Raw genomic sequence first — 72,089 nt, 5'->3', positions numbered from 1 at the left:
GTCGATCCTGCACAGTCAATGCCAACTGAAAGCCATGTCTTTTTCACAAACACAGATACACCCTAATCCACTATAGAATAAGTAGTAATATTTAAACTTTCTATTTAGACAAAAATTAAACTGAACCCCCAAGATGCCAGACTCTGCATACAATGCAACACCACAGAAACAGAAAACGTCCCCTAGTACTGTGCAAAATATAAAGACAGCAGATGTAAATTTGAAAAAACTAACAAATACCAATCACCACTTTACAAATTAACAAATAGAAATAAAACAAATAATATCATTTTATTGGACTAATACATTTAGCTTTCAGAGGCCAAAATCTCCTTCCTCAGGTCAATACAGTATAGTGCTGTTACATTATCCTATCCTGACCTGAGGAAGGGGGTTTTGTTCTCTGAAAGTTAAGTCAAAATGTATTAAAATTAGTCCAATAAAAAGATGACCTTATTTACATGTTCTACTTATAAACATTTATTAACACAGCTACAATACTATATCCTAAAGCAAAATAATTAAAATATATATTTACAGTTTGTTGTCTCTGGTTTCTGCTTTCCTCATCTTCTTTTCACTGTCTTCCTTCCATCCAGCATGTCTTCGCTCACTCTCTGCCATCCAGTGTCTGCCCTCTCTCTCTGCCCCTTCCATCCACTGTCTGCCCTCTCTCTCCCTTCCATCCACATCTGCCCTCTATTTCTGCCCCTTCCATCCACCATCTGCCCCAGTCTGCCATCTCTCTCACTCCCTTCCATCCACATCTGCCCTCTATTTCTGCCCCTTCCATCCACCATCTGCCCCAGTCTGCCATCTCTCTCACTCCCTTCCATCCACATCTGCCCTCTATCTCTGCCCCTTCCATCCACCATTTACCCCAGTCTGCCCTCTTTCTCTCTCCCCCTTCCACCCACCATCTACCCTTTCTCTCTGCCCCTTCAATTCGTCTGCCCTCCCTCTCCCATCCATCCAAGGTCTGCCCTCCCTCACGCTCCCCACTTCCATCCAGGGTCTGTCCCCTCTCTCTCTGCCCCCTCTTTTCAGCCCCCTAATTCCACCTGCCCCTAGTTCCAGCCCCAGCCCACATCTCCCACATGCCCCCCTTTTCAGCCCCACTATCCCACCAGTCCCCAGCCCTTTTCTCCCATCAGTCCCGAGCTTCAGCCCCAGCCAGTTCTCCCTGACCCTTTAAAGCCCCCAGTTTCAGCCCCTGCCCCGTTTCAGCCCCCAGTTCCAGTACTAGCCCCCTTATCCCAAATACCCTCCTTTTCAGCCCCCAGTTCCAGCCCCCTTCATCCACCACATGCCTTGCAGCCCCCCTTTTCAGCCTCAGACCCATTCTCCCACCTGCCCTAGGCATGGACCCATTTTCCCTCCTGCCCCCTTGTCAGACCCCCAGACCCCTTCTCCCATCTGAGCACTCCCCTCCCCAATCCCCTTCTCCCCTATGACCACCCCCACCCTCCCCAATCCCCTTCTTCCCTCTGAGCACCCTCACCCTCCCCAATCCCCTTCTCCCCTCTGAGCTCCCCAATCCCCTTCTCCCCTCTAGGGACCCTCCCCAATCCCCTTCTCCCCTATGAGCACCCTCCCCAATCCTCTTCTCCCCTATGAGCACCCCCACCCTCCCCAATCCCCTTCTTCCCTATGAGCACTCCCACCCTCCCCAATCCCCTTCTCCCCTATGAGCACTCCCACCCTCCCCAATCCCCTTCTCCCCACGTGGCACCCCCCCAGTGGCGTGCTCCAGGGGCAGACCGCCCCCACCGCCCCCCCTTGGTAAGCCACTGGGGGCAGGGGAAAGAGGACAATCACACACATTCTCTCTCTCACAGATACACTTGCACCCAGTCTCACTCTCTCTCTGTCACACACACACACACACTCACATGGTGTTGCCAACCACGCAGAGAGGGGGAGAGGCAGAGGGTCCTGAGACAACAGGGGAGGGGAGGGGAACACAGGGGGGGAGGGGGAGGGGATCCTGAGACCAGAGGGGAGGGGAACCTGAGACCAGAGGGAGGGAGGGGTCAGACCAGAGGGGGAAGGGGGAGTGGTCCTGAGATCACAGAGGGAGGGGGGAGGTATCTCTGTCACACATACACTCTCTGTCACACACACACACACACACTCTCTCACACACACACTCTCTCTCACATTCTCTCTCACACACAGTGTATATGTGTGAAACACACTCTCTCACAGTCAGTGTCTCACATACGCACTCGCACACACTCTCATTCTCACACACACACTCTCTCACACACACACTCGTACCCAGACTCACTCTCTCTCTGTCACACACACACACACTCGCACATTCACTCTCTCTCACACAGTCACTCTCACACACACTCTCTCAAACATACACACTCCGAGGAAAACCTTGCTAGCGCCCGTTTCATTTGTGTCAGAAACGGACCTTATTTACTAGTAAAATAATAAACGATAATAGTAATAGTAGTAATGGTAGTAGTAGTAGTAGCAGAATATTTCCTTTCCTGTCAGTGAACAAGCAGAGATTAGCTCACATGCTGACAGAGAGACATTTAAAGAACTGGCCTACCAGACTCCCTTACTCCCCATCCTGCAAACTTTCCCTAGTGGTCCAGCAGGCCCTAGGACCTCTCCCCTCTGATTCCCCTCCATACCCTAACCTCCATCTGAACCTTTCTCTGATGACCCCACAAAAATAGTATCTGATGATCCAAGTGGACTTCCTTGACCCTTTAACCCACCCTCTAAATGTTGGAAGATAAGAATGGTGCCCATCACTCCTGTCTCTGGTACTGTCATCATCCAAAATGGTGGCACCTGATCTCTAGCACCTGATAACAGCACCAGAAACAGATGGAACTTGGCACTGCTATTGTATCCCAATGTTTAGAGGTGGGGTTGGGGTGGCAGGGGAGTCTGAAGGGATCTATTTGGACCACCAGGTACTATTTTTGTGGGGTCACGGGAGGGACTGGAAGGTGGGGGATTTGAGGGTCTACTTGAGCCACTAAGAATCTTGGATCTTATAAAGTGAACCATCATATTTCTTTTAGGTAAACCTTTTTTTCCCTAGCTGCCTCTTTACTCCCTCCCCCGCCAAGCTGGTACAAAGATTCAGGACTAGGAAAAGAGTATAAACCTGTTAGATGTTAGCACTGTTTTATACATTGGGAGCAACTTCAGTGATTTGCATGTGTTTTGCTTGCCCACTGCGCTATCATAAGACTTAATGCAGTACATTTATGCTGATTTTCTTGTGCTACAATGTCTTGCTGCATCTGCAATAAGATTAGCACAGGAAAATACTGAGTAAACTACTATGCTAAAGAACACAGATGATTGTAAGTGCATTATATAAAGAACAGCACAGTTTACTGCATTAGTGGGGTCAGCTGGTAGGATAGTGACCCCCAACATCTTATAAGTCTTCAATCTCAATCAAAAGGTTTTGAGACCTTCTTCTGCTCATAGGTCAAACTTTCCCTTGAATATTGAGTTGGTTTAGCTCTCTGTCTAATATTGCATTGGAGGAACATAACATGAGGACAGAAAAGGAGTATGATCTCAATCTCTTAACTTTACTGCTAATGCTCCCTGTAGTACTTGCATCTTGCTGAATAGGAAACCTATAACGTTGTATGTGGAAATTACTTTTAATCCAGCCTGTGGCACCCAATAATCTGATATATTTCCTTCTGTCACATTTTCTTGATCTCTGACTACATTTCTTGGTGCTTGAGGATCTTCTCCCTCTCTCTATGATGCACAGAATAATCGCTTGGCATTGATACCTCTGTTGTGTCATTCTTGTGCTTTTCTCCTTTATCATTATTTCCAGTTTTCTTGCATCAAGCTTTTTAATGGTTTCAGTAGGAATGCCCAGGTGATCACAACATGTTCATTCTCCATAATTCTCTTAGGATCGTGATCCCAGTGCTTTCCCAGCACAGTGATATTATAGTGTCTCCAAAGTTTCCAAAGGTTGAGCCGCGCCATCTTACTGTGCCTTTCTCGTTAGAAAATTATTCCCACCAGAACTTTGAATCCACTAATAATGGCTTCCAGTTCTTTCTTACAAAATCTACATGTCTGTTTTGCCAGTTTTTCCTAAGCTTGCTGTAAGTTTTCTGGTGATATATCATCCAAATGTGCCTCTCACAATAACATGATTGAAAACTGCCATGCTGAGTTCCAGGATCAAAATAGTAAGATATAGGAATTAGAATTTGCTAATATGCCACTAGTTAAGGTGAACGTTGTACAGCATAACAAAGTTTGAGACTTTAGGGAGCCTTTTACTAAAGTTTAATGCACGTAACTGATATTAGCAGTAGGAAAACTCGAGTCCGCATGTTATTGAATTTTCCAGAAGTCCATTTAATAAGGTTTAAGAAGTTGTATAATTCTTCTCTCCATTATATTGTCGCTTCATTATGGAATTCTCTACCTTTAGAAATGTGTACACTTAGGAACTATCAGATTTTCATAAAGCTCTAAAAACGATTTTGTTCCATCGATTTCTGGATTGATTAGGAATATCCATGATGTATTTTTATAATAATGATTGTGATGTTTTATTTTTAATGACAGTATGTAATTCTAGAGGTCTCATTTCTTATTGATTTGTGATATGCAATAAACCATGTATTGGTATTTGTGGACTATAAGTCCTGTATAACATAACGATAGTGCACACTAATGCCCTAATTCGGTAAAGTCGCCAAACTTTGCACACACACATTTAGGTGTGTTCCTGATTTGCATGTGCAATTTAACTGAATAACAAGCATATTAGTGCCAATAATTGGCTTTTTAACAAGTAATTGTTGGCACTAATTACATTAAATTAGGACCAACACACATAAAGTTAGGTGCGGGATCTGTGCCTAAAATTTACATGTGTTCCAAAAAAGGGGGTGCAGAAATGGGAGGGTCATGGGCATTTTGGGGTGAAACAGGGGCATGGCTTTGAGTTACACACGTAATTAAAGAATAATGGTGCTCCGCACGTAAATTTAGACATGGGCATTTGCATCATGTTTTCGCTGGTGTATATGGCCGTGCCTAAATTTACACATGACTCTCCACTTAAGCGTGTATTATATAAACTGTGCCAAACTTTAGGTGCAGATTATAGAATACTATTGTTTTTTTTCAGTGCCAATTTGTTAAGCATCATTTATGCTGCATGCATTATTTTATACCTATAGACCACATGACAGCACATGATAATTTCCATTGGTTTCAGTAAAAGGGTCCCTTAGGGAACAGGATGTGCTACAATAATTTGCGGTTTCTTAATTTTCCCTTTAATAATATCATTTCTGTTTATGATTGACTCATTTCCTCTTACATCACAATCTTCAAGAACTGTTTGAAGCTTTGGAAAAGAAGCAGGTGAGATGGATCAGTTTGCTTCAAATGCGATAGATTTGGTTGATCTATTACATTTCTTTTGAAGAAATTATAATAGAGCAACACTTGTCACATCTAGTACTTCTTCATCTGATAGGAATATAAATTAGAATTTTTTTTTTTCATGTTTAGACGTGGTACTTCAGGAGCATAAAGCTAATGTCTTCCCAGATGTTTCAGTTACAACAAAGAGCATTAGAAGCAAGTTTTTCATAAGTACATAAGTATTGCCATACTGGGACAGACCAAAGGTCCATCAAGCCCAGCATCCTGTTTCCAACAGTGGCCAATCCAGGTCACAAATACCTGGCAAGATCCCGAAAAAAGTTCAATACATTTTATGCTGCTTATCCCAGAAATAAGCAGTGGATTTTTTCTCAACTCAAGTTAATAATAGCCTATGGACTTTTCCTTTAGGAAGACGTCCAGACCTTTTTTAACCCACGCTAAGCTAACCGCGTTTACCACATCCCCAATCCCCTTCTCCCCTCTGAGCTCCCCCACCCTCCCCAATCCCCTTCTTCCCTCTGAGCACCCTTACCAATCCCCTTCTCCCCTCTGAGCCCCCCTCTCCCATCTGAGCCCCCCCTCCGTCGATAGGCCTGAGCCCTCTTCACCCTAAAGCCACCACCCTGCTTTTTTTTTTTTAATCCGTGCAGCGATGCAGGCAGCGCCTCGCGTCTGCCCTGCATGAACTGAAAAGAGGAAATCGCTTCACTGACGTCGGGCCTTCCCTCGCTTGTTGTCCCGCCCTCTTTTGAGGTAACTTCCTATTTCCTCGAGGGCGGGACAACAAGCGAGGGAAGGCCCGACGTCAGCAAAGCGATTTCCTCTTTTCAGTTCATGCAGGGCAGACGCAAGGCGCTGCCTGCATCGGCGATCGCTGCATGGATTTTAAAAAAAAGCTGTCGGCTCTCGCGGAGCACCCCCCACCCGCTGACACCGGGGCGGACCGCCCCCACCGCCCCCCCTTGGTACGCCACTGCTGTCCTCTCCCCTTTTCGATCCAGCAGCTCCCCTCTTTCTCTCCCCACCCTTCCAATGTCTCCCCTCTTTCTTTCTACATCCTTCCATCCAGCGTCTCCTCTTTTTCTCCCTACCCTTCCATCCAGCGTCTTCCCTCTTTCTCTGCCCATCCTTCCACCCATCTACCCTCTCTCCTGATCCTTCCATCTAGTGTCTCTCTCACCCCCTCCTATCCAGTATCTCGCTCTCTTTACCCTTTTCTGTTCAGTGTCCCCTCTCTCGCCACATCCTTCCAGACTTTCCCCTTTCTCTCTGCATCCTTTCATCCATCTCCCCTCTTTCTCTCCCTATCCTTCCATCCAGAGTCTTTCTCTTGCCATGCTTCCATCCATTTTCCCTCTTTCTCTCCCCATCCTTCCGTCTTCCCTCTTTTCCTCCCCATCCTTCCATCCATCTACCCCCTCTCCCGATCCTTCCATCCAGTGTCTTTCTCTCTGTCTATCCCCTTATTTCCATCCAGTGTCTCTCTCTCTCTACCCTTTTACATTCATCATGTCCCCACTCTTTCTCCCCATCCTTCAATGTCTCTTCTGTTTCTCTCCCTACCCTTCCTTCCAGCATCTTCCCTCTTTCTGTTCTCAGCCAGGATCCCCCTTTCTCCCCATCCTTATTTCCAACAGCTTCTCTCTTTCTCCAGCCCTTCTCCATCTCCCCTCCTTATCTCCCCATCTTCTCACTCTCTCTATTCTACCTCCTGCCTCCCGCTCCCCCTTCCACCCGATATTCATTTCCTGGCCACTGCTGCTTCTCTTGTTGAGCAGCAGCAGCCACAACAAAAATAAAGAAAAAGCTAACAAAAAAAATGTAAAAAGCAAGCGCAGTGCTGCTGCAGCCTTCAGGCATTGGCTGTCGGCTCTGCAGCCGCTCCTCTCTCCTCGCTCTGTCCCCGGAGGAGCGTAGCTGCAGGAAGGCGATCTCAACTTCCTGCTCCAGGGGCAGAGAAAGGAGAGAGAAGAGATGAGCGGCTGCAGAGCCGACAGCCAATGCCTGAAGACTGCTGCGGCCCCGCGCTTGCTTTATTTATTTTTGGTCGCGGCCGCTGCTGCTCAACAGGAGAAGCAGCAGTGGCCAGGAAATAAATACCGGGTGGAAGAGGGAGCTACCGCCGCAATATCTCAGTGGGAGACTTTCCCGCTTTGGCGGAAGTGCGGGAGATGACCTGCCAAAGCGGGAGTCTCCTGCTGAATGTGGAAGACTTGGCAGGTCTGCCCTAGGTGAACTTTTGGCCTTACATCCCTCCCTCTCAATTAACTTTCAGACCCCTAGCCGCTTGTTCCCTTCCCCTCCCAAGATTTTGATAATTAAACTCAGCAATCTTGACGAAGAGCTCTCTTCTACTGACAGGCTTCTCGGTCATTCGTTGCTAGAGCTTGCCTCCTGCACCGCATTGACTCATCCATTGCAACTTCACCTGATAGGACATCGGCGCACAGCTCAGAGCTGACAGTTTCAAAGTTTCAACAGAGTGAGAACATTTATCTGTTACTTCAGTGCCGTGACCTTCAGTCTACCTTCTTAATTTGGCTACACATCTACACAGTTTTTGAATTGATAATACTGTCCATCTGCAACTCGCCTGAAATCTGAAAATATATAAATCTTTTTTCACATCCATCTTTCCCCTACTGTTTTACCTTGCACTTCATATCTCACCCACGGAAAATAACTTTATTCCCATCATCCATAGTTTTCACAGCCTGCCTAGTCGACTTGCCTCTCATCCTATCAAAAGAGGAATGTCCAAACAAGATCCACATTTACTCCATGGAAAGCCTTGTCATCATAAGCATACACCATCCTCTAAACGAAAACTTTTAAAGATGTATCCCTTACCAAACCTACTCTTTCTTAATATCGTAGTGGGCTACATTAATGCCAGATCTGTAGTTAATAAAACAACTATTATATCAGACTGGATTTCATTGGAAAACCTTGACTTGATTTTTATTAATAAAACTTGGACAATCCCATTATTCTCGATTTATGTCCTCCAGGATATAAACTTACACATTGGATTAGAAAAGGAAAAAGAGGAGGTGGCATTGCTTTAATCTATCGCTCCCATTTTATTATTGACATTACTGCTGATTCTCTTATTCCTCATCTCAAAATTGCCTCAATGAGAATCTCCAACAAATCGTTGCATGGCCATCTGCATTGCATTTCATTTTATAAACTTCCCAGTAATTGGAATGAGTCCCAAACCATCTTTACAGACTTTATTTCAAATATATGTGTAACTAGTCCTAACATTATTATTTTAGGTGACATCAACCGCCACCTCGAAGACCCAAAATCGACCAGTGCACATGATTGCATAGATTTTCTCCATGGGATCTTTCTTTCCCATTCCTTCAAGCTACCCACAGCAAAGGACATTCCCCGATCTTCTTTCACACAAATTGGCTTCTGATGATAATTTTCGTATAACAAATATTAATTGGTCAGAAACTCCTTGGTCTGATCACTACAAGTTAAACTTAACCCTGTTATGGTGGAAAAAAGGTCCCTAACGCACTCAAGGCCATGCATCTTATAGCACTAGAGGTCAAATTGACCCTAAGGATTTCTGGCAAATGATTTATGACAATGACTGGTCAGCATGTACTGATTCCAAATACTTCCTCTTCGACTAGGATGCTAGATGTAGAAACATCTTAGATGTTTTAGCTCCTGAAAAAACTCGAACATCACGAAGACAGAATTTGGCGCCTTGGTATAATGAGAAACTAAGAAAACTTAAAACACTTACCAGAAGAGTTGAACAGTCATGGAGAAAAAATAAAAATGAGTATACTCTTAACACATCGAAACAAATGCAACGAAAGTATAAATATTCAATAAGACAATCTAAACGGCTCTATTATAAAACCAAAATAGGCCCTGACTTCAGAGACCTGAAGAAACTATTTTATTTTGTCAACAAATTAACAGGTACTAATTCACTTAACTCTACTCATAATGATATCCCACCTGCTGGCAACCTTGCTGCATACTTTCAGGAAAAAATAACTAATTTGCAGAAATCAATCCCTCAGAACAACTCTGACATTGATTACTTTTGCAACTGTTTTGCTCCTATCCCAGGATAACATCCTGCAGATCGTTTCCTGTCAAACTTTGTCCCCTTCTCCTTGGATGCTGTTACCCAGGGGTTTCACAAATTTTCAAAAACGTACTGTAAGCTGGACTCCTGTCCTAATTACTTACTCAATTCAGCACCTTCCTGCTTTATTGCAGCCATAACTGATTACCTAAACATTATGCTAGAACGCGGTCTTTTCCCTGTTGAAAACGGCAACATCTTACTTACACCCATTCCAAAGGATTCCAAGAAAAAAAGTGGCGACTTTACCAATTATCGCCCTATTGCATCAATCCCACTTTTTGTAAAATTGATGGAGAGCATGGTGACGAAACAACTTAATGATTACCTTGGCAAGTTTTCTATTCTTCACGAATCCCAATCTGTCTTCCTTCACAGCACCGAAACCGTGCTCATCACCCTACTTAAAAACTTTCGGCAGGAAATAGCTCTAGGCAAAAGTATATTGTTGCTACAGTTCGACATGTCGAGTGCTTTTGACATGGTCAACCACAACATTCTACTCAACCTTCTCGATAACATAGGGTTCTGTGGAAATGTTCATAGCTGGATTAAGGGCTTTCTGTCTTCTAGAACTTACCAAGTAATCACCAACTCAGATTTATCACCACCATGGAAAGCAGTTTGTGGAGTTCCTCAAGGCTCACCTCTATCTCCCACACTCTTCAATATTATGATGATTCCATTGGCCAAGACCTTAAATAAGTTAGGACTTAACCTGTTTATCTATGCTGATGATGTCACAATTTATATTCCCTTCACTACTACTACTACTACTACTTAACATTTCTAGAGCGCTACTAGGGTTATGCAGCGCTGTACAATTTAACAAAGAGAGACAGTCCCTGCTCAAAGAGCTTACAATCTAATAGACAAGTGAACGGTCGGTCCGATAGGGGCAGTCAAATTGGGGCATTCTGGATTCACTGAACGGTAAGGGTTAGGTGCCGAACGCAGCATTGAAGAGGTGGGCTTTAAGCAAAGACTCGAAGACGGGCAGGGAGGGGGCTTGGCGTAAGGGTTCAGGAAGGTTGTTCCAAGCGTAGGGTGAGGCGAGGCAGAATGAGCGGAGCCTGGAGTTGGCGGTGGTGGAGAAGGGTACTGAGAGGAGGGATTTATCCTGTGAACGGAGGTTACGGGCGGGAACGTAAGGGGAGATGAGGGTAGAGAGGTAGTGAGGGGCAGCAGACTGAGTGCATTTGTAGGTAAGAAGGAGAAGCTTGAATTGAATGCGGTATCTGATCGGAAGCCAGTGAAGTGACCTGAGGAGAGGGGTGATATGAGTATATCGGTTCTGGCGGAATATGAGACGTGCAGCAGAGTTCTGAACAGACTGAAGGGGGGATAGATGGCTAAGTGGGAGGCCGGTGAGGAGTAAGTTGCAGTAGTCCAGGCGAGAGGTAATGAGAGCGTGGACGAGAGTTCGGGTGGTGTGTTCAGAGAGGAAAGGGCGAATTTTGCTGATGTTAAAGAGGAAGAAGCGACAGGTCTTGGCTATCTGCTGGATATGCGCAGAGAAGGAGAGAGAGGAGTCAAAGATGACTCCGAGGTTGCGGGCAGATGAGACGGGGAGGATGAGGGTGTTATCAACTGAGATAGAAAGTGGAGGAAGAGGAGAAGTGGGTTTTGGTGGAAAGACGATGAGCTCGGTCTTGGACATGTTCAGTTTCAGGTGGCGGTTGGACATCCAGGCAGCAATGTCGGATAAGCAGGCCGATACCTTTGCCTGGGTCTCCGCGGTGATGTCTGGTGTGGAGAGATACAGTTGGGTGTCATCAGCATAGAGATGATACTGGAAACCATGAGATGAGATCAGGGAGCCCAGGGAAGAGGTGTAGATTGAGAAGAGAAAGGGTCCAAGGACCGATCCCTGGGGAACACCAACAGATAAGGGGATGGGGGTGGAGGAAGATCCATGAGAGTGAACTTTGAAGGTGCGGTGGGAGAGATAGGAGGAGAACCAGGAGAGGACAGAGCCCTGGAACCCAAATGAGGACAGTGTGGCAAGAAGTAAGTCATGATTGACAGTGTCAAAAGCGGCGGATAGATCCAGGAGGATGAGGATGGAGTAGTGGCCTCTGGATTTGGCAAGGAACAGGTCATTACAGACTTTAGAAAGTGCTGTTTCTGTTGAGTGAAGAGGGCGAAAACCGGATTGAAGCGGATCAAGGATGGCATGAGAGGAGAGAAAATCAAGGCAGCGGCTGTGGACTGCGCGCTCAAGTGTCTTGGAGAGGAAGGGTAGGAGGGAGATGGGGCGGTAGTTGGAGGGACAGGTAGGGTCTAGTGATGGTTTTTTGAGGAGGGGCGTGACTACAGCATGCTTGAAGGTGTCGGGGACAGTTGCAGTGGAGAGAGAGAGGTTGAGGATATGACAGATGGAGGGGGTGATAGTAGGAGAGATGGTGTTAAGTAAGTTGGTAGGGATGGGATCAGAGGAACAAGTGGTGCATTTTGAGGAGGAAAGAAGGCGGGCGGTTTCCTCCTCGGAGATATCAGGAAAGGAGGAGAAGGAGGTCTGGGTTGGTTGGTTGAGGGAGAGGGTTGAAGGGTGAAGAGGAGGAGGTGGCTTGGTAGTGAACTCAAGGTTGATCTTTTGCACCTTGTCGCGGAAGTAGTCAGCCAGTGATTGAGGAGAGAGTGACGGGGGGTGGGAGCGGAGGGCACTTTGAGGAGGGAGTTAAGGGTGGTGAAGAGACGACGAGGGTTAGAGCTGAGAGAATTAGTCAATTGGGTGTAATAGTCCTGTTTGGCAAGGAATAGTGAGGACTGGAAGGAGGATAGCATGAATTTGTAGTGAAGGAAATCTGAATGGGTGCGAGATTTCCTCCAGAGGCGTTCAGCAGATCGGGCACAGGAGCGAAGGTAACGGATGCAAGGGGTCAGCCAGGGCTGGGGATTAGTACGCCTTGTGGGACGGGAGGTGGATGGTGCAAGGGTGTCCAGAGCAGAGGAGAGAGTGGCATTGTAAGCGGAGACAGCCTCGTCAACAGACTCGGAGGACATGATGGAGGGGAGGAGATTAGAAATACTAGATGATAAGGTGGGAGGGTCAATAATCTGGAGATTCCTGGAAGTAGTGGTTAATGTTGGGCGGGGCTGAGGGGGAGGGTGAAGAAGTGTGAAGGTGATCAGGTGATGATCAGAGACAGGAAGAGCTGAGGTGTGGAAATTGGAGGGTGAGCCGGAAGAGGAGAGGACGAGGTCAAGGCAATGGCCATCACGGTGAGTAGGGGTGGTGGAACATAGCTGGAGGTTGAAGGAGGATGTTAGAGTGAGGAACTGAGAAGCGTGAGAGTTGGACAGGTCATCAACGTGTATGTTGAAGTCTCCGAGAATGAGGGATGGAGATGAGGGTTCAATAAAAACAGAAAGCCAGGCATCGAAGTCGGTGAGGAAGGAAGGGAGGGATTTATCAGGGGGGCGGTAAATGACTGCCACTCTGAGTGGCAACGGGTAGAATAGACGGATGGAGTGGACTTCAAAGGATGAGAAGCAGTGAGACTGTGGTAGGAGGAGGGGTTGGAAGCTACAGGAGGGCGAGAGTAGTAACCCGACGCCTCCTCCACGGCCAACTAGGCGGGGAGTATGGGAGAAGAGATAGCCTCCATGGCATAGAGCCGCAACTGAGGCAGAGTCGTCAGGGGAGAGCCAGGTTTCAGTTAGGGCAAGCAGGTGAAGGGAATGAGAGATGAAGAGATCGTGGGTGAAGGGAAGTTTGTTGCAGACCGAGTGGGCATTCCACAGTGCACATGAGAAGGGGAGGGAAGAGGGGGGGAGGAGGGGAATAGATATGAGATTGGAGACATCCCGGAAACGTTTGCATGGATAGGACGAGGACAGGTGTGGGGGACCTGGATTGGGATTGATGTCTCCTGCGGATAGCAGGAGGAGGAGCAAGAGAGTGCGGAGGAGGGTGGGGGAGGTAGGGCGACGAAGGCGACGAAGACGGGATGCGCTTAGGAGGAATGGGGATGGGTTAATGGCAGGAAGGAAGTGTTGAAGGTTGAGAGCTAGGAAGGAGGAGGGGGACAGGAGAGATGGTGAGGTGGTGAGGGACGGGGGTGAGTAGGGTATTGCAGTAGTGAGCAAGATGGGAGAGGACATGGGTGGGCAGTGAGTTCCAGTGGTAGACAGCGGTAGGGGGAGGGGAAAAAGATTAGGAAGGGACAGGGCAAGGAAGAGAATGTGTAAAGGGGCCATAAGTAGTAACTGAGGTGTTACGGGTATATATGTAGTGACTGAGGTGTTAAGCGATAGATAGAACGGCAGAGCTGGATTAGAGGCTTAAAACTGGAATGGTAGGCAGCAGGCAGGTAGGCACTGCCCAGTAAGAACAAGTCACACCCACTATGTTTGAAAAATGTGGGAGGAAAGGAGGTGAAGAGCCTGAACACAGAGACAGAGCAGTTATCTGCAGGCAGATTAGGTTGCTTGGGAGGGTATATAAGAACTATCACCCTAGGGGTGGGTGGGTAGAGGGGTGGGTGGGAGGGATCTAAGTCTAAAATGTACAGACAGAGCTGCAGCACAGCCAGTTAATCTGTAAAAAAGGTGGATTTCTCAAGAAAAACTGGTATAGAAGGCTGCCCCTCTAACAGAGAATCAGGTCAAACCCACTAAGTTTGAATTTGTGGGGGAGATTCAGAGACAGAGCTGCTAAGTCTGATTTGACCGAGATCTCTAATGAAATCAATCACGGTCTAAACACGATGTACTTTTGGGCAACTTCTTTCCAACTAAAACTGAATGCTGACAAAACGCACTGCCTTATTCTATCATCTCAACACAACAAGAACAGACCTTCAGCCTTAATCACCCCCACCCTTAACCTTCCCATCTTAGAGAGCCTAAAAATATTGGGAGTCAGCCTTGACCGCAACCTTTCACTTTCATCTACCGCCCCCCTAATAAATCCTTCTCTTCCTTCCTTACCGACTTCGATGCCTGGCTCTCTGTTTTTCTTGAACCCTCATCTCCGTTTCTCATTCTCGGAGACTTTAATATACATGCTGATGACCCATCCGACCCTCACGCTTCTAAGTTCCTCACCCTAACTTCCTCATTCAACCTCCAGCTGTGCTCTACCACCCCTACTCACCGTGACGGCCATTGTCTTGACCTCGTCCTTTCCTCATCCGGCTCACCCTCCAATTTCCAAGCTTCAGCTCTTCCTCTCTCCGATCACCACCTGATCACATTCACACTTCTTCACCCCCCCCCCCCGCCCCGCCCAACCTTAACCACCACCTCCAGGAATCTCCAGGCTATTGACCCCCTCACCTTATCCGCTAGTATCTCTAATCTCCTCCCATCCATCATGTCCTCCGAGACTGTCGACAAAGCGGTCTCCGCTTACAATGCCGCTCTCTCCTCTGCTCTGGACACCCTCGCACCATCCACCTCCCGTCCCACAAAGCATACTAATCCCCAGCCCTGGCTGACCCCTTGCATCCGTTACCTTCGCTCCTGCGCACGATCTGCCGAACGCCTCTGGAGGAAATCTTGTACTCATTCAGACTTCCTTCACTATAAATTCATGCTATCCTCCTTCCACTCCTCCCTATTCCTTGCAAAACAGGACTATTACACCCAATTGACCAATTCTCTCAGCTCCAACCCTCGTCGTCTCTTCACCACCCTTAACTCTCTCCTCAAGGTGCCCCCCGCTCCCACTCCCCCCTCACTCTCTCCTCAATCACTGGCTGATTACTTCCATGACAAAGTGCAAAAGATCAACCTTGAATTCACTACCAAGCCATCACCCCCCACCCCCCCTCTTCACCCATTAACCCTCTCCCTCAACCAACCAACCCAGGCCTCCTTCTCCTCCTTTCCTGAGATCACCGAAGATGAAACCTCCCGCCTTCTTTCCTCCTCGAAATGCACCACCTGTTCCTCTGATCCCATCCCCACCAACCTACTTAACACCATCGCCCATACTGTCAACCCCTCCATCTGTCGCATCCTTAACCTCTCTCTCTCCACTGCAACTGTCCCTGACACCTTCAAGCACGCCGTAGTCACACCTCTCCTCAAAAAACCATCACTTGACCCTACCTGCCCCTCCAACTATCGCCCCATCTCTCTCCTACCCTTCCTCTCCAAAATACTTGAGCGCGCCATTCACAGCCGCTGTCTTGATTTTCTCTCCTCTCATGCCATCCTTGACCCACTCCAGTCCAGTTTCCGCCCTCTCCTCTCGACAGAAACAGCACTCTCTAAAGTCTGCAATGACCTGCTCCTGGCCAAATCCAGAGGCCACTACTCCATCCTCATCCTCCTCGATCTTTCTGCCGCTTTTGACACTGTCAATCACGATTTACTTCTCGCCACACTGTCCTCATTTGGGTTCCAGGGCTCTGTCCTCTCCTGGTTCTCCTCCTATCTCTCCCACCGCACATTCAGGGTGCACTCTCATGGATCTTCCTCCACTCCCATCCCGCTATCTGTTGGAGTTCCCCAGGGATCTGTTCTTGGACCCCTTCTCTTCTCTATCTACACCTCTTCCCTAGGCTCACTGATCTCATCTCATGGCTTCCAGTATCATCTTTACGCTGATGACACCCAGCTCTATCTCTCCACACCAGACATCACCACAGAGACCCAGGCCAAGGTATCAGCCTGCCTATCCGACATTGCTGCCTGGATGTCCAACCGCCACCTGAAGCTGAACATGTCCAAGACCGAGCTCCTCGTCTTTCCACCTAAGCCCACTTCTCCTCTTCCCCCACTCTCTATCTCAGTTGATGGCACCCTCATCCTCCCCGTCTCATCTGCCCGCAACCTCGGGGTCATCTTTGACTCCTCCCTCTCCTTCTCTGCGCATATCCAGCAGACTGCCAAAACCTGTCGCTTCTTCCTTTTCAACATCAACAAAATTCGCCCTTTCCTCACTGAGCACACCACCCGAACTCTCGTCCACGATCTCATTACCTCTCGTCTCGACTACTGCAACTTGCTCCTCACTGGCCTCCCACTCAGCCATCTATCCCCCCCTTCAATCCATTCAGAACTCTGCCGCACGTCTCATATTCCGCCAGAACCGATATACTCATATTGCCCCTCTCCTCAAGTCGCTTCACTGGCTTCTGATCAGATACCGCATCCAATTCAAGCTTCTCCTCCTTACTTACAAATGCACTCACTCTGCTGCTCCTCACTACCTCTCTACCCTCATCTCCCCCTACGTTCCTGCCCGTAACCTCCGCTCACATGACAAATCCCTCCTCTCAGTACCCTTCTCCACCATTGCCAACTCCAGGCTCCGCTCATTTTGCCTTGCCTCACCCTATGCCTGGAACAATCTTCCTGAATCCCTATGCCAAGCCCCCTCCCTACCCATCTTCAAATCCTTGCTTAAAGCTCACCTCTTCAATGCTGCATTCGGAACCTAACCTTTCGAACATATAGGTTGCCCAATCTGTCTGACCTATCAGATTAACTGTACATTTGTTTTTTAGATTGTAAGCTCTTCGAGAAGGGACTGTCCTTCCATGTTAAATTGTACAGCGCTGCGTAATCCTAGTAGCGCTTTAGAAATGTTAAGTAGTAGTAGTAAATAAACTCCACCACAAAAAAGATGTTCTTCTCACTGTGGAAACTAAAACGGATAAAACCTTTTTTCCCCGAGAGAGGTATTTCGTCACCTAATACAGTCAATCGTTTTATGTCACTTGGATTATTGTAACGGAGTTTACGCAGGGTGTAAAAAGCAACTTATTAAGAAACTGCAGACCACCCAAAACACAGCGGCCAGATTAATTTATGGAAAATCCAAATTTGAAAGTGCCAAACCCCTCCGAGAGAAATTGCATTGGCTTCCTGTCAAGGATCGAATCACCTTTAAAATCTGCTCCCTAGTTCACAAAAGTCCCTGGCTACATAATTAAACTAGTCATCCTACCACCCAGGAATGCATTAAGACTATCCCGTTCATGCCTAAACCTTCATTACCCAAACTGCAACGAGCTTAACTAGAAATCCACATATGCTTCATCCTTCTCCTTCATCAGCTCACAACTATGGAATTCTTTGCCAAAAACTATAAAAACCATCCACAACCACCTAAATTTCAGGAAATCTCTCAAGACCATGTTATTCGGAAAAGCCTACCCCAAGGACTCAGCATGTGTCTCCACTGCTTGATACACATCAATCTAATGACAATTTTGGACACATCCACCCTTCCCTCCTCTCCCCTGGTTTTCCTGTTCCTTCTATTCCTTCCCCATCCTCTCCATTATTTCTAATGTAGGTGTTATGTTGTATTAGCTTAATTTACTGCATTGGCGTCTGCCTCTGCGGTGCAATGTAAGCCACATTGTGCCTGACGCAGTTGGGAAAATGTGGGGTATAAATGAAATAATAAATAAATAAATAAATAATCATCACACAAACATCCTATAAAAAAGCAGGTTAAAGTGAGTGCTGATGGTTTTTTAAGATTGTGGGGCTGTCAGGGCCTATTGTTATGCTTTTTGATGCTGCCCTAGGCATCTAGTCTAGCCTAATGGTTGGGCCAGCCCTGCTTTCTTGACCAGAATAGCTGGGGCGGGTTACTTTAATATAATTTAACAGGTTTGAAGGGAGATCAGGGCTGGGACCAGCTTATCCTGGGAGGATGTTAACACAGATAATCCATTAATTCCACACTCCTCTTGTGCTCAATCAGCCATTTTCTGAGAACCTGGGGAACTGGGTTCAATTCCCACTGCAGCTCCTTGTGACCCTGGGCAAATCACTTAACCCTCCATTGCCCCAGGTAAAAAAAAATCTTAGATTGTGAGCCTACTAGGGACAGAGAAAGTACCTGCATATAATATGTGTAAACCGCTTTGCTTGTACCACAGAAATGTAGTATCTCAAATTCTTAACCTTTTGGTGCTCAATACGTTAGTCCAGGCCAGAATGTAAGATCTGAACCAAATGTTTACATAAGCTTGGATGTTTCAAGCAAACAAAGTGACAAATGCTTTTTAGCAACCATATATAAGCAGAGATAGAAAAAATGGCTATCAATTTAGCGCATCCATTTACAAAAAACCAACAGACAGAAATGCTTTTCTACATTACACAAGTTACCATAATTCTAGCTCGAAGAACAACCTACCACTCAGTCAATTTTTACGTCTCCGTTGTGTTTGCTCAGATTTTGACGATTTCAATACACAATCTGATATTATGTCCAAGAGGTTCCTTAATCGTGGATATCCAAGAAAATATATACAGGCTGGATATAACAAAATTCTTGCAGAAGACCGACTTTCTCTTTTATACTCCAATCATTCAAGACCAGAACCAGATATAGTTTGCACCTTGAATTTTTTTTTCTTTTCGAAACAAATACAACAATGTATCAGGAAACACTGGCATATTTTGGAAGCATTAAACTGTTTTAAAGACAAGAGACTTATAGTTGCCTATTCTAGGGAAAAGAATTTAAAAGAACTCTTATTTATGTATTTATTTATTTATTAGGATTTATTTACCGCCATTTTGAAGGAATTCACTCAAGGCGGTGTACAGTAAGAATAGTCCCTTCCACTCTACCAGAGATACAGACTGTACCAAGAGAACCTTTTTTTGGACATCGCAAGTGTGGAAAATGCTTTTGAAACATCTATCTTTGTACATCCCATTACAAATAGAAGATATGAACTCTGCCGCCCCTCTGATTGTAATACCTTTGGTGTCATCTAGCTCATTCAATGTCCTTGCTTACTCATATACATTGGAACAACTAGCAGAGCAATCAAAACAAGGATTATTGAACATCGTTGTATAAATAGATAGATTGAAAATGCACCACTAGTCAGCCATTGGATTTCATTCAATCACACCATTGAAGACATCAAATTTTTAGTATTTAAACTCTGCAAACCAAACTGGAGGTGACCTAGATAATCTCTTATTAAGAACAGAAGCTTATCTTTCACCTCAACACTTTGATTCTCTCCAGTTTGTGGCACATTCATAAACAAGTTCAAGTTGTTCCATATTACACATCAAATAGATTTAATTCTTTCAAATTATCTAGTTTGTACATTACACATCACAAAGATTTTATTCTTTTAAATGATCTATTTATATATAAAGTACAAAAAGATGTACTTTCTTATATGGTCTAGATACATACAGTTCAATTATATATTGCTTCTAACAAAATTGGTATATTTTTCCAATTTTCACAAAAGCAGTTAATTTAACAATTGTTTTGAAAATGGTTAATATGTTCATTTATTTTTTTTATCTAATTTATATATCTTTTTTATATTTTCATTTTATGATGAGTGGCAAGGAACTAATTTAATACATTTTAATTATTATTACATGTGTATATTATAATTTTTAGATACTTTAAGCATTTTTTATTTCATATTTATTTATTGCATTTGTATCCCACATTTTCCCACCTTTTTGCATCAGTGTCAGTACTTTTTATCTCTAAGCACGAACAAATTTTTTCTCTTCATTCTCCATTTGTTTTGGCACATTTTTGGCACTTTCAGATCACCATAGTATTAGTTCTGCTTTTTCAATTTGAGCCGCGACAGTACACATTTTGCATTTTACACTAAGTCAGCACTTTGTACTTCTGCACATGCATAAATTTCCTCCTCCCATTCTTTCTTTTGGCGCCAATTTGCACTTTTAAAATGCAACGGTACCAGTTCCAATTTTTCATTTGGAGCCATGACAGCTCACCTTGCTCAGGACCTACAGATTCTCTACAAAAAGGTCTTTTTAAAGGTATGCCTCACCAATCACTATGGGTCCTGTTTACTAAGGCATGTTAGCATTTTTAACGCACCTACAATTAGAATGCATGCGAACTGTGTAGGCGCCTGTAGGGATATTGTAGGCATGTACATGGTTAATGCGCATACATGGTTAATGTGTGTTAAACACGCTAATGCGCCTATAACGCGGCTTAGTAAACAGGGCTTTATGTTTTTCAAACACCTTTAAGCAATGCTGTGTGTAATTTCATTCACATCTTATTATTAGTGTACACGTCTTTTTCCAGTTCACTTATTTTTATTTCTGGCACAGATCTCCTATACTGGTACACTCTCAGCACCAATATGGCTGCTATCAGAGAACAAAAGCACTGCTTTGTTCCACTCATGAATTTTAATCACATCTTTGCATATTTTGCTATATGTCTCTATTGTACACGGAATCATTCAAGCTACATTATCAGAGTTTCACTTATTTTACCAGTAGCACCTTTGCATAAGATTAATATCACTTCACATAAAGTTATATTTATAGTCTTACTTATGTTACCTGGAGCACCTTTGCATATGATTTACATCTCTTCATGAATAGTTTGATTCGTAAATCCAAAATTCAGGTACACTGGGTATTTCCCTGGCCCTGGAGGGCTCACAATCTAATTCTGTACCTGAGGCAATAGAGGCTTACATGACTTGCTTAAGATTACAAGGAGCAGCAGTGGTATTTGAACTGGGTACCGCTGGATAGCAAGACTGGTGCTTTAACCACTAGGCTACTCCTAATATAGGTTTCTTAGGCACTAATTAGGTACCTATATTTCTCCGAGGACAAGCAGGCTCAATATTCTCACTGATGGGTCGTCGTCTGTGACGGCCCAGGAGACCGGAACTTAAAAGCATAAAAGAACTCTCTAGAACGCGCCTTCACGTGGGTCGAACACAATGTGCATGTGCAAACGGCTTCCCGCCCGTGATTCAAGCGTGCCCCTAGTCAGTTTCCTTTGATCCACTTCAAAGTGAAGACGTGTTTTTCTTTGGGCTTCAACGGCTCAGCAGACTGTTTTTTTGTGTTTAATACCTCTTTTTTCGCTTTTCAGCTTCCCGCTGTATTTTTCTTCTTTATATATTTAAAAAAAAAAAAGTATTGTTTTTTTCCTTATTTTTGTTAATTTTTGTCACCTTCTTTACATTTCCTTTCATTTTCGTTGCGGCCGCCCTTAGGCTGCTCGGCCTGGTTTTTTGCCCTTTTTTGTGCCTTTTTATTTGGCACCATTGATCCTTTTAAATTCGCCACCGCTGTTTTTCAGTCCATGTCTTCGAGGACTCCCAGCGGCTTCAAGCGTTGTACTCGCTGCAAACGGACCATCTCGAGTGCCGACCCCCAAGCGTGGTGTCTTCAGTGTCTTGGGCCTGACCATCTTCCAGCTGCCTGTAAGCTGTGCAAATTGATGAAGAAACAGACCCAGGTTGCTCGAGAGGCTCAGCGTGAGAAACGTTTTCCAGATTGGTCCGGTCCTTCAACATCGGCATCGACATCGGTACCGAGGTCGACGGCATCGGAGTTGATGTCGAGGGAAGCAGCAACACTGAGAGTCCAGGTAATGGCTGCCGAAAGACCACATCGAGCTGGGAGCAGCGAGGCATCGAGTGGGTCTCCACCTATCTCAAGGCCTACTGCTATGCAGGCCCCCCGGGACCGACCTGCGTCGGACCTGGCCCTGAGGAGGTGTGAGGATTCCACGTCCTCCTCTTCGGTGCCAAGGAGTCTCGATGACGGGTGTTGAGCGAAGGCTAAGAAGCACTGTCATCAATCTCCTTCCATGCACGGTACCGAGAGCTCTGGGGAGCCGAGGGAGTCGGCACCCGAGAAGCGCCGGCACCGGAAGGACCGCTCACCCTCCATTCAGGAGGTGCCAATGCGTCGGTCATCTGGCAGCCTGGTACCAGCTCTTGAGCCCCCTCAGATTCTGCAACCAACTCCTGTACCGGCCCCCCAGCCTTTTCCGATGGAAGCTCTCAACGAGCGCATCAGGGCCCTTCTTCCAGAGCTTCTGGAAGGGTTGCTTCGCCAGTCTGCCTCGGTGTCGGGGGTGCTTGCGCCTTCCATACCGACTGCGGAGGCGGCATCTGGGCCATCACCTGTGAGGAGGTCCCCATCCTCGGTACCGCTTGCTCCTTGTGATTATGTGCAAGTCACTTAACCCTCCATTGCCCCTGGTACAAAATAAGTACCTGAATATATGTAAACCGCTTTGAATGTAGTTGCAAAAACCTCAGAAAGGTGGTATATCAAGTCCCATTTCCCTTTCCCTTTCTTTCCACCTTGGCAGTCTGCAGCAGGAATGCACTGAAAACTGAGCATCACAGGTGCTGGTATCATGGAGAGTAGCACTTTTGTTACCATCAGGGGGAAATCTTCAGCTGGCAGAGCTTGGAATCCCCACCAGCTACCGCTAAACATGTGCTAGTGTTGGGTGGGCCTGAGCTCTAATGTGCAGATGAGTTTTGCAGTAAGCCCAGCTCCTGTGCGTATGTGCCAAGCAAACCCAAACATGAAGCACACATTGGTGTCTGTTTTGTGCGTCTTTAAATATAAGCTTTTCATATGAAACAGGTGCTTCCACTTTCGAGTTTGCTCGGACTTGCACATATTTGTTTCTTACTACTGGCATTTAGGGGCCTGCACAGGCTTCCTTCTGCTTTGAAATGAAAGAAAAACCAGCAAATTTTAAAGAGAGAATCCTAAGAAATCCTCTCTTCAAACACTCTAATGCCTGCTCTGAGCTGGCATTATTTTTGTCAGCGGTACATCCGTTTGACTACATTTGCATGCTATTTGTGCTAATCTTTGGTGCACTCGTTTCCCGTGCTAGAGCCTCTGAGCATTCTGTGCTCACTAATGCGAGTTGTAGTCTGGCGCTAATGTTGCCTAGTGCCCACCAACATTTGCTTCTGAGCATCAGGCTATAAGTGAAAGGCTGTGTTTGGAAAGATGTGAATGGGAGTCAATTCTACAAAGTGAAGCGACAGAAATTAATGGAGGGGGGGGGGGGGTGAACTAATATACGAACAGGCCAACCTACCTAATTGTTTTCACCAGAATATTGCTGACTGACAATGGTTCTGTTGCTGTCGGACTCTGGAAGACAGAATCCTGAAGCAAAAAGCCATCAATTAGGTGCTTCAAAGCTGCTTGTTGCTAGGGTCATGAAGAAACTCAGTAAAGTTGGTTAAAGGTCCCACAGGTCCAACAATAATAACAACATTGTTTCCCTAAGCTATACTCCATTCCCTGCTTTGAGATCTCAGTGGCAGACAGCAGAGACCATTGACTAAACACTTGAAGGCAAGTTGTACATTAGCTTTACCAGCTTTGCAGCTGAAATATATCTGTCAACACCGTCATTTTTTCATTCTCAAAAACAGTGGGTGAGTCATATTCTTTTTGCCTCAGCATTAGCAATTTAAACTACCAGAATACTTAATTCTTGAAAGGGGAATCTGTGATCATGCGTAGCTTTGCTTTATATATCCTGGGTGACAGGATTCAAAGTCCTTAGCTGTTTGAAGCAGCCTTAGAGTACATAAGTATTGCCATACTGGGAAAGACTAAAGGTCCATCAAGCCCAGCATCCTGTTTCCAACAGTGGTCAATCCAGGTCACAAATATCTGGCAAGATCCCAAAAAAGTACAAAACATTTTATACTGCTTATCCCAGAAATAGTGGATTTCCCCCAAGTCCATTTAATAATGGTCTATGGACTTTTCCTTTAGGAAGCCGTCCAACCCTTTTTAAAACTCCGCTAACCCCTCCGAAGGGACACCACCTTGTAAGTGGTGGAGGGGCTTCCGTGTTTCAATGACTCAGAGGGCTATGCTGAAGGGTTACCCATATCAGACAGGCCTCTGAGGAGAAACCAGACAAAGAGTGTCCCAAATTAGGGAGAGGGGAAAGATGGTGACCTGAAGCTCGTACACTCAACGGCCCAGCTGTCCTCTGAAGTTCAGTTTTTGTTCACTTGAAATTTCCTCTCTGCATTGCAGTTGCCTTAACAGAGGAAGGGGACAATGGGGGGTCAGCCGTTGATGACCAGCGTTTTGTCCCCTGTGCAGCAAGTGTGGGACCGCTGTGTGACGAGCTGCCCATAGATGACTGGGTTGATAAGTCCTTTGATTAGCGCTAACGAAGGAGCGTCAATGCTCTTGGACCTGGAAACAACTCCATCGCTCAAAAATCATTTAACCACCATGCCCAAAGGAGTGGAGGAGTGAGTCAGGAGTGTATGCTGAAACGGAAGTCGTTTACAGCTGAACCCGTGTCAGCGGTGCTACTCCTAAACCCTTAAGAGTTATCAGCTTGGAGTTTTTGGCTCCCGTGGAGGTTGCATTGAATGTCATCTGGAGGGTGCTCCAGGACCTGACAGTGGTAGAGAATGACTTTGCTTCAGATATAGTCTTGTTAATGAGCCACATGGATAATCTAATCGAATCCTTTGAGAATATACAGCAAATGAAGTTCTACTGAAGTAGGAAACGGTTAAGATTTGAAAATGATAAAAGACCAGAAAAATTTGAACAAAATGAATATTGTTACAGATGATTAATATCGAGATTGTTGTTTTCCCAGAGTTCCGGGTATGACTCCTAATGTTTTTTTTCCTCTGAAATGATTCCTCTTAATATATTAATTCAAAAGGAGTGAAGCCTGTGAAACTGGGATTACTTTAATCAGCGGGAATTGGATTGGAGATTCAAGGGTTTGTATTGTTAAACAATTTCTGGTTTTAAAAGGGGAAAAAAATGAAATCAGGTGTATTACTTTCACTAATATTGGACAATAAGTATGTTTCCAATGAAATGATGGACTATGCACCATTATGGTCTTGAAGAAACCAACCAGATGATCAATGTGGAATAATGATTTAGACAAATAATAACTGGGGATAATTGGGTTAATACCACGTTTTCTTTGTTTGCTGTTGTTTAAATTGATCTCCTTGTCTTGTTTCACTCTTCCTATTTATTTTGTGGTCTAAGAAAGAGAAAGATTGCATAAAATCCATTTATCTTGTTGAGATTGTTTTCTTCTAATATTGTTTTAATGTACAATCATCTCTGTTTTACTGTTTTGCAAGTGATCCTTGTAAAATGAAAAAATTATAAATAAATGATTAAAAAAAAAGAAAAAAAAAACTCCGCTAAGCTAACCGCCTTTACCAAATTCTCTGGCAACGAATTCCAGAGTTTAATTACACATTGAGTGAAGAAAAATTTCTCCAATTCATTTTAAATTTACTACATTGTAGCTTCATCGCATGCCCCCTAGTCTTAGTATTTTTGGAAAGCGTAAACAGACGCTTCACATCTACCCGTTCAACTCCACTCATTATTTTATAGACCTCTATTATATCTCCCCTCAGCTACCTTTTCTCCAAGCTGAAGAGCCCTAGCTGCTTTAGCCCCATCCCCTTTATCATTTTCGTCGCCCTTCTCTGCACCTTTTATAATTGCACTATATCTTTTTTGAGATGCGGCGACCAGAATTGAACACAATAGTCAAGGTGCAGTCACACCATGGAGCGATACAAAGGCACTATAACATCCTCAGTTTTGTTTTCCATTCCTTTCCTAATAATCCCTAACATTCTATTTGCTTTCTTAGCCGCAGCAGCACACTGAGCAGAAGGTTTCAACGTATCATCAACGATGACACCTAGATCCCTTTCTTGGTCCGTGACTCCTAACTTAGAACCTTGCATGACGTAGCTAGAATTCGGGTTCCTCTTTCCCACATGCATCACTTTGCACTTGCTCACATTAAACGACATCTGCCATTTAGAGGCCCAGTCTCCCAGTCTCGTAAGGTCCTCTTGTAATTTTTCAGAATCCTCCCGCGATTTAACGACTTTGAATAAATTTGTGTAGATTCTGAAGACCAGATTCCTTAAGTGTGTCCTTTTGGAAGTGGAGAGAGACCCAATGCATATGAGCACAGGAACCTTGAAAGAAGGGTTTTCCATGTTACCATCCCCACTGGGAGACAGGCCTGAAATGAATTAGATGTCAGAGTGAGGTCCTGCTTAAGGGGCAGGTTGGCTTTGGAGCCTCTTCAGAGCTGAATTAGGAATTTGTGCAAGCTCTGATTTCAACTTAAGGTGTGGTTGTTGGCGAGTTGTTTTCAGGTACTCTTTTGTTTTTAACATCTACATATGGGCAAATGGAAAATGAAAGTGAAAGTAATTACACTGACTTGACTTGGTACTGGGCAGTGACCTAGAGATTCCAACTTGCTTTCCTTCACCGCCCCTTTTACTAACAACCAATAGGGTATGGCTTCCTTAGATTCTAGCCCCCTACAACAAACAGGACTTCAAGAAGATACTAGCCACACTCTGTCTGTTAACATTGTTAAGGATAAAGGAGATATTCCTATACTTTATCAGATTTCGTCTGTGACTGTAGCACTTAAGAGCAATGAGGGTAAACCACACCTGATGGAAAAGAAAGAGATGCAAGTATCATCAATATCATATCTTTGCCCTATGATTTTCAAAGAATGTTGAGCAGAAGCGTAGCCTGGTTGTGACGTCAGGGGGAGCGGACAGCAGACTGTGTAGACCGGATGAAAAATAGGTGCCATCAGCGGCGGAAATCCATTTGGGGGAGCAATTGCTCCTCAGGTGCCCCCCCCTAGATATGCCACTGATACTGAGGCTTTGAAGACCCCCTGTTTATGAATTCTCCTAAGGAGGTAACTAACTTAGAGATTTGAAGAAAATGGAAATGACTCTTTCTAGAGGTTTGTCACAACTTTGACTCTTCTCTCTCCTTCTCTGCTCATATCCAGCAGATCGCCAAGACCTGTCGTTTCTTTCTTTACAACATCCGTAAAATCCGCCCCTTTCTTTCTGAGCACACTACCAAAACCCTCATCCACACCCTTGTCACCTCTCGTTTAGACTACTGCAATCTGTTTCTTGCTGGCCTCCCACTTAGTCACCTCTCCCCTCTCCAATCGGTTCAAAACTCTGCTGCCCGTCTCGTCTTCCGCCAGGGTCGCTTTACTCATACTACCTCTCTCCTCAAGTCGCTTCACTGGCTCCCTATCCGTTTTTGCATCCTGTTCAAACTTCTTCTACTAACCTATAAATGTACTCTCTCTGCTGCTCCCCAGTATCTCTCCACACTCGTCTTTCCCTACACCCCTTCCTGTGCACTCCGCTCCATGGATAAATCCTTCTTATCTGTTCCCTTCTCCACTACTGCCAACTCCAGACTTCGTGCCTTCTGTCTCGCTGCATCCTATGCCTGGAATAAACTTCCTGAGCCCCTACGTCTTGCCCCATCCTTGGCCACCTTTAAATCTAGACTGAAAGCCCACCTCTTTAACATTGCTTTTGACTCGTAATCACTTGTAACCACTCGCCTCCACCTACCCTCCTCTCCTCCTTCCTGTACACATTAATTGATTTGATTTGCTTACTTTATTTTTGTCTATTAGATTGTAAGCTCTTTGAGCAGGGACTGTCTTTCTTCTATGTTTGTGCAGCGCTGCGTACGCCTTGTAGCGCTATAAAAATGCTAAATAGTAGTAGTAGTAGTAACTTTGCAAGTTTTCTGGAGAGACTGTAATTAGCAACCCTGGAGGAAAATTTAAACTTTGCAGGCTTCTAACAGTTCTTTACCTAAGAGTAATTTGTTGTTGGAAAGTAAGTTAGAAAATATGGAAAATTCTCTTCGCACTAATAGTTTAAGAGTTTTGAATTTTCCTTTTTGGTAATTTATATCTGGTAAAGAAATATTGAAACCGTATCTTCTGGAAATATTGCACTTTGATTCTTTTAATCTTCCAAACATCCTTAAAATATATTGGGCGCTGAAAAAAATGAGTGCTACATGCTATTCTCTAAACAGCACCCAAAGTTGTGCACCATGTATAAAATAGCTCAATTTTGGGCACAAGGATTTACTCCAACTGAAACCTGGTGTAAATTTTTGTGCCTAAATTAGGCGCAGATCCACTATTTTCCATATGAGCGCGTGCAAATTCTGGAAATATGACCCGCCCATGCCTCTGCTATGGCCAGACCCCCTTTTGGAGTCACATGTAAAACTTTACATGCACATCTTTATAAAATACCAACTAGAAAGGATGTGTGCATAAATTCACATTGTTGCCAATTAGCACCAGAGGTGGCAGCAATTTCCATATGCTGGCCTGCTGCCAGCACCAGCGTCTCCTCTGTACTGCGGCCCATCTCTCTGATGTAACTTCCTGTTTCTTCAGAGTTGGGCTTCAATACAGAGGAGACGCTGGTGTCAGCAGCAGGGCAGTGTATGGGGATCACTGCTGTCTCTGACTTTTGAAAACAACAGCAAAAAAAGAAGGTAGGCTGAGGAGGGGAGAGATGCTAGACGTCGGCGTCGGGGCCTTCCCTCTGCAAGTTCCACCTATGTAGAAACAGGAAGTTGAAGCAAGGTAGGCGGAGCTCACAGAGGAAAGGCCCCGATGCCGGCCGCCTGTCTTAATGGTTGCTGTGGACGAGTTGCCGAAGACTCTAGAAAAAGTACGGAGGGCCGCAAGGAAGGGGGGGGGGCAGGAGAAGGGGAGGGGGATAGATGTAGACTCACCAGGGAAGAGAGAAAGAGAGAGAGTCAGGACTTTAATATACTGATGGGCCATTGTGTGGCTGGGCTCCCTTTATGCAGGGGCCCTGGGAAACTGCCCCTTTTACCCATTGGTAAAAGCGGCCCTGAGCAGCACACTACAGGAGTGATACTCTCCCCTCCCTCCTCAATCCTTTACCTTATATATTTCTTTTTCATAAGGTGGCAGAGGCAGTGATTCCCATAGGCTGCCCTGCCACCGGCACCGGCCTCTTCTCCCACTGCGGCCCGCCTCTTGACATAACCTCCCTTTTCCTCAGAGGCGGGATGCAGTAGTGAAGAGGCCAGAGCCTGCAGCAGGGCAGCCTATGGGAATTGCTGGTTCTGACACCTTTTGGAAAAAAAATAAGGTGAACGAGAGAAAGGGGGAGATGCTAGACCGGGTGCGGGGGCAGAGGTGCAGGCACGGGGGTGGGAGTAGGCGGCATCTCATCCCTGCCTTGGGCAGCAGATTGCCTTGGGTGATCTTCTCCATGTTCTTTTTGAATTTCATGGACACCTTAGCCCAGTGTTTCCCAAGTATGTGTGTGTGTGTGTCTGTCTGTCTCTCTCTCTCTCTCACACACACACACATATGTGTTCTCATATCTGTCTATATTGATATATAGATATATAGGAGTAGACTCCAGAAAGAGCGCAAAGATTTTGGTGCCAGGAGGATAGAACTGCTATTATAGAATGCATATGTGAGTCCCTAGCTTTACGCCTAACTTCAGGTCTGGGCACTTATGATGTGTAAAAGTCTGGTTTAAGTGTGCATGCCTAACTGTCGGCAATTAGATGTGTTTATGTTTGTGTTTTATTATTTCTAGCCTGCTTTTATCCAAGGTAGGTAACAAAACAACATACACAATAAAAACCAACAAACAACTAACAAGCACAAATGCAGCAAGGTAGAAATATCGATGAAACACAGGCAGATCATGACAGCTCATAAATCTGGTTCAACAAATAACTTTTTTGCATTGATTTAAAAGATGCAGCATTCCATGGTAACTCCTTGTATTCTATAACCTGCTTGCATAACTCCTAGGAACACCACAGACCTGTCCATACCCATCCCATATCCACACTCCCCTTGAAATTACATGCAATGGAATTGGCGCACCCAACTTCTATAGTAATAACTACAGGCAGTTGGGCTTGCGAATGCTAATTGGTGCCAATTAGCACTTATTAACAACAACTCAGCAAGTTAGGCCAATGATTGGCTTTCAACTGCAGTTGACTGCCTTTTACTAAATTGTGTACACACGGGGGGGGGGGGGGGGGGTCAGCACCCAAGAAAAAGATCTAGGTGTCCTTGTAGACAATACGCTGAAATCTTCTGCCCAGTGTGTGGCGGCGGCCAAGAAAGGGATAGTAAATAAGACTGAGAATACTATAATGTCTCTGTATCGCTCCATGGTGCAACCTCACCTTGAGTATAGCATTCAGTTCTGGTCACCGTATCTCAAAAAAAATAAAGCAGAAATAGAAAAGGTTCAAAGAAGAGCGACAAAAATAATAAAGGGGATGGAACTCCTCTCATACGAAGAAAGGTTAAAGAGGTTAGAACTCTTCAGCATGGAAAAGAAACTGCTGAAGGGGGATATGATTGAGGTCTATAAATCATGAGTGGTGTAGAATGGGTAGAAGTGAATCAATTTTTCACTCTTTCAAAAAGTACAAAGACTAGGGGACACTCAATGAAGTTACATGGAAATACTTTTGAAACAAAATATTTTTTCACTCAATGAATAGTTAAACTCTGGAACTCATTTCTGTATGATGTGGTAACAGCAGTTAATGTATCTGGGTTTAAAAAAGGTTTGGACAAGTTCCTGGAGGAAAAGTCCATAGTCTGCTTTTGAGATAGACATGGAGGGAGCCACTGCTTGTCCTGGGATTGGTAGCATGGAATGTTGCTATTATGTGGGTTTCTGCCAGGTACTTGTGACCTGGATTGGCCACTGTTGGAAGCAGGATACTGGGCTAGATGGATTATTGGTCTGACCCAGTATGGCTATTCTTACGTTCTAACCTGTGCACACAAATTTGTATAAATTTGGGGCACACAAGTTTATAGAATCTGGGGCTTACCCGTAATTCTATAAAAATTGCCCAATTTGCACACACAATTTAATTGAATAACAAGCTAATTAGTACCAATAATTGTCTTTTTAACAAGCAATTATTGGCACCAGTTAAATTGACATTTACATGCATAAATTTAGGTGCAGGATCCATGCAATCTGAAAAAAGGGGGCACGGAAATGGAAGGGTCATGGGTGGAATGGGGGTGTTCCTAGCATTTACGCACATTGCACCATGTTTCAGTTGGGGCAAATGGCTGCGCCTAAAGTTGGGCACAATTCCCAGGTGTAAACTCTTTTCTATAAACTGCACCTAAATTTAAGTACAGCTTATAGAATAGTGCTTTTTTCAACACCAGTTTTGTTGGTGCTATGTACAGTATAGAATCTAGCCCTTAATGTGCAATTTTCAGAACTGACAACATTGGTGCAGAAAGTCCATGGGTACTTTTGCCTGTGAAACTTGCAGCATTTCTCAAAGGAAATTTGGATGCATACTTTCACTTTGAAAGGTGCCAAAGGATAAAGTACATCTCGAGATTTGCATCAGTTTTTTTTACCCCCCTGTGGATATTTCTTTTCCAGCCAAAACAATGCAGATGTTTTTGAAAGTGAAGAACTATGGATGGTGTTTGCTGCCTTCACCCTAAGAACATATTACCTGCATTGTGGAACAACACACATATTTTTACCCACATAAAGGGTGCCCAGTTTACAGAAAGCCCATGTACATAGGTATATAAATAAGTTACTTTTGAAAATGACCCTCTCTTTAAGTATTCCTTTTATTTTTCTCACTGTCTTGCTGTACATAAATTTGCGCACAAGTCATAAATGAAATAAATAACATATTCTCCGAAAGTTTTTTTGGAACGTAAGTAGTGTTAGATTCCTTGCTGCTCACGTGGACCACTTACTAGATGACACAGTACCACAGAGATAATGAGGCTCAGGATTTTGCTCAGTACCTGATGCAACAGCACTCTCTAATCCTGGCCTTTGGGGTGGGTACCACCCAAAAGCAGTCCCACCCCTTGACAAGGATTTTTCTCTCCCTGGTGCGACAGAAGCCAGTGACCTTACCTGACACACCTGAACCTGCGAAACCTAGGAAGAACTCAGAACTGTAACATGGCTTTTGGATGAAGGAACCTTTGCTAGAAGAAAAGATGAGACAAAGAATGATGGGAGCTCTAATGGCCGTATGCCAGTACAAACCGGGCTATTATCTTTGAATAACCAGATCACTAAAACCAACATATGGTGCCAAGGTACAAAGTGCCTGTACTTGCCCAAAACACAATATCTGTCCACATTCCCTATGTCATAGCACCCTCCCCTTCTCTGGCCCTCTCACAGAAAGTAAAATTGCATTAAGAAATATATTCTTCCCAAGCTTTCTTTGTTCTGTCATGGTAAGAGATACATACCTGGTTGATCCTGCCAATAGCATATGTTTGTCTCAAAGATTAAGCCATGCACGTGTAAGTACACATGGCTGATCCAGTGAGACTGTGAATGGCTCATTAAACCAGTTGTGTTTCATTTGATCGCTTTACCTGTTACCTGTATAACTGTGCTACATTTTAGAAATAATGCATGCTGACAAGCACTGATCTCCTGGGATGTGTGCATTTATCAGGGAATTCAAAAACGTGGGATAAACACAGAAGATCCCTATATAGAAAGAGAATGGATCAAAGCAAAACTGAAATGACTTGTATACATTAAACAGGACATAGAAATCCTACAGATCTTTATCTGCCAGCAACATCATCTGCCAAAACATCAGTTGAAGTCAACTCTTTGTCCGCTGTCAGTTTGCTCATCAACTTTTGATGGAGGGAAAACTTTATGTCAGCTTTTGTAACATTACCACAAACCAGTGGCATAGCTATGTGAGGCCTGGGACCCCCAAATTTCTTCTGGACCCCTGGTTTTGCTAGCAGGGGTCCCCAACCCCCACCAGCTGAAGTGTTGTCCAGCGCTGGTCTCCAGCGCCGCTGCGTTGCCTGCCCTGTTCTGACTTCCCCTGACATCCAGTATGCTCCGTTTAATGAAATTCAGCATGCTCAATTTCACTAAAAGGAGTGTGCAGGATGTCAGGGGAAGACAGAGCAGGGCAGGCAATGCGGCGGTGCCGGAGACCGGCGCTGGACAACACTTCAGCCGGCAGGGATTGTGGACGCCCCCCCCCCAGAAAAAGGTATTTGCTGTGGCAGTGGGTGGGGAGCGGCCGGGGGGGGGCGGCAGACCAAAATGTGCCCCCCCCCCCACCTCGGGCTCTGGTCCCCTCCCATCATGAGGTCTGGCTATGCCCCTGCCACAAACAGGCAAACAATGGTATAAATCAGGAGTATAGTCAAAGTCCACAACTCATATCTCCACCTGATGGATAATCAACTATATAGAAGAAATTCCTAACATGGACTCTCAGCAGTGCGACTCATGGTACAAAACTCAACCAGTGAAAATTACACACTCAATTCTTCATCTGTTCTTTAAAGTTCAATAAATCATATTTAAATAATTAGAATATTTTACTCATCTTATAAAAGTTCTTCAAAAATGTCAGCTTGGGGGGGAGAACTCTCTTCCAACATGCAGCTTATTTCGCTGGTGTTTTATCAAGGAAACCCTCTCTCATTCAGCCCAACCCATCCTGCCAACCAGTCATTCAATTTCAGCCAAGATCTTGGTTGATGCAGACTTCGGTGGTGCCAGGATTTCTCGCGCATACATGCGAGAAGTCCTGGCGCCATTGATGTCTGCAGGAAGGAAGCAGCCAAGAAGGAAGGAAACAGAGGCACTGTATTTATTTGGCTGCCAGGGCCTTAGCATCCCCACCAGCAAATGTATGGTTAGAGCACACGGGGGGGGGGGGGGGGGGAGGGGAAAGAGAGGAATACGTTGCCCTCCCTAGTTTACCCCGTGCACCCCCAAAATTGGAGGGCTGGCTATGCCCCAGGTAAGAAAAATATACTGTGAGACAAATGTTTTCTTTAAAAATAGACTTTGTCTGGATTATATGCTATCAATAAACGACATCTAAGAATTTTTACAAGCTTTTCGTGCTTTTTGGTGACTTCAAAACACACTGAAAAGAATGAAGAAGACTAAGAAGCAAAGACTGTGGGGTAATATTTCACCAGCAGTGGTCAGGTTTTCCTTTTGGCTGCTGCAGGCGTTTTGCCCAGATATTCAATACCGGACCATGTCTGGGCTTCGTCAGTGAATATCCAGGTTTGTGCAGCCGGCACTTAACAGCCTAAGAGAAGCCTAATAAAGGTAGAACTGAATTTTATGCGGTTCAATTTTTCATGTTAACATAGTTGGTTAAGTGCTGAATATTGGCTCTTAACTGCAAGTGCTGACTCCGCCCTTGAACTGCCCACAAAATATCCAGCTTTGGCTTTAGCGCTTAGTGGTGATATTCAGCGGCACTAACCAATTAAGTGCTGCTGAACATCAATGATAGCCCCACACAAGTGATTTAACCACAGGGGCGGCCCAAGACAGTCTGCCGCCTGAGGTGAGAGGATGAGCTGCTGCCCAGGCTCCGCTCCGCTCTGCCCCCTCACTCCACCTCATGGTCTGACATCTCCCCCCTTCCTTCCTTCCTTCCTTCCCTGAATTTACCTCCTTTTCTGGCTTTACAAAAGTTGGGGAGGCAGTGGTTCCCATATGCTGCTCTGCCACTGGCCTCGGTCCCTTCTCTCTACTGCAGCCCGCCCTGCCTCTGAGGAAATAGGAAGTTACATCATAGAGGGGGGCCGTAAGTGAGAAAGGGTTGGCGGCAGGGTAGCGTATGGGAACCGTTGACACCCTGACTGTTGGAAAGCCAAAAAAGAAGGTAAATTTGGGGAAGGAAGAGCAGGGGGCAATGCCAGAGCACGGCAGGCATGGGGGTGGATACAGCTCCACAAGAGTGCCGCCTGAGGCCCCCGCCTCAGGTGGCCCAATGGTAGGGCTGCCACTGATCCAGGCACCCCTCCTGCCTGGTTAAATCGCTTTGAATATTAACCCCTATGTATTTTACTGAGTACACTCAGAAGGTAGACAATAAGAAACATATATCTGCATTAATTTAAATTAATAACTCTAAGTTTATCTTTATACCACAGAAAGTATGTGTTGGGTTCATGCAGCATCAGCTGTTTATCCATTTAGGTGGCACAGATTTAAGGGATAAAAGCACTTATGGCACTGATGCAGCCACTGAATACAAGAACATAAGAATAACCATACTGGGTCAGACCAATGGTACATCTAGCCCAGTATCCTGTTTCTAACAGTGGCCAATTCAGGTCACAAGTACCTGGCAGAAATCCAAATAGTAGCAACATTTCATGCTACCAATCCCAGGGCAAGCAGTGGCTTTCCAATGACTGCCTGAAAAGCAGACTATGGACTTTTCATCCAGAAACTTGTCCAAACCTTTTTTTTTAATATAGCTTTTATATTCTATTACAAGCATAACTTGCAAACTGAAATACAGAGATAAACTAAACACATAGTAAAAAAAAAAAGAAAATAATTTTAAGAAATTTACAGCCAATCTCTTTCTTAGAACACTGTTGGCAATAGAGAGGGGGAGAGATTTATAGATGAGGAGATCCAAAATAAAACTCAGAAACAAAATTATAAGTAAATGGCCTGGCCTGAATATTCCCACTCTATAATTTTCTTAATCAGTTATTCCATCTATCATTCCTTCGGTCTATTTGACTAGTTTCTTCATATCCAAAAATGTTTGAAGTTATTCTGTCTCAAAGAAAACATATTTATTGCCCAAGAACCGAATTAGGCATTTACATGGATATGCCAATAGGAATGTTGCTCCTAATGCCCTCGTCTCTTCACTGAGAGCTAGAAATATTTTCTTTCTGTCTTGCGTTGTCTTTGTCACTTCAGGAAAAAAATCCATATTCTATGGCCACAAAAAGTTTTTAATGAGTTCTTAAAGTATAACTTTATTACTGCATTTAAGTCCTGTTCAAATACAAATGATACTATTAAAGTCCGTCATGTTGTTACTTCTGACAAAGATTCTTCCAATAGAGCAGAAATATCCTGAATTCCCTGCACAAGATCCTGAACTTGAGGCAAATTTTCAGAGCCCATTGGCTCTACTCCAGTTCGAGGAGATAGTGGAAGGTAATAAATTTTATTGAATGGAGGAATAATAGAAGAAGGATATTGAAGAATTTCTATAAGGTATTTTTTAAAGAAATCCATCGCGTTTATTCCTGTAGCCATAGGAAAATTCAGTACTCTTAAATTAAGACGCCTGTTATAGTTTTCTATTTGCTCTATTTTCCGAGTTGTCAAAAGTTTGTCTTTAACCAATACATCAATAATAGATTTTACATTTTTAACCTCTGATTGCGTCTGTAAAACTTGATTCACAGAATCTTGTTTGACTTTTTCTAACGATAAAGTTAAAGCATCTACTTTACTCACGAGAAGAGATGTATCTTGAGCAGATTTGGTAACTGTAGTTGTTAATTCTTGAATTGCTGTCCAAATAGACTCCAATGTAGCCACCATAGGAGCTTCAGGCTCCAAGCACGTTTCCTCTGCGGTTTGGGGTCGAGCGCTGCCGACCAAGGCCTTGCTGCCACCGGTTCCCGATTCAGCTGGGCCTTCCTCTATACCCCTAAAGTACGCAGGACATGGTGGTGGATTAAGCAACGGAGAGGATAAAGATGTCTCAATCCCCACGAGCGCCGTTGCTCCTCCATCGGCGCTCAAAGCAGGTTTCAACGCTCCGGTATTCGGTGGGGTGCTCGTTGCATATTGGTCTAGCGTTTGCTGGATTGGGGATGAGGTTCTGGCCAGCGGCAGTTGGCCCTTCACCGTCCCCTTCCTTTTGGTATGATGCATTAGGCAATGAAACTAATAGAAGAAATGCCAGAGAACAGCTCAGACCAACTAGCTAACCTGCTCAGGCCGACATCTTGACACGCCCCCTCCACCCACACTTTTTTCTTAATGTCCAAACCTTTTTTAAGCCCAGATACACCAACTACTGTTACCACATCCTCCAGCAATGCGTTCCAGAGCTTGACTATTCTTTGTAGACCTCAATCATATCCGTCCTCAGCCACTTTTCCAAGCTGAAGAGCCCTAACCTCTTTAGCATGTCCTCATATGAGAGGAGTTCCATCCCTTTTATCATTTTGGTCACTCTTCTTTGAACCTTTTCTGATTCCACTATATCTTTTTTGAGATACAGCGACCAGAATTGAACAAAATACTCAAGGTGAGGTTGCACCATGGAGCAATACAGAGACATTATAATATTATTTGTCTTATTTTCTATCCCTTTCCTATTAATTCCTAGCATCCTGTTTGTTTGTTTTTTTGGCTTCCGCTGCCCACTGGGAAGAAGATTTCAGCATATTGTCTACAAAGACACCTAGATCTTTTTCTTGGGCACTGACTCCGAAGGTGAACCCTAGCATCAGGTAACTATGATTTGGAAAATTCTTGCCAATGTGCATCACTGACAGCATAATAACCTTTAAATATCAACCTGCATTATTTTAACTAGAAGTGTATGTGATCCCTTAAAACAAAAGTCAGCCCCTTTTATTCACAGAGATCCACATCCCCCAAACTGTGTAAACTAGAAGGAATATGCAAAATACAGTGAGCACTCCAAAACTAAAAAGTGGTTTATGTTAGAGCTGTTATATAAGCTTTATGTTGACTCATACATAGGATTAAATATTGTGTGTCAGCATATAACCACTGTGTGAAAGCATAAATCTGACCCTGTGTCACCTTCCAAATAAAGAGTTCAATAGAAACAAAACCTTGATATTTAGGAAGAAGAGAATCTGAGATTCAGTGCCTACTTGCTTTTGGATGACATAAATTTGAGATAATAAATGTTTAATATTGGGGATTGTTTTTCTTGAAGTACAGTAAGGCAAAGCTTAAATCTCATGAACATTTTAGAAATACTCTTTTTTTAAAACTTTTTATTTATTCATTAAAAAAATAAATGTACAAGATTAACTCTTGAACAAGAAACACAGAAGGTAACAGTGCTACAAGGCATTATAAGGTAATACAAATTGAAAGTAACATATAATTTCTTTCTTAGACCACCAAAAAAGAGGAGGGGGGGGGAGAGCAACACAGAAGTAAATGATGAGAATAAATAAAAGGTATATCCTGTTATACCATGTGCATTTGTACAATGTTTAGACTGATATGCTTCCCTTTGCATAGCCTCTTTGACATCATATGAGAAATTAAAAACAATGATTTGTACAATAGGGGTGTGAATTTGTTTGAAACAACACATTTTCCTTGTTGTTTTTAACCTGAAAAGGCAGGGGGGAAAAAAACAAGATTTGGGGCCTAATATTAAAAAAAAACAAAAAAATAAAAACTGAGCTCCAAATGTATTCTCCTAAGTAAGGCCCCTATATTTTTCTTCTATTTTCAGCTGAAAATACATCTTAATTTAGCACGCTATAGGCACGCTAGCGTTTTTAGTGTGTGCTAAAAATTAGCACGTGTTAACACTACAGACACCCATAGGAATATTTATTTATTTATTTATTTGTTGCATTTGTATCCCACATTTTCCCACCTTTTTGCAGGCTTCATGTGGCTTACAAAGTTCTGTTATGGCATTCGCCATTTCAGATTCAAAATTACAGTTGGTGTTACATAGAGAGTAGGTTGACATGAAAAAAAATAAGCAGAAAGGCATAGAAGGAACCAGTCAAAATAAAGGTAGAGTGGTGATGTGTTACAGTCACAGTTATTGAGCGTTATGGTATACCTTGTTGAAGAAATATTTGAGTTTATTTATTTATTTATTTATTTATTTATTTATTTATTTATTTATTTATTTATTTATTCATTCGTCTAGCCCACAATTATCCAAAACAAGTTTCGGTTCAATGTGGCTTACATTTGATAAACAAATGTCGATTACAGTATTGCTTTACAGTTACAAACTGGACTGGATCATCTGACTAGATTGGATCTTCTATAATGCTTGCTGTTAACCATAAAATTTCTTGAATAGGTAAGTTTTCAATTATTTTCTGAACTGAAGATAGTCTGTGATGTTTCGTGTGATCTTGGGAATTGAAGTCCACCACTTGGAACCCAGGTAACTAAAACAAGCTGTGTAGATGGTTTTGTAGATTGTGTTTCTACATTTGGGAAGGTGAAGTAGTAGGTGGTTTCTGGCATCTGGGCTTACATTTCCTGGTGATATTTTGATCAGGTCTACCATGTAGTCAGGAGCCATGCCATATAGATTTTTGAAAATGAGGGTTCTGGTTTTGAATAGTAGCCTGGCCTTGATTGGGAACCAGTGTAGCTTTGTGACCAATGTGGTTTCTCTTTTATATTTAGATTTTTTGAAAATCAGCTTTGCTGCTGTGTTTTTTCAACGGTTTGCGGCGATTTCAGTATATTTTCTTTGCACCCTACATATGCTGCATATATGGGCGTCTCTAGAATTTAGCACTGTGCACGCTAAAAATGCTAGCACACCTTAGTGAACAGGGCCCTAAAAGTTATGGGTTTGATATTCAGCCAGAGGTGATCAGAGTTTTATGGAACACTGCTGGCATTATTCTTAGAAATTCAATAGTGGGCCAAATTCAGGCTCTGGCATTGAATTTCCAGGAATGCAGAACTGTCAAAAACATAGCTGGCAAAGGGCCCCTTTTACTAAGGTGTACTAGAGGATTTAGTGTACGCTAATGATTAATGCACACTAAATGCTAAGCTGCCCATAGGAATATAATGGGTGTCTTAGCGTTTAGCATACACTAATTTTTAGTTTGTGCTAAATCCACTAGCACGCTTTAGTAAACAGGACCCTAAGGGGATCTTTTACTAAAGCTTAGCTTGAGTTATCTGCAGCAGGGCCCAGAGGAATAAAATGGGGCCTGCTGCAGATAACTCAAGCTAAGCTTTAGTAAAAGACTGCCTAAGTGCGGTACTCAGCACTTAGAAACATAGAGGCATGACGGCAGATAAAGGCCATATGACCCATCCAGTCTGCCCATGGTGAACCGCATAAAGATAGGACTGACTTTTATGCAGTTACCTATGCCAGTTAAGTGCTGAATATCGGCACTTAATTGGCCAAATGCTGATGCTGCCTCCAGAGCGCTCCCAAAATAGCCAGTTTCACATTGAGTGCTAAGCAGACATTTTCAGTGGCGCTATCTGGTAAAGTGCCGCCGAATATGACCAATTAACCCTGAATCTATGGAAAATCTAAATTTGAAAGCGCAAAACCCCTCCGAGAAAAACTGCACTGGTTACCAATCAAGGAAAGGATCGCTTTCAAGATTTGTACCTTTGTTCACAGAATAATACATCGTCCAGCTCCGAGCTATATGACTGAACTAATCGACTTACTAATTAGAAACACAATTGAATCAGCCAGAATGTACTTAACTCTTCATTTCCCAAATTGTAAAAACCTGAAGTATAAAACAACATACGCATCAAGTTTCTCCTACATATGTACACAGCTCTGGAATACACTACCAAAACGCCTGAAATCCACGAATAATCATTTTGAATTCCGAAAAAACCTAAAGACTCACCTTTTCAAGAAGGCCCCACAGATCTGACATAAATCAGGAAATGGACAGTACTCATCCCTGACACATGATCACTCCCTAGCATTTCGATTGAGATGAACCAACCCAACCTATTTACTGATATTTCTTTACTGTATTTGTTCACACCGGAGTCTGTAACCACCTCTCCGGAACTATGTAAGCCACTTTGAGCCTACTAACAAGTGGGAAAAGGTGGGATACAAATGTAACAAATAAATAAATAAAATAAATAAACAAATGATTTAACTGGCCAGGGAGCCATTTCTGGCCTGCTAATTCACTTTGAATATCGCTTATAAATTTAGTCCTGCCATTTATTTGCCTAAATTTATGAGCATAATTTATGAGGCTAGTGCTTTAAATCAGTGTTAGGCTCCTAACTTTTCTCCCCTACTCTAAATCCACTAAATTTATGACCAAAATTTAGGAGTTTAAGGATTGATATTCAAAGCTATTTAACTGCTAAATCACCTGTGCAGGACTATCTGGAAATATTCAGTAGTACTTAATTTAATTTAATTCTGGCATTTACAATCCACTTAACCATCAAGTTCAAGGTGGAGAACATTCACACATTATGAGCAGGTACTTTCTCTGCCCCTAGAGGGCTTAAAATCTGAGGGCCCTGTTTACTAAGGTGCACTAGTGTTTTTTATTGCATGCTAAATGCTAGCACACCTATGCTAGTGTGCCCTTAGCAAAGAGGGCCCTAAGTTTTTGTACCTGAGGCAACAGAGGGTTAAGTGGCTTGGCCAACATCCTGCACTAGGAACTTAACCCAGGGTACCAGGATCAAAGGCAGCTTCACTAACCATTAGGACACTCCTCCCAACTGGATAGTGCTACTGAATATCCCCTCTAACTGCCTAAACTGAAACTGGCTATGTTGAGGGCGGTCAGGGGGCAGAGTGAGGGTAAAGTCTGCACTTAAGTGATTTAGGGGCCCAACATGCATCAATTTGGAGTTACCACCCGGCTACTGCGTGGCCCTTGCGGTAATTTCATTTTTGATGCACGTCCGCTACGCGCGCTGGAAAATAATGTTTATTTTCTGGTGCGTGGCAGAAACCCGGTGGTAATTGTCATTCTATGCGCGTAGACAATTACCGCCCGGTTAACACGTGAGACTTTACCCAAAATGGATGTGCACCAATTTTTATTTTGCTGTATGTCCATTTTCGGCAAAAATTTTTAAAAGGCATTTTTTACAGGTGCGCTGAAAAATGGATCTGCGCATACCCAAAACACGCGCCTACACTAGTGCAGCCCATTTTTTGGTGCAGCTTAGTAAAAGGACCCCTAAGAGACAATATTCAGCACTTTACTGGATAACATAACCAGACTAATCAGATCCACAAAACACAGTCCTATCTTTGTTAGGTTTCACCTGTCTGATGTAAAAGGGTGCCCTCCCAGACCTCTGATAAGCGGATGCCATACTTCCCTTAAGAACCAGACTTCCCTTTAATCTTCGGAAAACCTGGAAGCTAGTGTTATGCAATAAGGAGAGTAAATAATATGGTGCATAATAAGAGTGCTCTACGTCAATTGGATTGAATTGACATTTCTTAAACAACCAGTTTCTAATATGCCACAGCAAGCAGGCCTGGTTATATGTGCGTATATTTGGTAAACCCAACCCCCCACCACCACCACCACCACCATCCCCATGTTCGTAATAACCAAGTAAATTTCAGTTTAGGTTTCTTATGAGCCCTGCAAAATTTGGAAAATATTTGGTTTAAACATCTCTCCTTAACAGGTGTAATAGTAAGGTTTACAGGAGATACAGCCATTTGGGCAAGAAAATTATGCATATTAATATAATTTTCCCAAGCAAGGATATGGGCAAGTCTCTCCAGCCCTCCAAACAACATCTAGTGTCTGTGAGCATTCTGGGTACATTCAATTTATATAAAGATTTCATATCCATTACCAATTGTATCCCTAAATATTTAAAGAAACCATTAGTCCACCGTAGTGGGAAGTGTGAGCCCCAGTTATTCCTCGCCTAAGAATAACTTTTTAATGAAGAGATTAAGTAACATTTTATAATAGACTACCTGATTCCTGCTATATTCATTATTCCATTTGCTCCATATACCATATGAATACAAACCTAGAAATAAACCCTGATGTACTTCCTTTTCTTCCCTTCCTTTCCCAGCTTTACTTGAACCTCAAATAGCTCCCCAAACTTAAATCTTACCAAAGGCCAACCTGGTTGCACCATCTGGAACAGTACCTAGAGCACCCTTCCCTCCCCTCCACTCCTTATCAAATAGGTTCCATTCCTCCACCACCACCACATTTGATATAGAACACAGTCCAAACACATTGCCACTTCACTATGAATAATGAATATAAAATCCAAACCACATGCCACCAGCGGCGATCCTAGCTGGCATGACACCCGGGGCGGATCGCCGATGTGCCCCCCCCTGGCAAAATGACACCCCCCAGGTGCACGCCGCTGGGGGGGGGGGGGTGCAGCGGCGCGCACCTGTCAGCTGAATTCGCTGACTTTGCTAACTTCGCTGCAGCTCCCTCTGCCCCGGCCAGAACAGGAAGTAACCTGTTCCAGGGCAGAGGGAGCTGCAGCGAAGTTAGCGAAGTCAGCGAACTCAGCTGACAGGCGGCCGCGGCACCCCCCCTGCGGCATGCACCCGGGGCAGACCGCCCCCACCACCCCCCCCCCCCCTTGGTACGCCACTGCATGCCACAGTATTTTAACTCACTAAAAGGAAGAATAATTACTGCTTAGCATACCCACTTTCAGCGTCAACAAGGTTATTCTGCATTCCTTCGACTGCAGCTCAAGTCACCTGACTCAATGATTCTCTGATAAACTCTCTGAATGCTGTTGGATTATCACATTGTAGAGTTTTGTTATGAAAGGTAACCTTTATAACTGCAGGATAATATAATCCATACTGCATTCTCATTTATTTTTATTGTGGATGTAGTACTACAAGTTGTTTTCTACATTGCACAGTGCAGTTGGCAAAGTCTGGGGCTGTGCTTATTTTAGCCCCATTCCATCTGATGTCAGTTTTAGACTTAGTGATTAAGGCATTGAGAACATTGAAAAAAATGTCTTGGACTGCTGCCATTGTTAGTAATGCAACTAGGAACTCTGTGGACCCTCTCAACTTCAAACAGATTTTTAAATTGCATATCCAACTGCTTTGGCAAGAGGTCTTCAATGAAGATGATGGGCTTCATTCCTAAAGTTCCTTCCTGCTTCAGTTGTTGGCCTCCTTCAAAACTCTCTAGCCCTATAATCTCAGAACCTAATCTATAAACCTCAGAAACGGACAACAACGATGCAAACCTCAATCTTGCAAATACAACCCATTCCCCCCATACAAACTGTAAATGCAATCTATGCTAGTACTGACCACTTGTATAAAGTGCTATACTTCAACTAAACTGAAATCTGTAACCGCCTCTCTCCTATGGAAGCCACATTGAACCTACCAATGAAGGGGAAATGTGGGATACAAATGCAATAAATAAATAAAATAAAAAAATAATCTCCTGGTCCCTTTGGCATTGAAAGATATCCTCCTCCACAATTACAATTCTTTGCTCCAGCTGTGTTGTTCTTTTATTGCACCCTCCAATCTGTGTTGCCAGTTTGGTTATCTCAGTTCGCAAAACTGATATGTTCAGAGCCCTTGCTTGAAATAGAGTCTTACCTCCCACCCCAACATTCAGCGCTATTTAACCAGCTAGGCTCCTGACCATTAAACAGCATTTAACTGGCTATCCACAAATATTCAGAATCGCTAGACAAACAAATCAACAAAAATCTACAATATGAAAATGTTTATAAAAGGAAGGAAAAAGCCTCAAAGAGCTCAAAAATCATATCGATTTACAGAGCTGAACAGATCAAACAATCTTCTCGTCATCATCGGCAAAAAACCTTCTTTCTTGATGTCTTTATCTTTTTATTATGTTTATAATTGCAATATTAATCAAAAGTTTAGTGGTGTAGTCTGTACTGTGTTAAGCTACAGCGGATTAACAAAAGTCCAGATCTTGACTATCGCTGATACATGAAGTAGTTACAATAGCAAAAGCACCAAAACTTGTCCATGGCATTTATCATTGATGAAACATTAGAGCACTTACCTGTGAGAGGCACTTGTGGGACTTGTGCTGAACCGATTTCTTCTCTCCTCGCCCCAGGCCAACGATGGCCAGCGTTTCACTCTGCTGCTTCAGGGTCCTGGTTAGTGGGGCTACTCTAAGCACGGAGAAAAACAAAAACAGAAAAACAAAAAAAATCACTGGTAGCTCACACCACCGCACCTTTAGATATAATTATAAAACACAGACAGTCTTGTACTTGCATCGGCATCACTTCTGATTCAAAGTGCCTGACACCTCGCCTGGCCATCTTCAAAATGGCCCCCAATATATACCAAAAATGGCATCAGATGCTGTTACTCTTTCCTCCTATCAAAACAGACTAGAAAAAATGACACCACTCAATCCGCGCATTAAGCCCTATGTGCTCAAGGGAGAACAGTCTAAAGATCCACTTCTGTTCTTGTTGTAATAAAACTCTCTGATGGTCCCCTCTTCTCTTAAAGCATGGCAAAGCTTGCAAAACTGCACATTTTAAATCAGTAAAAGAATGGTGATACTTTACACAGTGTGATACTAAAGGTAAACCTATCTTACAGGTGTGCAAAGCACTTTTGTGTTCTGTCAAATGACTAGTAAGTTTTCAGGAGGTCTGACCAACATATACTTTGTCGCAGGGGCATTTAAGGCAATAAACTACATTATTTTATTTATTTATTTGTAGCATTTGTATCCCACATTTTCCCACCAATTTGCAGGCTCAATGTGGCTTACATTTACCGTAATGGCGGTCGCCATTTCCGGGTAACAGTATAACATATGGTATTACGTTAAGGTGCATACCTATATGGTAACATAGATGGAACATAATATACATGGAACAGTTCATGGTATATATATATATATACTATAATTATCAAGAGGTTTGGAAAACTTAATCATGAAAAAGGTGTATCACCACTCTTAACTTTGAAATCCAAATCAAAAACCTGGATTATACTTTAACAAAGGAACCTCAAACCACCTCATGGACACCCATTGCTATTCAAGCTTGGTTTGCCATTCAAATGAGGAGTAAATTACTATCATTGGTTCAGGTGGGGAGGATTGGAGAAAAAAAGCCACCCGAAAAAACTCAAATATAATTGAGAAAACCGGATGGTCTAAAAACTCCTTGCCTCTCCACTATTATCAACAGTTAAGATAGGTGCACCTCCCCTAACAAAAAACCGAACTTATTCACAATTTGAATTCTCAGACTGGCGCAAAGAAGCAGATCGCTACCCGGAAGTTTAAATCCTGCCTCGTAACAACTACAGACTGGAAAAGCCCCGCCTCCTTAAGGGCTGCTCCAATCAAAATGTTCCATGACTGAAAGGTGGCCTATGAGCTTTAATAGTAGGCGTTCCACTCTATATTGCGATTCAAACCTTGCGGTTCCACTGTTTGTAAAAGATAGATCCAAAACTGTTCTTTTCTCCATAATATGGTTTTAATATCCCCCCCTCTCTTACCCAATATCACTTGGTCAATGACCATGCAGGTTAATTGATCAAATTGGTGTTGGCAATGCACACAATGTCTAGTCATAGGTGCCTCCAACTTAAGTTTGGTAATACAATGTCTGTGTTCGATGACCCTAGTTTTAAACTGGCGTGTAGTATGTCCCACATACATTAAGCCACATGGGCACCAGAACACATACACCACATTGGTAGATTCACATGTGGTGTTGTGTCTTAGCTGAAAGTCTCTACCAGTTGTAGAAGTAAACATAGAACCTTCCTTAGTTATTGAGCAAATCGAGCAGTGACCACATTTTTGATGGCGACCTACTATATGATGTTTTTGTGTCCACACATCTGCGTAACTGAATTGATCTTGAAGATTTCTATTGCGTGAAAAAGACATCATTAAATGATGATCAAGAAATGCTGGTTGTGTAGACATAATATTCCAGTGTTTTCTTAAGATAGCCGCAATCTGAGGGGAACGATTAGTAAATTTTAAAACACAAGTCGTGACTTGTGAATCCCCTTGTTGTCGTGTATCTACCTGGTTTTGTGTTTCTGAAGATAATAAAGATTCTCTATGATTATATAGAGCACGTTTGAAAGAATGTCTAATCAATTTATCGGGATACCCTCTCTCTTTAAATTTCATCTGCAATTTCTTAGAGGATTCCCGATATTGCTCTGTCGTGTCACAAATCCTTCGGTAACGGAGGAACTGGGAAAACGGTAAACTTTGTTTAAGGTGGTAAGGATGCATGCTATCGTATCTCAACAATGAATTTCTGTCTGTACTCTTAACAAAAACATCTGTTCTTAAAGACCCCAAGTCTTTTTTGATGAGTACATCCAAAAAATTAATCGACTCTGGATGACTATTACTTTCAAATTTAATCGTTGCATGACATCTATTTAAGCAAATGACAAAATCCTCCAGTTCCCTTTGTGAACCTTGCCAAAGAAGGAAAACATCGTCAATATATCTACCCCAGTATTTGACTTTCTCATATCCTTGTGCCGTATATACAAATTGTTTTTCATATTGACCCATGAAAATATTTGCTATTGAAGGAGCAAATGAAGCTCCCATAGCTATGCCCGAAATCTGTAAATAAAGATCATTATTAAAAATAAAATGATTATTGAATAAAGCCATCTCCACTAATTGTACTATAAATTCAGTGGGTACTGTGTGTGGACGAGGACGACCCTCTAATGCATTTTCAACTGCCTGTACAGCTTCTTTTTGAGGAATTGAAGTATAAAGTGAATGCACATCCAAAGTGACTAACAATGTCTCTTCATTGATACTTAACCCTGTTAATATTTGCAAAAAATGGGAAGTATCCCTAATATAAGCTGGTATGTTTTGTACTAATGGTCTTAGAAAACAATCCGTATATTTACAAGCTCTTTCTAGTAAAGAATTCCTTGAAGAGACAATAGGCCTACCTGGGGGAGAGGAAAGGTTTTTGTGGATTTTAGGGACCGTGTATAAAATCGGTGTTACTGAATAGAAAGGGCACAGAAATTGTCTTTCTTTTTTGGTCAAGAATCCTTCATTCTCAGCTTTTTTTGTTATTTCTTGTAGCTTACTAAGTAAGTCATACGTCAGGTCTTGACTCAACTTTCTATATGTGTTTTCATCTGATAGTTGTTGTTGTATTTCATTAATATAATATATATATACCATGAACTGTTCCACAGTGGAGCTATGGGTCATTACAGATGTGGTGATTGCGCTTTTTGCGCGATCATGGAGGAGACCGCTACCTTTACTAACCCAGTTGATCAGAAGAAATACTCCCTGAGAGCTAGAACGTCTTGTAAATCTGATAAATCATGTATGTATGCACACGGTATATATATATGGGGAACAGGCCCTCTGTATGCATATCCTCCCATACCTCTAGTAGGGAAGACTTTGCTGAATCTCAAGCAAGACTGAGGAACAATGATTCTGATTGCGCCTTTCTGGCCTCATCAGATCTGGTTCCCTCTTTTTCTGGAGTTGTCCTCCGAAGAACCGTGGAGATTGGAGTGTTTTCCAACCCTCATCACCCAGAACAAGGGGTCGCTTCTACATCCCAACCTCCAGTCTCTGGCTCTCACGGCCTAGATGTTGAGGGCTTTATTTGCCTCCTTGGGTCTTTCAGAGGGTGTCTCCCAAGTCTTGCTTGCTTCCAGGAAAGACTCCACGAAGAGGTATTACTCTTTCAAATGAAGGAGGTTTGCCATCTGGTGTGATAGCAAGGCCCTAGATCCTCTTTCCTGTCCTACACAGACCCTGCTTGAATACCTTCTACAATTGTCAGTCTGGTCTCAAGACCAACTCCGTAAGAGTTCACCTTAGTGCGATTAGTGCTTATCATCGCCGTGTAGAGGGTAAACCTATCTCTGGACAGCCTTTAGTTATTCGCTTCATGAGAGGTTTGCTTTTGTCAAACACCCCTGTCAAACCTCCACCAGTGTCATGGGATCTCAACGTCGTTCTCACCCAGCTGATGAAAGCTCCTTTTGAGCCACTGAATTCCTGCCATCTGAAGTACTTGACCTGGAAGGTAATTTTCTTGGTGGCTGTTACTTCAGCTCGTAGAGTCAGTGAGCTTCAGGCCCTGGTAGTTCACGTACCTTATATCAAATTTCATCATAACAGAGTAGTCCTTTGCATGCACCCTAAGTTCCTTCCTAAGGTGGTGTCGGAGTTCCATCGGAACCAGTCAATTGTCTGCCAACATTCTTTCCCCGTCCTCTTACCCGCCCTGGCAAAAGCAGATTACATACCTTGGACTGCAAGAGAGCATTGGCCTTTTACATGGAGCAGACAAAGCCCTTCAGACAGTCCGCCCAGTTTGTTTCTTTCGACCCCAACAGGAGAGGAGTCGCCATCGGAAAACGCACAATTTCTAATTGGCTAGCAGATTGCATTTCCTTCACTTATGCCCAAGCTGGGCTGACTCTGCAGGGTCATGTCATGGCTCATAATGTCAGAGCCATGGCTGCGTCAATGGGCCACTTAAAGTCGGCCTCCATTGAAGAGATTTGCAAGGCTGCAACGTGGTCATCAGTCCACACATTCACATCTCATTACTGCCTTCAGCAGGATACCCGACGCAATAGTCGGTTTGGACAGGCGGTGCTGCAGAATCTGTTTGGGGTTTAGAATCCAACTCCACCCCCCTAGGCCCATTTTGATTCTGTTCCAGGCTGCACTCTCAGTTAGTTGATTTTGGTTTCAGGTCAATCTATGTTATGTCCTCGCCGTTACGAGACCCAATTGACCAATGTTCATTGTTTTGGGTGAGCCTGGATGCTAGGGATACCCCAATTGTGAGAACAAGCAGCCTGCTTGTCCTCAGAGAAAGCAAAGATACTGACCGGCAGCAGGTATTCTCCCAGGAGAGCAGGCTGATTGTTCACACAAACCCACCCTCCTCCCCTTTGGAGTTGTTATTGTTGTTTCTTGTTTATATGCTTTTTGATTACACTGAAGAGACGCTCGTGTGGCGGGCGGGAATCCGTTCGCGCATGCGCAGTCTGTCCTGCTCGCGTGATGGAACGTTCCCGAAAGCCTTTACTTTTGCTAGCAAAATTTCTTCCTGGTTCCTGGGCCACCATGGACGACGACCCAATTGTGAGAACAATCAGCCTGCTGTCCTCGGAGAATACCTGCTACAGGTAAGTATCTTCGCTGCGCTGATTGACATATTAAGTACTACTACTACTACTTATCATTTCTAAAGCGCTACTAGACGTACGCAGCGCTGTACACTTGAACATGAAGAGACAGTCCCTGCTCGACAGAGCTTACAATCTAATTAGGACAGACAGACAGGACAAACAAGAGATAAGAGAATATTAAAATGAGGATGATAAAATAAGGGTTCTGAGCAAGTGAATAAGGGTTAGGAGTTAAAAGCAGCATCAAAAAGGTGGGCTTTTAGCTTAGATTTGAAGACGAACAGAGATGGAGCTTGATGTACCGGCTCAGTAATTAATTTATGCATGCAAATTCAGAATATGACTGGATTTGCACATGTAACTTATGTTGTGCTATATAGAATCCAGGGGTATATTAATATGTTATCCCAAGGACTCTTCCCATGGAGTGGAGGTCAGAATGTGGTGTACCGCAGGACTTGACAGTTTCTTCAATTTTATTTAACAAAATGATGGCTCCATATGCTGCATAAAACATATAAACATGTTTGCCCTAAACTGGTTCCTATTGTGTGCTCAATTACAAGTCCCTGCATAGATGAACTTACAGCTATTTTTTATCATATGTAATGCTCAGGGTGCCTAACCCTTTCTTCACAAGCAGCAGGTGTCATACTTGTCACACATGCTGTTTGAGATCATTTTTTCTCATCATGTCTCTGGTATGGTTGATCATAGCAATGTGACACACCAGGTCTGCACTGAATCTCCTATCTGGTTCTTCTTAGTTATTGGTCTGGCCTCCTTCTGACAATAACAGGGCTCTGCCCATTCATCTACGCCAATGATGTATTCCTTTTGAAAATGACATCAGTAATATATTGACTTAAAGTCACTGGAATTATGGGCTGTGGCATTTAAATTTAAATTAAATAGAGATAAAACTAAATTTCTGATAGTAAGCAGCCATTATCAATCTGTTAGGAGTGGCAGTTTATGACTGATAATATTACCTATAAATTGGAGACCGGCCTGAAAGTTCTGGGAGTTAAAATTGATAATCATTTAGCATTGATAATCATTTAACTTCAAGTAGCAGCCATGACAAACAAAGGGACTCTTTTATCAAGCCACGCTAGCAGTTCCTGTGCAGCAATGCTGACGGAGCCCATTCAAAGTGAACGGGCTTTGTTGGCATTACTGCAGCATGATAAAACAGGCACAAAATATTTAGAACACTGTGAAAATTGAGGCGTACTAGAGCCAATTATTCTACTAAAACATTCCATCTATTAGTTCAGGCATTACTGCAATATCATATATACTGGATGCAAGGAGGGAGTGCTAAAGAAGCTCCAGAAAGCTCAAAACACTGCGGTGCATTTAATCTTCAGAGTGTCTAGACATGAGAAAGCAACAGCTTTGTTGATCAGATTGTGCTGGCTGCTAGTTGAGACATGGTCCATTTTTAAACTCTGGGGTCCTTTTACTAAGGTGCGTTAAAAAATGGCCTGCAGTAGTGTAGGCGCGGGTTTTGCACGCACAGAATCATTTTTCAACGCACCTGTAAAAAAGGGCTTTTTTATATTTTTGCCAAAAATGGACTGCGGCAAAATCAAAATGGTTGCAAATCCATTTTGGGTTTGAGACCTTACCACCAGCCATTGACCTAGCGGTAAAGCCTCACATGGTAACCAGGCGGTAATAAACTAAGCGCGCCAAATGTCACTTGGCGTGCATCCGATATGTGCGGCAGAAAATAAAAAAATTTTCGCCCATGCATATCGGACATGCTCCAAAAATGAAATTACCGCAAGAGCCATGCGGTAGCCGTGCAGTAACTCCATTTTGGCATGCGTTGGGCATGCGTAGATGCTTACGTGGCTTAGTAAAAGGGCCCCTCTATTTCCTAGTCCATCAAATTGTATTTGGAGTTGCCCTAAATTACATGCAGGGACTAATACATTTATCAGAATGGAATGTTAAATCACAATCTAGGGAATTTTTGATTGTTCTTCTCCCTAAATACAGTAAGGTTTATAAGGTTATCCATTCATCCCAGTTTTCCTATCAGGCTACCAAATGGTGGAATCAATTGACTTTAGAAAGCAGGCATCATGAAAGTTATGTACTGTTTCACAAAGTGTTGAAAACTTTTATATTTCATAAATTCCTGATGTCCCCATAGTCTGATGTTATTCTGTATTTCTTTTTCCTTTCTTGGTTTCCTACATTGATTATTTGATTAATTGAATTCTGTGCATTGTATTTTCATCTCACTGTAAGCCACATTGAACTTCATGGCTAATGTGGGATACAAATATTGATTAATGTAATGTAATATGTCAATCTTTGGGATTAATCAGACTGAAGACCTCCTTTTACCAATAGGCTCTGAGCAAGGCTTAGAAGGGTCCCTAGAACCATGCTAGCTTGAGAAAAAGTTGGAGGGCAGGGGTGTAGCTACCATTAAGTGAGGACAGCAAATGCCCAATGGTAGGGGCCACCTGCTGTTGCTCTCCCACCCCCTTCAGGTCCTGGTATCTCACCCCCCCCCCCCCCCCCGGCAGGTCCTGGCATTTATCCCCCTTTCTCTCATTCCTCCCACAGGTCCGGTATCCCCCTGTGACCCTGGAAACCTGTGCTGGGCAGGCAGCAGAGGCAGCAAGGTGGACAGACTGCCTCCAGCAGGCACCACTAGGGCCTTTCTACTACCATGTCTGCTTCTCTGATGTTGCTTCCTGTGGGCAGGATGCAGAAGAAAGACCCTAGCAGCACTGCCTCTGCCTGCCACCCATTAACACCACCCACCACCTGCCATCCGCCATGGGTTTCAAGGGCTGTGAGGGTAAGAGGAGGGTTGGAGAGATGCCAAGACTCACGGGGGGAGGGTGATATTGGACCTGGGGGGGGGGGAAGAGGAAGTGAAATGCTGGGACCTGCAGGGGAGGTAGAAGGAAAGAGATGCCAAGACCTGTGGGGCAACAGAGAGAGGAGGGGTTAGAGAGACACCAGACCACAGGGGGTGATGGTAGAGGAAGACAGGGATACAAGCAGATTTTGAGTGGGCCTAGGTAAGAAGTGGGTAGGCACCAAGTGTTCTCCCCCACCCACCACCACCATAAAAATATCTCAGCTGGCAGAAAAACACTTCTTTCCATTTTGCATGCGCTGAAAACTGAGCATGCGCAGATGTCAGTATCATGGAGAGTAGTGTTTTCGTTACCATCAGGGGAAGTCTTCAGCTGGTGGAGCTTGGGATTCCCACCAGCTACCGCTAAACTCGTGCTACTGTTGGGTGGGCCTGTGCCCTAAGTGGGTGGGCCCTGGCCCACCCAGGCCCACCTGTGGCTACGCCACTGGATACAAGGATCTGCGTGGGGGTGGAAAGAGAGGGAGAGATAGATACCAGGACCTGTGCTGGGGGAGGGGGGAGAGGAGTCAAGGCAGAGGGAAGAGAGACATGGGGAAGAAAAGGTGAGAGATGATGCTGGACCCAAGGGGCTGAGTCCCTTCCTTTCTGAGCATACTACCAAAACCACACTCTATTCGAGGGGAATTGGTGGTGGGTAGGAACTGTCCGGGTGGGAACTTGCCTGATACTATGTATGTCTAGTAGCACTATAGAAATGATAAGTAATAGTAGTAGTAGGAAGGGGTGAGAGAGAGATGGGGGGAGAGCGGGACAGAGATGCTGGACCCAAGGCTAAGTGGGGAGAAAAGAGAGAGAGGCTGGATCCTGAAAGGGAGATACACTGGACCAATGGAAGGAGAGAGTGATGCCAGACTGTGGACGGGGAGGGGGGGGAGACAGAGAGAGAGGGAGGGAGAGATGCTGGGCCTGGGGTGGGGGTGTGGAAGTCAGGGAAGAGAGTGGTGACATGCTGGATAAAGTGATAGAAAGGGACACAGAGATATGGAGAAATCATAGGGACACAGAGAAGAGATGCTGGATATGGGGATGAATAGGGACACTGAGAGGGCAGGTGCTGAACATGGGGTGGGGGATAGAGGCAGGGACATGAGGGTAGATGCTGGAATAGGGATGCAGAGGAAAGATGGATAGTGGAAATAAAGAATGAAGAAATGTCAAAAGGACCAAACACCCTGAAGAGATTTAAAGAAAAACAAACAGAGAAAAGAGAGACAACAGAGAAAAAAGGCTCCAAGGGAGATCCGGGAAATTATAGACCGGTGAGTCTGACGTCGGTGCCAGGGAAAATGGTAGAGGCTATTATTAAAAACAAAATTACAGAGCACATCCGAGGACATGGATTACTGAGACCAAGTCAGCACGGCTTTTGTGTGGGGAAATCTTGCCTGACCAATTTACTTCAATTCTTTGAAGGAGTGAACAAACATGTGGACAAAGGGGAGTCGGTTGATATTGTGTATCTGGATTTTCAAAAGGCGTTTGACAAGGTACCTCATGAAAGGCTATAGAGGAAATTGGAGGGTCATGGGATAGGAGGAAATGTCCTATTGTGGATTAAAAACTGGTTGAAGGATAGGAAACAGAGAGTGGGGTTAAATGGGCAGTATTCACAATGGAGAAGGGTAGTTAGTGGGGTTCCTCAGGGGTCCGTGCTAGGACCGCTGCTTCTTAATATATTTATAAATGATTTAGAGATGGGAGTAACTAGCGAGGTAATTAAATTTGCTGATGACACAAAGTTATTCAAAGTCGTTAAATCGCGACAGGATTGTGAAAAATTACAAGAGGACCTTACGAGACTGGGAGACTGGGCGGCTAAATGGCAGATGATGTTTAATGTGAGCAAGTGCAAGGTGATGCATGTGGGAAAAAAGAACCCGAATTATAGCTACGTCATGCAAGGTTCCACGTTAGGAGTTACGGACCAAGAAAGGGATCTGGGTGTCGTCGTTGATAACACACTGAAACCTTCTGCTCAGTGTGCTGCTGCGGCTAAGAAAGCGAATAGAATGTTGGGTATTATTAGGAAAGGTATGGAAAACAGGTGTGAGGATGTTATAATGCTGTTGTATCGCTCCATGGTGCGACCGCACCTTGAGTATTGTGTTCAATTCTGGTCGCCGCATCTCAAGAAAGATATAGTAGAATTGGAAAAGGTGCAGCGAAGGGTGACTAAAATGATAGCGGGGATGGGACGACTTCCCTATGAAGAAAGACTAAGGAGGCTAGGGCTATTCAGCTTGGAGAAGAGACGGCTGAGGGGAGACATGATAGAGGTATATAAAATAATGAGTGGAGTGGAACAGGTTGATGTGAAGCTTCTGTTCACGCTTTCCAAAAATACTAGGACTAGGGGGCATGCGATGAAACTACAGTGTAGTAAATTTAAAACAAATCGGAGAAAATTTTTCTTCACCCAACGTGTAATTAAACTCTGGAATTCGTTGCCGGAGAAAGTGGTGAAGGCGGTTAGCTTAGCAGAGTTTAAAAAGGGGTTGGACGGTTTCCTAAAGGACAAGTCCATAAACTGCTACTAAACGGACTTGGAAAAATCCAAAATTCCAGGAATAACATGTATAGAATGTTTGTACGTTTGGGAAGCTTGCCAGGTGCCCTTGGCCTGGATTGGCTGCTGTCGTGGACAGGATGCTGGGCTCGATGGACCCTTGGTCTTTTCCCAGTATGGCATTACTTATGTACTTATGTAACAAAGGTTAAAAAAAAATTGTAATATGTCAGCTTTGGCAAATGTGCATCACTGATATCTTGAATTTCAGTTTCTATTACTATGACAGGTTTTCTATATAGGGCTCAAATGTGTTTGCTTTTTGAAGGGTTTGTACACTGGAGCTATGAATGGATTCCTCCTCCCCTTTCTTCCAGTCCCCTACGTTGAGAGAGATAGTATTATAGGGCCCCATTCAGCCCTAGCTACACCACTGCTGGAGGGATTTGTACCTGCAGTATCTAGACTAGACTGCCCCTATTTGACTGACTGTACATTTGTCCTTTAGATTGTAAGCTCCTTTCAGCAGGGACTGTCCTTCTATGTTAAATTGTACAGCGCTGCGTAACCCTAGTAACGCTTTAGAAATGTCAAGTAGTAGTAGTAGTAGTAGCAGTATCTGAGGATCCCTGAGAAGTACATCCTAAGTTGGTTGACAGGTTCATTTGCAATGAGACCTGCGAGACATTTGTAATGATAATTCTAGCAACAGGCTGAAGGCTTGACAGGAATGGTAATTGCATCATGTGCTATTATTCTAAGAAAAATATATAAAAGGCTAGATTTGAAGAGCTCCGAGGTGAGACAGAGCTAGATTAAAACAGTTAATTTTATTCAAATTTATTCCCTTTGAAGAAGGATGACAGTTCTCATTTTAACCCCTACCTTCTGGATCTCCATCACGCTCCTTGATGTTATATAAATTTGAAATTACAAATGATTTACCACTATTAAGTAATCATAGGTTGTGGTTCATCTATTTCCACCATTCAGAGAAGAATGAGGTAAGAGCATATACATCAATTAGGACAGGAACAGAAACTTGGCATAGTTTAAATGAAGTCATGTCAAACAAAGATGTATGTTATTTCTGTCTTATTATATGTGTATCTGATATAATTTATCTGTAGGTGCAATAAATCCAAAATACTATAGGAATAAATGTTCAAACTAGACAATTTGGTGCAATTAAATATGCAAAACATTACACCAGTGTTCCAACTCTTATTTATTAATTCTGTAATTGAAATGTCAGGTTATTCTACATAATAATCATATGGGAATTTGTTGGTGATCGTTGGCAAACTCTTAGGGGCCTATTTACTAAAGTGAGGTAAGTTTTTGCACTTAACATGCTTTAACAGCAAAAATTAACATACAGTAAGTGGAGGTTAACAGCACAGAAAATGTTTTCTTTACCATGTGTTAAATGTAATCACAGAGTGGATGAACTTCACACCTTCTTTTGAGGAAAAGGTAGGATACAAACTGCACAACTGACAGCATGTGGTAAGTACTGTATGCTAATTGCAATGTGCAGTCCATGACCATTTCCCATCCCATACCCTGACCAGCAGCACAGGATGTTTAGCACACTGGCTGTTACTGCGTTCTCACATTAATGGTTACTGCATGCTAAATCCCATGCTAACTGCTTATTACAAATTAGTAAACAGGCTCCTTAGTTATAAGGTAGTTAATTGAATAGAAATATGAAATGTAGCAGCAATTCTGAACCCAAACCTTAAATACCTTCTAGCCAGTAAGGACATCAGATGTGCTGATCCATACATTTTTAAAATTTCTAGGGGAAATTAGAAGGTTTAGGTTTTGGGTATTTCTGGCTTTTAATATGATTTTTTTTTTTTGGACAGGAGTTATTTGAGGGTTTGCGTGAGACTTTATTGAATATTTTTGGAGGGGACATCTGTGGTTCTTTTGGGTAATTTTTGAGAAAAATGTGTTAATGCCTGTGTGTGTGAAGCTAAATTTATGGGAAAAATATGGACTATGGCATTTGGTGGGCTCTTAGGGAATATGTTTTTAAAAGTAAATTTTGTGGAAATTTTTGTTAAATTTGACAAAAATGTCTTTTCCCCATTGATAGAGACTTTGGACCTTACAGTTAAGTTCTATAAATTTAAAATTTTTATGAAAGGTGATCTGATTGGCCACCGGAGGTCAGCTGGTGACTCCGAGTCCTTGCCTCCCCCTTAGCAACAGCAGCTGAAGCATGATATTGAAGCTGTTGTCAGAGAGGATTGAAGCTTTAAAAAGTTGACAGCTGTTTTGGAAAGTCAGTAATCCTAACCCTGGAGGTTGAGAACACACTGGTGTTTATTTTAAAAGTGTTTTTCTTAAGAGAAAAATAACTTTATACTTGGTTATCATTAGGTAGTGCTGAGAGAAAATGTGGAAGTGATTGGAACTGTGACATGTGCCTTGTGAAAGATGAAAGTGAGGTTACAGGAAAAAAATATTAAAATTTTCTTTCAGAACAGTTTATTTTTTCAGGGTGCACCTACAACACCTATATCTGGCCTACAAGGCCTAAGTATTGTCTTATTAGCCAGGTGAAATAATAGTGAGTGGCTATTTTTTTTAAAAGAGGTGGTTGAAGCTTTATTAAAAGGTCAAGGTGAGAGACCAGAGAAGGGGTTTAATTAAAAAAAATATTCCTTATAATATTTTTATACTGAAATTTGGTTAATGTAGCCTGGGTGAAAGGTATAATATGGGTGCTAGGCTACTAAAGTGTGTCACACTGTGATACGGCTCGAGTGTAGTTAGTCACTTAAGTCCAGGACCACGACTCCTTTCTAGGTTTTCTATATACGTTGTTAAATAACTTGAAATCATAGTAGCTAATAAACATAAAGTCCTATTGTTGTAGGATCCTTCTTTCACCGGCTCATAGCATTTAACAACCAAGTTTATATAGGGTGCCGGCTTAAGACCTTTGTTTTATAGAGGGCGCCCGATAACGCCCCCCCCCCCCCCCCCTTCAACTAGCTGCATCAGAGTCCTTTATACTTCGTTTCCCACAGAGTTTAACACCGTCTTCTAAAGAAAGTTCATTTGCCCCACAAAGTTCATTCACTACAAATTATATCCTGCAAACTCAAACCTTTTGTACCCTCATCTCAGTTAACATTCTGAGGCTCAGTGGACCCCCACACTTAAACATACCAGCATCTGAACATCTGGTATCCACCCTCTTGGGTCAGGCCAAGACCCTGATACTTCAAAACAAGTTTAAGTGCTTGCAGTAACTCTAAGGGTTAGGATCCAGCGTTCATATCTTCAAGCTTTCTCCCTCAGGATGCTTTCTCCTTCTTTGTATGAAGTTAGCAAACAAGGTTGTTAAGCCTTTAGGCTTCTCCCTTTTTAGCTTTGCAAGGGCAGAAATGTCCATTCATTCTAGCTCAGGTGTTACAGCCTCTCACCTTGAGCACCTGAAACCCCTTCAATAGGCAACCACTCCATCGGTTCCTCCACTTCTCCCTTCCTCTGCAGCTGATAATCCTTAAACTTAACCTGCCTAAAAAGGTCATGGGATCTGCCCTCAGGACTTGGGAATTGTAGTCAGGGTTAACCTCCCTGGAAGGAGCACATGGCTCGCTCCAGGGATCTTGGGAATTGTAGTGAGGGCTGACCTCCCTAAAGGAGTCATGTGACCTACCCCGGGGAAACTGGGAGTTGTAGTCCCTTGAGCTGTCTGGGAAACGTCTGGCTTTCGGCACCTTTTCCCAAAGATCTTCCCTCTAGGTCTGCCTGGCCCATCACACTCACTCTAGGGATCTTGGGAATTGTAGTGAGGGCTAACCTCTCTAAAGGAGCCATGTGACCTACCCCAGGGAAACTGGGAGTTGCAGTCCCTTGAATTCTGCGGGTAATGTCTGGCTTCAGGTGCTTTTTCCCAAAGACCTCCCCTCTAAGTCTGCCTTGCCCATCACAAGTGGCATATGGATGACCATTTCAAGATAGACCAAAGCCTAAGTCAAGACAGATTCCAGCTAAGTGAATACCTGCATGTGTGAGAAATGGGACTTTGGGGTGTCTGGAAAGCTTATTTACTTACCTGAAAGATTGAAGTCCAATTTTCAGAGGGAAAAGCCAGGGAGGCCTGCAAAATAAAAATATAACAAAGAATTATTTTCTTGAAAAAAGGGAGAAGAAAGTTTAAGAATTTGCGGGGTTTAAGGGGCAACATAATTGATAAATATATGCACTTATCTGATTGGGAGTGTTTCAGGTTAAATGTTTATGTCTTCAAAAAATAGGTTCTTCTAAAGTCACCTGAAAAAAAATAATTTAGTTAATTGAAAAATACAGTTCCATCATTGACATTATGTTGTTACATTTTATAACTCAAACTTTTTGACTTTAAAGAAATACATTCTTTGCGAATCAATACTGGTGTCTGACTCTTTTTGAAAATATCTTGTAAATTAGTTTATTTCCTGCACTTGACTCTGGTCAAGTGTACAAGGTTAGTGACTCTGAACCACCTCACCGAATTGGAGCAAGCTTGAGGTAACTGGCGATGACTACTAGGTAAAAGTAGATCTTGCACCCTCTTCGAGTGGGGGAGGGGGGGTCATTATTATCCATAATCTACAAATAGGGGTCCTTTTACTATGCAGTGCTAAAAAGTGGCCTGCGCTATTTTTAGCACATGGGTTTCCCACATGCTGAGGCCACTTTTAGTGCAGCAGTAAAGTGGCTGCAATTTCTATTTTCCCCTTAATGGCCATGCTCTAATTTCCCAATTAGTGCATGGTCATTAGTGCATGAGCCCTTTCCACCACCTATTTACTAGGTGGTAAGGGCTCCCACACTAACCCATGCTAATTGGGCAGTGCGCTGTGATTTACCAACACTACCTAATTAGTGCAGGGCGTGCCTACTCTCCACCTTCAAACACATCCCCGCTAAAAACATTTTGGCATGGGATTGGTGCACGCCAATCCAAGAACTACTGTGGGGCACCTAAGTTTGTCTCGCAGTAGTGCCTTTTTAGTGTGCGGTAAGTGTTAGTGCTTACCACTGCTTTGTAAAAGTGCCCCTTAATGTTTTACAGTCAATATTGGTCAGTTTCCTTCATCATGATTCAAGCCCTATCCTAGGTCTTGGGAATCATTAAGGTAGCGCCCAATAATTTATGAGGTGCCCAGCAGAGATGCTGAAATGTTTTCCATTCTTAAACAATGAAAATTTCTCCAGGTCCTTGTGGTATTGCACCTAGCATCCCAATAACAATCAGTACTACTGATTTCTTTTTCCAAATCTTCCTAATTTCTATTTGCAACTCTCAGTATTTTGTGACCTTTTTGAATTCCTTATCTTCCACATTACTAATCACAGTATCGGTGTTGCCAATGAGGTTTCACTAGAATTTTGATGGAACCAGCTAAGCCCCAGCCACGGAAGACAATATACCAAGGCGGGAGCATTTAAGCTAAGTTATATCTGTGCATTATTTGCTTTTACATTGCAATAATGTTGATTTTTTGAACGGTAGGATGTTTGAAGCTATTTACAGCTGAAACGCAATTAGAGTATCAGTATAAAACACTACCGGTTGGCTGGAGGTATTCGATGATTAGAAATTTGCATTGACCTGGGAGCCACTGTATAGGTTGATATGCAATGTCCTAAAATGATATGAGATTACCTCTACAGCCTATATAAGTTATTCTCGATGTTATTTGCAATATAACAGTTTTTGTCTAAATTGACGTTGTGTATATCCTAGAAATAAGCAGTGGATTTTCCCCAAGTCCATCTTAATAATGTCTTATGGACTTTTCTTTTAGGAAGTTAGCCAAACCTTTTTTAAACCTTGCTAAGCTAACTTCTTCTACCACAACCAGAACTTAATTACATGCTAAGTGAAGAAATATTTTCTCTGATTCGTTTTAAATTTACTACTGAATAGATTAATTGTGTGCCCCCTAGTCCTAATATTTTTGGAAAGAGTAAACAAGTGATTCACACCCACCCATTACATTCCACTGATTATTTTATAGACCTCTATCATATCTACTCTCAGCTGTCTCTTCTCCAAATTGAACAGCCCTAGCTGCTTTAGCCTTTCCTCATGGGGGAGTTGTTCCATCCCCTTTATCATTTTCGTCACTCTTCTCTGAACCTTTTCTAATTCCACTATATGTTTTTTGAGAAGAATTGATCAGAATTGCACACAGTATTTGAGGTGTGGTCGCACCATGGAGTGATACAAAGGCATTATAGCATTTTCATTTTAGTTTTCCATTCCTTTCCTAATAATTCCTAGTATTCTATTTGCTTTCTTAATCGCTACTGCATATGGAGCAGAAGGTTTCAATGTATCATCAACGATGACACCTAGATCTTTTTCCTGGGCAGTGATTCCTAATGTGGAATCTTACATTACGTACCTACAGTTTGGGTTCCTCTTTCCCACATGCATCACTTTGCACTTGTTGACATTAAACGTCATCTGCCATTTAGATGCCCAGTCTCAAAGTCCTCTTGCAATTTGAATAACTGTGTGTCATCAGCAAATTTAACTACCTCACTAGATATTCCTATCTCTAGATCATTTATAAATATGCTAAAAAGCAGCGATCCCAGCACAGACCCCTGGAGAACCCCACTATCTACCCTTCTCCATTGAGAATACTGACCATTTAACCCAACTCTCTTGTTTTCTATATTTTAACCAGTTCTTAATCCACAATAGGACATTACTTCCTATCCCAAGACTTTCTAATTTCCTCAGGAGTTTTTCATGAGGTACTTTGTCAAATGCCTTTTGAAAATCCAGATACACAATATCGACTGGCTCACCTTTATCCACGTCTATTCACCACTTAAAAGAAATGTAGTAGATTGATGAGGCAAGATTTCCCTTGACTAAATCCATGTTGGCTTTGTCTCATTAATCTATGTTTGTGCACGTGTGTGCATGTGTGTGTATGGAAGGGAGGATTATGGTGTTCATATGTTTTTGTGTTTGTGTATCTCTGTTGCGTGTTGTGTGTGTGCTCTCCATATGAGTTGTGTCTGCTAGGGGAGCTGGAGGTAGTGGGATAGTGGGACTGTTTGTGAGGTGGTGGTGCCATTGCAGGGGGTAGTTTTGGGCAGTAGGGGTAGCTTGCCAAGAACTGGGATAATTGCAGAGAGTGAGGTCGTTTTTGGAAGTGGGGCAGATTGCAGGGTGGTATGGCAGTTGCAGGTGTAGATTTTGGGGTGGGGTAATTTGCAGGGTGCTGGGACAGTTGAGGGGGTAGCTTTGGGGGTGGAGGTAGTTTATAGACTGGTAGTGCAATTGCAGGGGAATAGTTTGGGGGCTAGGGAATTTATGAGATAGTATTGCAGTTGCAGGGAATAATTTTGGGTGGTAGGAGTTTGTAAGTTAGCGGGGCAGTTGTGCAAGGTAGCTTGAGGAAGTAGGAGCAGCTTGTGGGTGGTGGTACAGCTGCAGGTAGGTAAATTTTGGGACTGGTTCAGTTTGAAGAGTGATGAGGCAATTGTAGGGGTAATTTTTGGTGATGGAGGAAGTTTGCGGGTTGGTTGGGCAGTTACAGAGGGATGTTCTTTGAAGTGGGATAGTTTAGGGAGACTGGAAGAGTAGCAAACAGGGAAAGGCAGTTTGAAAGGAGGAATTTTATAACTGCTATGTTTCACTGCATGTAAGTTTCTATGCTATAGAAATGCATTAGACCACTTTTGAAGAGGGATGGGGGGCTTATTTCTTTAGAACCATGATCTAATTTGACCCTTTTTGGTTTTGTATTTATTTATTAGGATTGATTAACTGCCTTTATGAAGAGATTCACCCAAGGAGATGTACAGCAATGTCTTTTTACCAATTTTTCCCACATGCCATTACATTTTTTTGTAGAGTTAGTTTGCCCCCAGAAAGACAAACAGATACTGTAGACAGTCTTGACCCCTTTAAGAATAAAGAATTACACAAAGATCTCTGGGGAGCTTCTGCCTGAGTATCAGTGCTACATCCAGAGCAAACATGCGCTCTCCCTCTCTGCACCTCACATGCATTTCAAGAACCTTGAACAGAAGCTTCATGTCCCCTTTTTTCTTTTCCAGCCCTGTAAGTAGAGCAGAAACATGGTCCTGGATCTTATCTCTTCCTTCTTACAGGAAAACCCTTTCTCTTTTTAATTCTTCCTCCCAAATCCAGAGAGCTAACGGGAAACAATTAAGTAAATCCTTGAATCATACCATGAACTACTAATTAATGTACAGTAGAGTCTCGATTATCTGACGTAACCGGGACCGGCCCATTGCCGAATAAGTGAAAAGTCAGATAATATGGAAAAAATTGGGAATCCCTCACAATCCATAGAAAACATAATTTATGCATGAAGAACAGGTGTATAGGGTATATTAATTTAAAAATATTGTTTATTAACACTAATCAGCTAATCACTAATGAAAAAGATGAAAAACGTTTACAGCAGGCAATGTGAGCACAAATACAGAGCATTATATACAGCACAGCAATAGTACAACAGGCAATGTGAACAGAAATACTGTACAGGTTTAGGACCGAGCAAGGGAAACCATATTTATCAACTGCATATACAGTACAGAAATACAGAACCAAGCAGAGCACCATTTCTCAAGATCACTGTATTGTCTTCTCCAGTCAAAACCAGTGTAAAGCAGAAATCAAAGCAGCAGAATTAAAACGGGAAACTCTCCAGATCTAAGAATGAGAGTAAGAATAAAGAAAGTGCTGTAAATGTAAATGAACAAACAGGAATACAGTAGGTGTACGTACAGTACTGCATAAAACACATAGTGCCAAGAATCTTACCATGGTTCCGGTTCTGCAAAAGCACAGCCTCAGATCAAAAATGGATCTCTGGCAGGAAAATCAGGCTCTCGGGTCACCCTAGCACTGTGTGTCAGCTCCAAACATTTCTGCAAAAGCATGGTCTCAGATCAAAAATGGTTCCTTGGCTGGAAAGGAGCCAAAAACATCTTTAATATTTACTTTCTTTAGCAGAGCCTTTCTGCAAAAGTTTCTGCTCTATAGACAAAACAACTCTTTCCTCTTTTCACTGGCCAGAAATTGCTGCCATGCTGTAAAAGCAAGGTCTCAGCTTAAAAGTTTTTCTACAGTTACCTCACCATACAAGCAGGGTTCCAGGTCCAAAAATCACAGCCATGATATACTGTTATAAAAGTAAGGTCTCAGCTTAAAAGTTTTTCTACAGTTCCCTCGCCACACAAGCAGGGTCCCAGGTCCAGAAATTATAGTTCCCTTGCATATTTATTTATTTATTTTATTGCATTTGTATCCCACATTTTCCCACCTTTTTGCGGGCTCAGTGTGGCTTACAATACATTATGAATGATGGAAATACAATTTGTTACAACTCGGTTATGGATTACATTGTGAAGAGTTATGCGAGACAAAATCAAAGTATTGTTAAGGAATATAACAATGGAAAAGAACCGTGAAACATTGGAAGGAGACAACGGGAAGCTAAAAGGGCAATTTATAATAACAAGAAGACATATGGTATACATTTTTCTGTGAGTAAAGGTATAAGTGAGGTGAGATTACGGGGGATGAGAGTTCAGAAGTGGATGTATTGATGCATTACTGAACAGTGAGTGTGGACTTTATGTGTTTTGGTTCTTTCCGTAAATTTTATCAAAAAGATGGGTCTTCAGTAGTTTGCGGAAGGTGGCTTGCTCGTAGATCGTTTTCAGGTTGCGTGGCAGTGTATTCCAGAACTGCGTGCTCATGTAAGAAAAGGTTGACGCGTGCAGCGTCTTGTATTTCAAGCCCTTGCAATTAGGGAAGTGGAGGTTGAGGCAAATTCGGGATGATCTTTTAGCGTTTCTGGGTGGTAAGTCTATTAACTCAGACATGTAGGCTGGGGCTTCACCGTGAATGATTTTGTGGACTAATGTGCATACTTTAAAAGTAATGCGTTCCTTGAGTGGAAGCCAGTGTAGCTTCTCTCGTAAGGGTTTTGCACTTTCATATTTTGGTTTTCCGAAGATGAGTCTGGCTGCTGTATTCTGGGCTGTTTGAAGTTTCCTCAGTATATGCTCTTTGCAACCTGCATATAGTGAGTTGCAGTAATCCAGATGGCTGAGTACGAGGGATTGCACTAGGCTGCGAAAGACGGATCTTGGGAAGAATGGTCTTATTCTTTTCAGTTTCCACATGCAGTAGAGCATCTTTTTGGTTGTGTTGTTTGCATGAGTTTCAAGTGTTAGGTGGCGGTCGATAGTGACTCCAAGGATTTTTAGCGTTTCTGAGATTGGAAGGTTTAGTTTTGGCGTGTTTATAGCGGTAAATTCATTCTGTATTGGGAGGTGAGTATCAGGCATTGAGTTTTTTCTGCATTTAGTTTCAAACGAAATGCATCTGCCCAGGTGTTCATGATGTGTAGACTTTGGTTGATTTCATTGAAGATTTCTTTGATGTCTTGTTTGAAAGGGATGTATATTGTTACATCATCGGCGTATATATATGGGTTGAGGTTATGGTTTGATAGGAGTTTTGCCAAGGGGATCATCATTAGGTTGAAAATGGTTGATGAGGGGGTGATCCTTGTGGTACTCCACATTCAGGTGTCCATGCAGTAGATGTGGTTGAATTTGATGTGACTTGATATGAACGCTGGGTTAGGAACCCCTTGAACCAGTTTAGGACATTTCCTCCAATGCCAAAGTATTCAAGTATGTGTAATAGGATTCCGTGGTCAACCGTATCGAAGGCACTTGACATGTCAAATTGTAGGAGGAGTATATTGTTGCCGGTTGCAATCATTTGTTTAAATTTAGTCATAAGGGTAATTAATACTGTTTCTGTGCTGTGATTCGACCGGAATCCTGATTGGGCATCATGCAGTATTGAGTGTTTGTTTAGATAGTTTGTGAGTTGTTTAGTTACCATTCCTTCGGTTATTTTGGTTATTAGTGGTATGGATGCTACTGGTCTGTAATTGGTTATTTCGCTTGTGCTTTTCTTTGTATCTTTGGGTACTGGGGTGAGTAAAATTTTTCCTTTTTCTTTTGGGAAAAGTCCGTTTTGTAGCATGAACTTTACGTGGTTCATTAGGTCAATTATGAATTGTTGAGGAGCAGATTTCATGAGGTTGTTTGGGCATATGTTTAGTTTGCAGTGGGATTTGGCAAATCTTTTAAGTGTTTCAGAGATGAGGTCTTCTGATAGTAGTTCGAATTCGGTCCAGGTTCTGTCTGCTGGGTATGTTCCGTCTTCTGGGTCTAGACAATCTAGAAGTGTGGCGTATTCAATAGGGCTGGTGGGTATTTTAAGTCGTAATTGTATAATTTTCTCCTTGAAGTATTTCACAAGGTTGTCAACATCTGGTATGTCTTTGCCGTTGTTTGTAACTGGTGTGGTGTCTAACAGTTTGTTCACAAGGTAGAAGAGTTTATGTGTGTCTTTGTAGTTTGGTCCTATTATTGTTTTGTAATGTAGTCTTTTAGTCTGTTTTATGGTATATTTGTATTTCCTCCAAAGTAATTTCCAGGCATTTAGTGTTTGTTCATCTCTCTTTTTGTTCCATGCGCGTTCTAGTTTCCTGACTTGTGTTTTAAGTTTTTTCAGCTCTTCGGTGAACCATGGGTTTGATTTTTTCCTGTGTGATGTTCTGGTTTGGATTGGGGCGATTTTGTCTAATGTTGTTGTACATAAATCGTCCCATTCTTGGAGGAATTGGATGGTGTCAGCATTTGTTGACCATTCGTTCTGGTAGATCTGTTGCCAGAATGTTGTATAGAACCATGGTCTCAAAAAAAAAATGTAATGCATGAAAGCATGGTCTCAAATAAAAAAACACTTCCCTCGCTGCAAGAGCGGGATCCCAGATCCAAAAATTCATGCATAGAAGCATGGGCTAAAATCACAAAGAGGAACAGAAGCCATGCGCTTCTTAACTAGTTTGAGGGGTGCATGAAAGAATATTAGTTGCATCATTAGGTTCCCTTGCAGAGAAGCATGAGCTCTAATCAAAAACATGGCTTCCTTGCAGTGTATGAAGCCAGAAAACAGGAAGAGAAGCCATGTGCTTCTTAACGGCAATGCGACGACATCACTGGGAAGGGTCTGTTGGATATACTGGATGCAGGCACGTAGACAGACCTCAATTTTGGGGGGGGGGGGGGGGGAAAGGCCTGAGCCCTAATTGGGGGGAGAGCACATTTTACCTTGCCTCCCTGCTGCTCTCTGCCCCTGCCGCAATCCCGCATACCTGGGTTGGCAGAGAACCCCAAGTCCCGCCAGCAGAAGCTTTCCTCCAGTGATGCTCGCCGCTGTGATGCCTGTCCTAGTTCCTGCCCCCCCCCCCCCCCCCCCCCATAGCAGGCATCACAGTGGCGATCATTGCTTTAGGAAGGCTTCTGCTGACGGAGCTTGGAGACCCCTGCCAGCCAAACCATCAGACTTTGGGGGGCCTGAATCCAAATTGGAAGGCCCAAGCCCCCAAGCCCCCCTATGGCTACACCACTGGCTGGACGGTCGTATTAGCGAAGGTCAGATAATCGAGACTCTACTGTATCACAATTATGGTGAAGAGTACTGAAACCTGATTGGTTTGAAGGAATAACAAGACTGTAAAGATGGTTCTTGTCAGATCTTCAGAGGAATATGATTTTTGTATGTGTGCAGAGCTGAAACCATCCACAGAAGCAGTAACGGGAGCCGTGTGACATCTTGCGCTGCAGTCTCTAGGAAACCAGCTGGCATTTCAATGTACCACCTGATCTTCTGCAAATGTATTTTAAATTTAAATAAAAACCACTTTACTTGAGAAGGACACAATAACTGATTATGACAATGTCTTATTCTCAACTTGAAGCAGAAGGCAAAAAAGAGGAAACAGTAACTTGCCCGAGGTTACACAGACAGTTAGCAGCTGAAGTGAATCTGGAAGGCATGTGCCAGTGCTCCTCCTGTTACATAATCCAGTAAACCAGAAAAAGCACTCCTCCTCTTCTGTGACAAGCAATAAATTCTTAAAACATACAGCTAACAATTAAAAAACAAAACATTTATCTCCTGACATGACAGGAGTCTTATAATAGCTGAGATCTACAATAACCAATTACATAGTGCCCTTTGCTCCACTTTGAGCAGTCTTTATAGTAGAAATTAATTTTTTAAAATCCCATAGAGCTGACTCACTGTACAGCTTACTGATATGTGTAACACAGGAGTTCCTCAGGAGTAGAGTTTCACATTCACTGCAGGTGGAGGAGGGGCTGTCTGACAGGACTGGAATGTGCCCGAATGTCCTCAGGGGATCATGAAGTAAACCAGCACAGAAGCTCCTGACAGTGGAGGTTTGAAACAGGGCAGAGAGGAGGACAGGGAGGGGATGTCTCCTTTCAGAAGAGGAGAGAATGGGAGAAATGTCCAATTTTAGCAGGAAGGATGAGAAATCAGAGGGAAGATAGTGACAAAAGCAATTTGTTGAAAGTAAAAGACATCATAACCCCCCCCAATCCCCCTAATGGGAAATGGATTACATGATTTCAAATGGGATATTGAGTAGAGAGGTGTGATAGCCGTGTTAGTCCACTTTTAAAGGTAATCAATAGAAATAAAACATGAAAAAGATATTGAGAAGGGGATGGGGAAGAAGGGAAGCCCTCAAATTAATGGGAGAAAAAAAGCAGGTATGCCAGTTTGGTAGTCCAAAGATAATACATTAATTGATTTACCCATGATAAGTGAACCTGGATTTATTCCCTGTGCCATGATCCAAACTGTGAGAATAAATGAGCTTCAGTCAGTTTTAAGTGAGAAGAGAATTTTAAAGGAGAAGAAATAGTAGCTTACCGATTAGAGCAATGAGCTAAGAAGTAGGGAAACCAGGGTTCAAATCCATTCCCCCTCCCAGCCCCCGCTGATACTGCTTATGACCTTGGGCATCACCTCATCTCCACTACCTCAGAGATCCACTTATTGTAAGCTCTTTGGGAAAGGGACCAACTGTATCTTAACATTACTAGTAATATTTAAGAGTGTACTTATCTATGTGGGCTACCTTTAAGATACATTTTCGATATGACGTCTAAGTCCGACTTTAGATGTTTTGCAAAAAAATGTCCAAAATCTGAATAGGAAAGAAGTTAATTTTCAAAAATGAAAAATGTCTATCTTTTGTTTTTGAAAATATAGTTTCTAAAAAGGTTTTGTGCTTTGGACATTTTGTTTTTTTGTCCATTTAAAAAAACAAAAAAACAAAAAAAAACAGCCAAGTCACTCTTGCTTCCTTCCAGCTTTCTGGCCACTGGGCAGCAAACCAGGAATTATGGCAGTAGATGCCAAAACTGATCTCCCCTGAAGCAAAGTAAATGTCAAGGTCCCTGCTGGAAACTGGGTTTGCATGCCACAACCATGTGCCATTGAACTTAGGTAGGATTCATATATATGGAGTAGGGATGGGCAGCCAGAAAATTTTCATTTCATGTTGTTTCCTATGTCGTGTCTAGAAACATTCAATTCAATCATTCTCCGAGGACAAGCAGGCTGAAGATTATCACTGATGGGTCATCCTCCGCGACGGCCCAGGAGCCTGGAAATTAGAAAAAACAAGAACTTTCTAGAACGCAGCATCATGCGAGACAGGAGACCATTGCGCATGTACGAGAAGGTTCCCGCCCACAACGCGAGCATGTCACCTTTAGTTTTTTCCAAGCCGCGTCCTGAAGAGACTCGTCTCGTTTGCTGCTATTCAGAAATCGGCTCAGGAGACCTCGGTTTGCGTTTTTTGCGCTTTAAAGTTCTTCCTTCTTCTTCTTTTAACTACTTCTTGTCACTAATATTAAAAAAAAAAGTAGTTTCCTTAATTTCTTAGGTTTTTTCTCCTCTCTTTAAGTTTTCTTTCTTTTTCGATGCGGCCGTCCTTAGGCTGCTCGGTTAGGCTGTTTATCCTCTTTTTGTGCCCCTTTTTTCTGGCACCATCGAGTCTTTTGATTTCGTGACCGCCGTTTTCCCCTGCATGTCATCGAGGACACCCAGCAGCTTCAAACGTTGTACTCGGTGCAACCAGACCATCTCCAGTACCGACCCCCACGCGTGGTGTCTCCAGTGTCTTGGGCCCGACCATCTCCCAGCTGCTTGTAAGCTGTGTAAATTGATGAAAAAGAGGACCCAAGTAGCTCGAGATGCTCAGCATGAGAGACTTTTTTCAGATCGGTCCAGTCCTCCGATGTCGGCATCGACATCGGTACCAAGGTTGGTGGCTGCATCAGCGTCGACGTTAAGGGAGGCATCGACATCGGGAGTCCAGGTAATGGCTGCCGAAAGACCGCATCTAGCTGGTCCAAAATCTGAATAGGAAAAGAAGCTGGGAGCAGCGAGGCATCAAGTGGGTCTCCACCTATTTCGAGGCCTACTGCTATGCAGGCCCCCCGGGACCGACCTGCGTCGGACCTAGCCCCGAAGAGTCGTGAGGGTTCCACGTCCTCCTCTTCGGTACCGAGGAGTCTCGATGACGGGCGTCGAGCGAAGGCTAAGAAGCACCATCATCGTTCTCCTTCCAGACACGGTACTGAGAGCTCCGGGACGCCGAGGGAATTGGCACCCGAGAAATATCGGCGCCGGGAGGATCGCTCATCCTCCATTCAGGAGATGCCGATGCGTCGGTCATCTGGCAGCCTGGCCCCTTCAGACTCTGCAACCGACTCCTGTACCGGACCCCAAGCCTTTACTGATGGAAGCTCTCGATGAGTATATCACGGCCCTTCTTCCGGAGCTTCTGGAAGGCTTGCTTCGCCAGTCGGCTTCGGTGTCGGGGGTGCTTGCGCCTTCTGCATCGACTGCTGAGGCGGTATCTGGGCCATCGCCTGTGAGGAGGCCCCTGTCCTCGGTACCGCTTGCGGTGCCAGCGTCGGCTGCCACCTGGGTCGACTCCCCTTCGACGTCGGTGGAGGAAGCTTCACCGGAGTCCAGGCAGGGGTCGACTTCTCGACATCCCCCTTGAGGTCGTCGATCCTCGACATCGAGGCAGGCTCGGGTTCGGGCTGCTCTTAGAGAGCTTTTGTCCAATACCGAAGATGAGCACTCGTGGGAAGCAGAGGAAGACCCCGGGTACTTTTCGGAGGAGGAGTCCTGTGGGCTTCCCTCTGATCCTACTCCACCAATTGAAGCAAGGATGTCTCCACCTGAGAATCTTACTTTCTCATCCTTTGAACAGAAAATGTCTAAGGACATTCCATTCCCTATGGAGGTTGTGGATGAGCCCAGGGCTGAGATTTGTTACATTTGTATCCCCCAACGACCCCTCTGCATAATACACTCAGGGAAGTGCTCATGCGGAATTGGCCTTGCCCTCTTTCTAATCCAGTAGTCCCCAAGAAGTCCGAGTCCCAGTACATAGTCCATGGAGAGCCTGTAATGGTGAAGGCCCAACTTCCTCTCGATTCCATGGTGGTGGACTCTGCTCTCAGAAGAGCCAAGAGTACTAGAGACTATGCCTTGGCGCTCCCAGGCAGAGAGTCTAGGATCTTGGATTCTTTTGGGAGACGTACCTACCAGGCCGCTATGCTTGCCGCCAAGATCCAGACTTACCAGCTCTACACGAGCATTCACTTACGGAACTCGGTAAGGCAACTGTCCAGTTTAGTTGAAGCACTTCCTCCGGAGCTTGCTGAACCTTTTCACCAGGTGGTCAGGCAGCAGAAGGCATGTCGCAAATTCCTGGCCAGGGGGTCTTACGACA

The sequence above is a fragment of the Microcaecilia unicolor genome, chromosome 6 (genome assembly GCF_901765095.1).
Source record: "Microcaecilia unicolor chromosome 6, aMicUni1.1, whole genome shotgun sequence".
NCBI classification, from domain to species: Eukaryota; Metazoa; Chordata; class Amphibia; order Gymnophiona; family Siphonopidae; genus Microcaecilia; species Microcaecilia unicolor.
This window is presented reverse-complemented; position numbering follows the sequence as displayed.